Here is a 72,089-nt window from a genome sequence, read left to right as displayed (position 1 = left end):
TACTTGTACTGTACAGTGGCTGTTTTGGTGCTGTAAGTGCATATGAAGGCCAATTGGCACTGTTTTCTGTTTCTATATCAGCTGGCAGCAACATCGTGGATAAGGTTGATATTGTTTTTTCCTCTTCTCTTTTCATTTTACTTTATTTCGTGTTTGCATTTTAACACAATGACCTTTGTGTTGGGGCTGTAGGAAATACTTTACTCACCAGAAAATAAAGGGGACACAAGGACTGCTTTCGGGGTATTCAGAGGACAAATATAGGTGGCACAATTTGGAGCATGTGTTTCATTTCAAAAGATATTAATCTAGTTAGTAAAGATGCTCCTGATCCTGTGCTTGCCATTATTCTTCATAGGTAATGCACATATTTCAGTTCTCAAACAGTTTGTGAAAGGATTTTTTTTTTTTTTTTGGTTGTATACCCAAAACTGCTTAGGTGTGAGTTCAACTCAACCTGATAGACAAAGCTTCAATGCTGCAGGAAGGGAGCAGTCCTCAATGAGCTTCTGCTATTGGGGTGGGACACCAGTGAACATTCGACTTATGTTCTTTCCCAGTATACAGAACCTGGACCTCTAGCATTAAACATTGTTGAGGTACCTTATGGCCATGGGTTTGCTCTTCTTTTCAGAATTGGTGATGCTCTCTTAATGGATCTTAGAGACCCCCGTAGTCCTTGTTGTGTTTACAGGACAAATTTAAATACTTTACCTTCTAAACTTGAGGAGCAAAATTCGGTTGAACAGTCATCTAGAGGACTTGATGTTGATGATGAAGGCAGTTTTAATGTTGCTGCCTGTGCTTTACTTGAGCTCAGAGATCCAAGAATGGAAATCAGTAGAGGAGGCGACCCAATGAATATTGATAGTGATAGTGGAAAAGGCTCAACTTCAAGACTTGCGTGCTCATGGAGTTGGGAACCTGGAAATACATCAACTGCAAGAATGGTCTTTGGTTTAGATACAGGAGAACTGTATACAATGGAAATTTCTTCTGATATTGATGGTGTGAAAGTGAGTTGGTCTGAGTGTCTCTACAGAGGTCTGCCTTGCAAGACAATTTTATGGGCTCGAGGAGGTTTTATTGTTGCACTCGTAGAGATGGGGGATGGGATGGTGCTTCAGTTTGAGAATGAGAGGTTACTTTACAGGAGTGCCATTCAAAACATTGCACCGATTCTAGACATGTCAGTGGTGGATTTCCGTGATGAGAAACAAGATCAAATGTTTGCTTGCTGTGGAATGGCACCAGAGGGATCCTTGAGGATTATCAGGAATGGTATCATTGTAGAAAAGTTACTGAGGACTGCTCCTATTTATCAAGGCATAACTGGAATATGGACTATGAGAATGAAAATTGTTGACTGTTATCACTCTTTTCTTGTTTTGTCATTTGTTGAAGAGACCAGAGTACTTTCGGTTGGTTTAAGCTTTAATGATGTGACCGATGCAGTTGGTTTCCAGACTGATGCCTGCACTTTAGCTTGTGGCCTTGTAGGTGATGGGTTACTTGTTCAGATACATACAAATGCAGTGAGATTATGTTTACCTACAACTGCTGCCCATCCGGAAGGTATTCCATTGTCAGCTCCCATTTGTACATCATGGTTCCCTCATAATGTTAGTATCAGCTTGGGGGCAGCTGGGCCTAATATGATAGTTGTAGCTACTTCTAGTCCTTGCTTCTTGTATATTCTCGGGGTCAGGTCATTATCTGCTTATCATTATGAGCTCTATGAGATGCAGCATGTGAGGCTGCAAAATGAAGTTTCTTGCATATCTATTTCTCAAAGAAGAGTTGAGTTTAAATCATCAATGGCCTTCATGGATGTATCTGGTAATAAGCCTGGGGCATCTCTTCCAGCTGGAGACCATATCGATAATATGTTTGTTATTGGTACACATAGACCCTCTGTGGAAGTTCTTTCCTTTTCACCAGAAAAAGGCTTGAGACACCTTTCTTGTGGTATCATTTCATTGACCAACACACTGGGAACTACTATCACTGGGTGCATCCCACAAGATGTGAGGCTTGTTTTAGTTGGTCGGTTGTATATTCTTGCTGGATTGAGAAATGGAATGTTGCTGCGGTTTGAGTGGCCTGCAACCTGTACAGGGTTCCGATCTAAAGTGTCCACTCGGAGCCCTTTCATTAGTTCTTGTTTCACAAATCTGGATGGATCCTTAAGAAATGCACAAGATCCAGTATCAATTGGGCGCCAATATTGCAGAAGTAAGATGTCTGATGTAGCTGAGGACAATGGTCCTGTTCATCTACAACTGATTGCCATCCGTCGCATTGGCATAACCCCTGTTTTCCTAGTTCCTCTGTGTGATTCTCTTGATTCCGACATAATATCTCTTAGTGATAGACCTTGGTTATTGCAAGCTGCCATACATAGTCTATCATATACATCGATCTCTTTTCAATCAGCCACTCATGTCACCCCTGTGTGCTCTTTAGACTGCCCTAAAGGAATATTATTTGTTGCAGAGAGTAGCCTACATCTGGTATTTATTGTCTTCTAACACCGTTATGCGCGTCTTTTTATTTTTTGGACTGACAATGAAAAGTTTCTTTTGTTAAATCTGGTGATTATCATTCATCTTCATTATTTATATAGTTATATGTGTCATTGATCCTATTTGTGTCATGTTACAGGTGGAGATGGTCCACAGTAAGAGGCTTAATGTGCAGAAATTCCATCTTGGAGGCACCCCCCGGAAGGTTCTGTATCACAATGAAAGCAGGTTATTGCTTGTGATGAGGACTGAGGTGGGTTCTGATTTTAGCTCGTCTGACATTTGCTGTGTTGATCCTATAATTGGTTCATTGCTCTCAACATATAAGCTTGATCCTGGAGAAACAGCAAAATCAATGCAATTAGTAAAGGTTGGAAATGAACAGGTTTTGTTGGTTGGAACTAGTCAGTCTACTGGTCGAGTAATATTGCCAAGTGGTGAACCTGAAAGGTTAACTATTTCTCATTACATTTTGTGTCTTTTATTCTTTTGAACCTATCTACTTGTTAGAGACTATGGAATTTATTTATCCCTGAGATTACTTTTCTTTTGAAACATAAAAAAAATGAAACAACATATATTCCAAAACCGGCTACGTCATTTCCTTCGGGTTTCTTGCAAGGTTGTCTTACATAATACAAAAAAAAAATGTTGGACTTGGTAACCACCCCCCTCTCTTGTTCTCTCTACTTGAAAATGGAGAGGACACTACAAAGTAGCTTGATCCATTCTTGTGACTTGTCAAAGAAGAAACCCTGTTATCTTGTATGAGTTTTAGTGACACTGTTTCGATGCTTTAATACCTGTTTTAGTAACATGTCCTCTCTCTCTCACTTCCCTATTTGAAAATGAAGAGGACACAACAAAGCAGTTTGCTTCATTCTTGTGACTTATCCGAAAATACATAAATAAAAAACCTTGTGCTAATTGTATGGGTTTTAGTGATAATGGTTTTGGAAGCTGTACATGTAAACCCCACCCACCAAAAAAAAAACAGTTTTTATATGGATGACGTTTGAGGTCTGGATAGTATGAAAGCTAAGTTAGATCGACACGGATATGCGTGTTGGTGTCCGACACGGATACGAAGTGTCCGACATGGCGACTTATATGAAGTTGGATGTGGAGACACTACTAATTAATAAGTAAACTATTACTATTCTTTATTACACAACTAATTCTCGGGCTCAAGACCTTACAAAGCGCCTCTTTACTAATAGATAACTATGAAAGTAGCATATCTTGAAGTTGTAACTATTTTAGTGGATTATTTTCTTAGTCTTTTAGGGTATAGAAGAAACCCTAGTGTGAAATAATATGCACAGCGTGTACGTGTGTCCAAGTCAGGTTTTTTTAAGAATATGAAGCGTTGATGTTAGTATAAAAGTGGTTGCAGGCAAATTTATTTTGTTTATAATAATCATTTAAAAAAAAAATTGACTCGGGCATGTGTGTGGCATGCAGACTTAGGCACACTTAAAGGTGCAATCTAGTGAACCTACTGATGACTGTAGGCTCAGTGTGGGTGACTATACTGTTGTGTCACCTTTCCTTGTGTCTCAGGCAGCCTTCAATGCACTTCGACTATCCGATGAGTGGATATTCATGTCTTCCTCAAACTAGAAAGATTAATATTTATCAAATTTTGTTGAAATCTCTGATACACTTGTATTTATTTCACGTTTCAAACATACTTACTCATCCTTTCTGTAACTGTGTTTATCCAGCTTTACCAAAGGGCGTGTACTTGTCCTCTGCCTTGAGCACATGCAAAATTCAGATAGCAGTTCATTGATATATTGTTCAAAGCCACTTTCATCTTCTCATTCTTCACCATTTCGTGAAATAGTTGGGTATGCGACTGAACAACTATCAAGCAGTAATCTTTGCAGCACCCCAGATGATAATAGTTGTGATGGAATTAAACTTGAAGAAACTGAAGCTTGGCAACTCTGATTAGCTTACCAAGCCATGCTTCCTGGAGTAGTACTTGCTGTGTGCCCATATCTTGATCGCTACTTTTTAGCATCTGTTGGTAATAGCGTATGTTGTGTTTCACTATTGTGAAGATGTAGGGTGAATATAAAGTGTATCTCGAATTCATCTATATTACAGCACATTTTTCATCTTTTCATCCGCAGTTATATGTATACGGATTTTTGAATGACAATCCTCAGCGAGTTAGAAGGTTTGCTTTCGGGAGGACCCGCTTTACCATCACATGCTTGACTACACTATATACTGAATTGCAGTTGGTGATTGTCGGATGGCATTCTCTTTTATTCTTATCAAGAGGTACATTGTGCAACTCTAACCACCATATAGTTCATTATTTCCTTTTTGAGCACATTTCTATCAATTATATTATGTGTTTTAGTACATCCCGTGGGCTTAGCTCTGGGTTAGGATCTAGATATTTGAAAGATGATTTGGGCTGATGTTGTGTTCCTATTGTGAGTTCTTGTGTACCAGGATCTTAGGAAACTAGAACAACTTTACTGTGATCCAGTACAGCGATTAGTTGCCGATTGTGCTCTTATGGACATGGACACTGCTGTTGTTTCTGATCGGCGGGGTAACATAACAGTACTGTCATGCACAACTCATTTGGAAGGTAATAAGACATTTTTTGCATGGTTAAACCTAAATGGTTAGACGTTCTGTCATTTCCATAAATAAACTAGAAATTACAAAGCAACTCTGTTAACATGCAAGTTTTTCTTCTATGGGCTGGTGCTCTTTGAAGTGTCGGCAAGGTCATAATTAGTCACTTGGTTCCAAATATTCGAGATGTTTAATATCACACATTACTTCTCTAAGTTATCTGCTGTGTCTTTTATGGAGTTGGGATTTCACTGTAATAGATGTGGAACCTATGACCATGTGTAGTCATTGTGACCATAGATATTTTTCACATAGTTTATATATTTTGACAAAGAAGGCGAATTCACTTATTGTATTTTGACTATTTTCATATTTGTTAAAATAAAAGTTGTGATAAAATTGGTCGTGAAAGCTACGGGCATCAATGCATCTATCTTTATAAGCAAATTCTTCTATTGTCCCACTTCTATTTTCCCTTTGTTGTTTTTCCTTATTTTGTTTTCAATCTTCTTTTGAGAGAATTTTCTTTTCTTGATTGGGTTCAAGTACTTATTATTTAGGCTGAGAACCATAGTTATCAATATCGTACAATGCAAGATATGTATCGTATCGAAAGCAAAATCGATACGTATCACACTAGTGTATCGAAAGTTTTATGTATCGCACGATACAATACGATACGATACATGATACATTCTGTATCGAGCGATATGTTTCAAACACATGAAATATTAAAAAAAGTTATCCAAAAACGAGTTTTTAAGATTTATTTAGGTTTTTTTTCTCCTTTCTAAGCCTTAGAAAGCCATCTAAGGTTTTAAGATATGATAAAGCAACAACTAGCTTACTCATCTAACAGCTAGCCTATCCTTTTATGTCTAATACTAATTTGGTCTTGGTGGTTGAAAATGATGACATTTTGTACCATACACTAGTAGTATTGTGTGTGATAAGACTATTTTTGTACAAAACTTACCTATACATGCACAAACACATATAAAACTATAACCATGAGTCTTTACTCGTCAATCCTTAATACTATATATATATATATATGAGGTTCCGTTTACAACACTTTTTATACAACGTTTTATACAATACCCCTTGAAAATATGAATTAAGTCTTGATTCTTTGTAGATATGATCTTCACACCATGGAGATCATCTCTACAAAAATTCAAAAATTCAGCTCATTTGAAAACTCGTAACCATGAGAAAAATTGCTCTCAATCTATAAATTTTTTTCAACGGTCCAGAACTACCGATTTTGTAACTTTTTTTTGGCAAACGTAGAAATGTTCAAAGGACCCGATTATTTGTGGAGGTCATATCCATAGTGAGAACATCTTATCCACAAAAAATTAGCCTTTAAAACATCTTGAAGGGTCCGGTGGGGGGTATTGTATAAAACGTTGTATAAAACGTGTTGTAAACGGAACCTATCCCCATATATAACTATCAGAATTTACGTTTTTTCTTCTTTCGAGTTCATAACGGAGTCATAGTTAAGATTCTGTTGGCATGATGGTACTTAACTGAGGGCCATGTTTTTCTTTGCGTTATTCTGCTATTACAAAAGGTTGTGCAGATTTGCCTCTTCACTAGAAAAATGCAAGCAATTGATTGCTAATTAAACCATGTTGATGAATCAGTTATGATATTACAAAACATTGTGTTTACAATAGAACAGAGGTTGAGGTAACCGGAAAGTACAAGAAACAAACACGCCCATTACTCTACTGGGTTTGTAAACGTCTTCCCCTAAAAAACAGGAAACCCGTAATTTTAGAAATACAGGAAAGCAGGAAACCCGTAATTTTAATTATTACCACCTCATGACGTCTCACCGTCACATCAGCCATGTATTTCACAATTGCACTCTAGCCACAAACTGTGAAGCTTTACAAATGGGTTCAAACTCCTAAATGTTTGCAATAAGTGGGCTATATATATATATATTGGTTTTTGTCTTTTTGGTCCACTTAATTTTGATATATATGGTGTCATATCTCTTATCTTCAATGATTTTGCCACACTATGGTGATATATTTCTAGACATGCCTGATAACCACTCCTCACGCCCACTTTATATTAAGGGAGTTTCGTATGTACACGTGCTTTGACTTGAGTAATGAGTACTATATCCACACTGTTCCAGTCTTAGGTTTATATGTTGTGTTGTTTGCATTGAATTGTTGAACTTCTTACCTGCAGTCTTTCATTCTTTCCCTTAACTTTGCTATTTCTTTCCCTGCCTCTTACTGGTTTTCTTTTTCTGAACGACACTTAACTTAAATAATTAGGTTGTTTGGTCATTGCCTGTTGTTAGCTAAATGTTAAATACCACTTACCTTTTGAATCTTTGTGTTTTATGTTCTAGAAAATGCAAGCCCAGAGAGCAACTTGACATTGAGTTGTTCATATTATATTGGGGAGACTGTCGTGAGCATCAGAAAGGTAAGTCCTTATTAACTTCATGTAGGAGCTAAAGCCATTTGCTTAGGGCTGTTATTTGATTCAACTCATTTGAATTTTCTTTAGGGATCATTTTCGTACAAACTGCCAGTTGATGATGTGGTAAAGAGTTGTGATGGTGCTGATAAATGTTTGGAATCAGCACAGAGCAGTATAGTGGCAAGTACACTGTTAGGAAGTGTGATGATCTTAATACCTATTTCCAGGTATGATCAAATATTTTAAAACTCGGTTAATACTTTTTCATTTTAAAGCAACTTTTGACATGGTTAGATATGCTCAATTGAGCTGATTGCTTGTGAGGGTGATCTCCATTGTAAAGGAGACCTTTACCAAAATTCAGTCCTCGATTCATCTTGTAAGTCCATGTTTGGTGGTGACATTCTTTTGGAATCTGCTTACGGTGGAATTTGTATAACTCTCCCCTAAATGTATCTCTATATTCTAAGTTTTGGTGAGGAAAGGACATCCTTTTTCATTGCCGACTTCCCTCTATTTCATATAATGCAGTTCTTATTGCTTCCTCTAAACTCGACCTTGTGAGTTTTGGCCTGATTGAATTTATTCTTGGTTCTCACTAAGATATGGAGCTTGAAACTTGCTGATTCACCTACTTATCTCCATTATTGGATTTCCATGAGCCTATGATTCAGTATATATCTCTGTTTTAGTGGACATTAATTTGATTTTATCCAATTTTCAGGGAAGAATACGAGCTTTTAGAAGCTGTTCAAGCGAGACTTGTAGCTCACCCATTGACTGAACCGGTTCTTAAAAATGATCATAAAGAGTTCCGTGGGCGTACATGTCCGGTATGAATCCTATTTGATGTGGTTTCTCTCTCTCTGTGTTTGGGTGTGTGCTTGTATGTGCATGCTCAAGTGTGGTCGCACATGTATGTCTGTGTGACTGTGTCAGTGTCTCTCTTTTGATTCTTCTGTGCATGCTCTTTGTTGGTGAAGTATGCTGAAGAGTAACACATTGTCTTGTTTGTGGTGACCTTTATTATGTTTTTATGACCATCCTCATCTCGTTTAATAAAGGAAATATATGATGTAACTTGACAAGAATAAAGCAAAGGTATCAATGCAATCTCATGTAATGTTTTCTAAAGATAAAATTATTTAGTTTCCAGTGTTCATTGTACGAGAAACTTTTTAACAATGAATTAAATTTTTGTTAACTCATAAAGAGTCTTACTAAACGTGTCTTTTTCTAAATGGCTTTGGAATCCCAATTCTTTACCTTGAGCTCCCTGTATGTCTTTTTCTTAGAAGTAGCTCCATCATGATGAACGAAAATGGTTGAGAGGTGGAAGAATTTGTCTCTTTCTCCTATTTATGTTTTTTCTAATTTTATTTATTAGTTATACTCTTATGTATCGGCAAATTAATGTTTTTTGCTTACTTGATTCAACTGCCACTATAGTGGGTTTTGGTTGCCCTTTGTTATACTTCTGGACCCTCTAATACACAGACAGCCAGGTTTACTACATAAATGGGCAATATAAGAGGGACATCAAGCTTTCATTCAGCCCTATAAGCTAACTTGGCCCTTGTTCAGTTGTTCCTTGGATGGTGAAGCTTTTCCTCTGGATTGCAGCCTTAAATTATTATCATGTCAGCTTTTAATCATCTACATGTCTTAGGTAGGTAGTTTCAGCCCGTTCTTCTCCTGGACTGTGTTAGGTGGGTGACATGACCTTGTGGTACACAAACAAGAATGGAGAATCCAGGACTTTTAAAGTTTATTTGGAGAGTTGCTCTTTGCATGATTGCTTGATCCATACCTTGAAGAGACAAAATCGAGTCGTAAAATTTATGTTTTTGAAATTGTTGCTAAGTAGCTATGCAATTTTCCAGACTTTCCATATCTACGTGTTTCTTTTGATATAATCAACAATGGTGTTATCTTGCCCTTTTCTTTTTTCCAACCAGATAATATTTACCCTGAGCTGACAAATAATAGCTTTGCAGGCTGGAGTTTCTCAAATACTTGATTGTGACATGCTTTTGCAATTCTTGGAACTTACAAATTTGCAGCAAGAGGCCGTTCTAGAATTTTCACTTGGCATGTCTGAAAGGGAATGTTCTAGTTCACGTTCAGTCTCTCAGGCACATATTCCAGTCAACCGGGTTGTTCAACTGCTTGAACGAGTTCATTATGCTCTCAACTAACCTTTATTCTTTATTCCCTTGTTCAACCTTGAAAAGGAAATATAGAAGATGGATTTTTTCATGCGAGCAACGAGGAATTCCGTCTCATCAAAGGTGGCATCTGCTTCTGCTGTTTGCTTTCGATCAGGAAGTGTTGAGTCGAGATTACCAGCGCCAATGTACATACATATACACAGAGCGTCGTTTTCGTTGGAACATAGCTTCTTATTCCAAGCATCAGGTTCATAATTTTGGAATAAATCTCTGAAGAAGCTGTTACGCGGGATGTAGTTAACTAGTTATTCTCCATGCAACCACTGGCCCAGAGGTACAACATTTGTTGTAATAGGTAAAGTACTATTCCCTGTACCATAACGTTTCTTGTATGAGGTAGGAAAATCAGAAATTGTATATTAGATTATTCCTTGGAAATAATATATGCGTGCACAGGTGTTTTTTCTTTATTTATCAGATTGTATATATGATCAAATCCTTTTTTCGGTGTATGAGGCAGCCCAATGTTCTTTTTGTGAGAGTATGCGACAGTAATCCCCAAATCCAGTATCTTCAAGCCTTGTGATAAAACTAGGAGAGTACGAGGTCCTTCTTTATTAGTTTATAGACATTCTCACCGTGGAAAATTACACGTGCACACAAGAAAATAACAGAAATTCTATAGGGAGATCTCACTATGCCGGTAGGAGATCACTAAACCAACAGGTGTTTGTCTCTCATGCGCCATCTTAGGAACTACCCACAGCCGACTACATTGAGATTCAGACGTTAAATGCATCTGCATTTCTTGTGCAGTCGGTGCGCAATCAACAATGTGGATTGTGTAATCTCTTAGATTGGAAGCAATGTCTTCCGCCTTGATAACTGCTCAAGGAACAAATGGTACTCATCTTCGAGGAGAGTAGCTAAAGCGATTCAATAGTGCAAAGCTACTCTTACTTTTGAGATTAATGACTTGGTATCAAGGTGGTAGACAAGATGCATTCATAGCAAGGCATTATACCTTTTTTTCGAGCATTAGGGGGTGTTTGGATTCTATTTATTTATTGCCAAAAAGTGTTTATTAGTGAAAAAACATTTTTTGAAAAAATAAATGTATTTGGTTTCTATTTAAAAAAAAAATAGTTTTTCATCCAAAAAACACTTTTTGGTCCCAAAAACTTGTTTTATGATAATTAGGTAAAACTTGTTTTTAAGTTAAAAACTATTTTTTCTTTTGAAGGAAACACTTTTGGTGCTAAAAGGCAAATGAACTCCCCGGATGTTTTAGACTTTAGTGATTTATGCCAACGATATATGCCAAAATATATCGAAAAACATAGTGTGAAATCTAATTTGATAAAATAGCTTTTAAGAAAAAGTCACAACCAAACATGTTTATTGAAAAACTGCTTTTAGAATAAATACATTTTCATAAAAGTGTTTTTAAGAAAAAATAATTTTTGAAAAAATGAGAACCAAACACCCACTTAGGGTTAAAGAGAATTACTACCTCTAGATGAGCCAATTAGGATTTTTCCCTACTAGATGGAAAATTAGGGTCTCCTAAAAAAAAATAACCATTTTAGTAAGCCCGACTGAGTTCAATGGTTCGACTCTTTTGGGTATTATTCTTCCAATTAAATGTATCATTAGTAATAATAAAAAAAATTAAATCTTTTCTCCAACAAGAACGGATCTTCTTGGCTTGAAATACAACTGCCCCTCCCAGGACCAACCAAAACTTTAGAAGAAACACAACCATAAGAACATACTTTTTTTTTTTGGTGCAAATCATACTATTTTATATATATCAAACTTAAACAACCCACCCTCACACCCATAAAGGAACACAATTTGTATCAACCATACAATTTGGAAGATCAGAGTTACCTAGCTGCTGATAGGCCCAAGCAGCTAGGGAGTCTGCATCCCCATTGAGAGTTCGACTAATCCATTTAAACTCTACAGAGCTACTAACAGGTACTAGCGAGGTAATATGGTTTGTCATGGCTTCCCATTCCCATCGACATGGATGACCTTGTAGTGATCTGATCACCTCTTGGTTGTCGCCTATACACACAAAATGTGGCTTCCCAAGCTTCCTTGCCAAAGAAAACAAAGAACTTCACCGCTTCGGTTTCGGCGTCACCGCCTCAGTAGCTCTAAATCTTCGACAAATGCCTAACGACGATCCTTCAGCGTCCGATGCTATCGCCCAGCCTCCTGCCCATCCCAATTCCCTGTGAAAAGATGCATCAAAGCTTATTATAATACTATCATTTGGAATAAGGGGAAAAAGTTCCTCAAAGCTATGTTCAAGTTTAGCTGAGCTAAGATTAAGGGTGAGAGGTTCTTCTCTGAAGGCCTGGTAGCTCTTGTCTGCCTGTTTGCTGCTTTCCCTGAGAATTCTTTCTCTGTTGGCTTTCCTGTTCTCAAATTTGAGCTCATTTCTGGAAGTCCATATGTGATATAGAATAAAAGCCATGTGTATCCCAGCCAGCACTTGATCTTTTGCCTTACTGCAGCTCCACAAGATCATCGTGTCCAATCTCTGTCTTAGAGGAAGATGCTGTGTTGTCCTTAGCCCTAGAATAGAGTTTACCATTAACCACAGTTCTTGTCCATTCACAAGTGAAGAAAAGATGCTCATTTGTTTCCGCTCCTTAAGCAAAAAGGACATGATAACTCCCTTTTATCTTTCTTTTTCGCGAATGTCTCCCATTGGAAGCATATGCATGTATAGCTTCCATAGGAACATCTGAATAAAAGCTGGTAATGGGGATTTCCACACCTGGGTGAGGGATTGGGGGTTGCAGCTAGAGCTTTGTCCCAACCCATCCTCAGGTTTAAGGAACCTATATGCTGATTTAGCAGTTAGGTGCCCATACTTGTCCCCATTCCACTTCATCTTGTCAGCCAAAGCTTGCTCAGGTCTAACTTTGATAGACAGGATGTGGTTGCTCAAGTAAGGATCAAAATGATTCCTTATCTTAGTCTCATCCCACCCACTTTTATCACTTAGGAACAGCTCCGAGACCACCTTGTTATGCAAACTAGGGTTTTCCACCCCCAATTCTTCCAGGGTTACTGGTTTATTCTTACATTTTAGCCATGGGTCTTTGAGCAGAGAAGTTGTTTCCCCATTCCCAATCCCCCATATTAAGCCCCCACTAATGGCATTGAAGGCTTTGTGTATGCCTTTCCAAAAGTAGGAGGCTTTGTCAGGGGGTTTGTCTACATCTCCAATCCAGTTCTTCCCATATATGCTGAACAAGGTTCTTGTCCATAAGGAAGAAACATCGGGGCGACCTTCCATGGAAGCTTTGCAAGGATAGCCATATTCATGTCCCTGGCCTTCCTTAGCCCCAATCCTCCAACTTGTTTTGGTTGACAGATAGAGTCCCACCCTTTGGTGTGGACACTTTTTGTTTGTTCCTTCCTGGACCACAGAATTTTACATGCTCTGCCAATCTTATTGCAAGTAGCCGGCGAGGGAGCGAGATAAGTTGACATAGCATATAGGGGTATGGTCCGAGCCATTTGCTTGATAAGAGTTGTTCTCCCAAACTTGGGATAACACCTTAGCTTTCCAGCCTTTTATCTTAGTATGGATCTTGTCTACTGTAGTCAAAGTCCCTCGACTTTTCCTTTGATAGCATAACAGCACTCCCGGATATTTCTCTTTGGAGAGAAATTTCTGATTTTCCAAAACCTCTTGAGTTTCATCTTATGTCTATAATTGACATTCCTACTGAAGAATACACTAGACTTTTCATAATTTATTTTTTGCCTTGAGGCAGCACAGTAATCATCCAGAATTTTCTTCAGATTACCACTCTCTACCACATTTGCTTTAGTGAAGAGGATCAAGTCATCTGCATATAGCAGATGAGTGAGAGCAGGAGAGTGTCTTTTGATTTTTATCCCATGTACCTGCCCCTCTTGTTCAGCCTTGGCCACCATTCTAGATAAAGCTTCTGAGACCAAAATGAACAAATATGGGGATATGGGGTCCCCTTGCCTAACTCCCCTTTCAGGGATGAACTTCTCCAGAGGGGACCCATTGAGCATGACTTGGAATGAGACAGTAGAGACACATTGGTATATCATATGTCTCCATTTCTCATTGAATCCAAGTTTTTCAAAGATTTTGTCAACAAAGCCCCATTCCACCCTGTCATAGGCCTTGGCCATGTCAAGCTTAAGAGCAATCCAACCCTCTCTCTTAGATTTCATGTTTTTCATGTTGTGAAAAACCTCACAAGCAAGGCCAACATTATCCCCAATGCTTCTGCCCTTGATAAAAGCCCCTTGGAATGGGGATATGATGTTGTTAATCAGACCTTTCAGTCTGTTAGCAAGAATTTTGGAGATAATCTTGTACCCAAAGTTACAGAGACTAATAGGCCTGAATTTAGAAGCATGGTCTGGGTTAGCAACCTTAGGGATTAAAGCTATAAAGGTTTCATTTACCTCTGGGTTCAGGGATCCCAGGTTAAAGAAATCCTGAACAAAACGTCAAAACCAACCACAGTTGGCCCTATGGTATCCCAGCACTTCTGATAAAAAATGCCTTGGAACCCATCAGGTCCAGGGGACTTAAGGCTCCCCATCTTTTTGACCACAGCCCAAATCTCCTCAGAAGTAGGAATAGCAGTGAGCCTTTCATTTTCAGTAGGGGTAACACAAGGTTGAAACAAATTAAGGATGTCCTCATTTGTTTCAGGTTGATCAAAGGTGAAAATCTCCTTAAAGTATTGATTAAGAGAGGTTCCCACCTCTGTTCTTCCTTCCTGCCATTCCCCCTCATTATTTCTTATCTTTTCGATATTATTTTTCCTTCTTCTGTATATGGTGGATAAGTGAAAGAACTTTGTATTTTTCCCACCATCTTTAAGCCAGGTATTAGATGACTTTTGTTTCCAAAAGTCTTCTTCTTTAATATACCACCGATCCGGAGCTCCTCTTTAAGCTTCTTAGCCTTGGTATAGTTTCCCTATCTTGAAAGGCTTTGGGACGAACGTAATTGAGCTTATCTTGGGTAGCCTTTATATTAGTGAAAATATTCCCAAAACATGCTTATTCCAAAGGCTGAGATCTTTCCTAGTCCTCCTCATCCTATTAAGAAAGGTTCTATCAGGAAGATCAGCCTTTATCGAAGTTCCAAGCTTTCAATAACAGCCAAGCATCCCTCATTTTGAGCCACATATCAAAAACTTAAAGGGTCTAGGCAAGCTTTTCAAACTTTATTTGCCGATTTATAAACAGAGAAATATGGTCGAGGAGGTAGCATCGCCCAGTCCCCGACCGGGCATTGTGGGAAAGCGACTAGCCACTTTCGGGTGTAGCCAAGGCTCGATCAAGCCTTTCCAAAATATGATCTTGAATCCTCCTATTGTTGCTCCAAGTGTATTTAGGACCCTTGAACCCTAAATCCACCAGCCCCAGATCAGTAATTAGGCCATTGAACTCCTCCATGCTTTTAGTGATTTTACTTCTTCCCTATTTTCTCATCTAGACTAGCAATGGCATTAAAATCCCCAAACGGGATCCAAGGTCTCGGGATCAAAGGGGCTAAACCCCTTAGCTCGTTCCACACTTTATTCCTATTGTGTGCAATAGGTTCCCATACACAAAAAAGAAAAAACCAAGGCTCCTTATGGAAATAATTGACAATTTTACCTGTAATTTGGTGTCGTGAAGCTCCAAGAATTTCTAGATCAACTCCTTCTCTCCACAAGACTGCCAGACCTCCACTCCTTCCTAGCGCAGGAACAGCAAAAGACCCACTCATCTTCAGTTGTTTACTCAGTTTCTTTATTCCTTCTTGACTTGCTTTAGTTTCAGACAAACACATAATATCAACTTCGAACTTCCCCAACAGGTCCTTTAGTTGTTGAACCGCCGTGGTGGTACCTATCCCCCGGCAATTCCAGGCTTGGATCGTCATGGAGACAGAGGCGGCTGTGAGGGGGGACAGCCACCGCGAGCCCTGAGGGAGAAAGTAACAGACCCTCACTGTTTATGTTATCCTCACTTCCTTTCTTATCAGTAGTCTTGCTTTTATGCTCGCTCCCTCCACAACTAGAGCCTTCCCATCGTGTTCGATGTTTGCGCTTCGTGTCTTTGAGTCTTTTCGAAAGCACCGTAGAATCATCCATAGCCGAGGTATTGGTTGGTCATCAAACGGCGTCACATTCGCCCCTCTAGGCCGCCCATATCTTGGGCCTCATAATTGACAACTTCTTGATCTGGGTATTCTAGTCCAGCCTCAAACCTCAAATCATCCTTCATCTCTTCAGAATCTTCTGTATCCACCTCCTCATCCGAGTCTGACTCCAGATCTTCTTCATTTGTTGCAGACGGTTCTGAGGAGGTATTCATGCTCTCCTCCTCAGTCCCCCCTCGTTCACTTTGGGATTCACTCGACCCACTGGAGATTGGAACAATTGGCGTTCCCATTGGGATGAGTCTATCTCCTTCCCCTATTTCTCATTTCATCCGCTTGTAACTTTGCCCTTTTTTGATCTCTTCACCGCCTTCTAGAATGCTCCTTCTCCGCCATTTATACTTCACCGCCCCGCCATGGGTTGATAAATTTCTATTGCTAGACTTCCTTTTCTTTTATTTCCAGTATTCCTTACTCCATTAGACTCCTCTTCCTTTTCTTCCAGCTCTGTGATCGCATTTAAACTAATCTGTGGCCTCCTCTTTTGCTTTATTCCTCGAGATACCTTTGTCTTGAAACCTCGTCCACGCGTCGCTTTGCTTTGGAATAGGAACTCGCTTCCGCTTCCTCGCGATTTGGATATCTCCTCTTTCTCAGACTGGATCTCCTTGGTTTTGCTGAGCTTTTCCTTGGAAATCGCTGATTGTAGGTGTTGTGGTGGGTTTTGAGGGCGGCGTATCCTACTACCTTCATCATGCTTGACTTGACTAGATTGCGCTCCAGGTTGGACACATTGATTCTCGGTCTCGATCTTATCTTGTATTGCATTCTCTCTCCCACCTTCTTCCCTATTTAAAGCAGCTGTTCGTATGTCCCGGCCCATTACGTTTTTGTTAATGTAACCCATCTTATTTTGTGGCCTTTCAAACACCACCAGCTGGCCTCTGCCTCTTTTTTCCCCAGGCCCCAACAAATCTATCTCGCCTTTCTCTGGCCCATGTCCTTTGGGCCTAGCTATCCTTTCTATCCGGGGGGAGGTGGGGTCCGAATCGTGAATTCTATCCGTTGTAATAACATCCGGTGCGGCGCTTAGCGTTTGTGATTTCGGTCCCTGCAGGTCCTCTCGGCATCAGACTGAGTATTGGCCGCTTTTTGTCTCTATTAGCTTCGAATTTTTTCGACGGCGATTGTGCCATCTATCTTGTCTAGCTCGGCCGTACCACTTTTCCTCCGATTAGCCCGGAGACACCGGGCATTTCTTCCACTCTTAGCTTCGCATGCTCTTCTACTATGACTACCCTTTGTTTCCCAGTAAATGCTATGCCATTGAAGAATTGTGGGGCTTTCAGGTGGGATGAGAAAAAAGGTTTGATGACTGCTGGGGTTCCTCCGTTTTTTGATATATCATATCTATATTGTGCCCTAATGCGACAGCTTATATTGGTGGTGGTCCTATGATGCATAGAAAGCGTAAGATTTCAAGCTTCTCATACTTGAATCTGACTATCAGATTGTCCCCTGTTTCCAGTTTGATGTTCTGCTCCTTTGTTAGACGTTCTTTAATGTCCATTTCTATCTTTACTCTGGCAACAGGCTGGTTAAATTCTGGCGGGCATGAGAGATCGACTTCACATACTTCCCCAAGTTCTGCGCCAATCTTCCGTACATTAGCTTGATTTATGCGTACCTTTGGAAGATCCCAGATTTGTACCCAAAACTTAACAAAATCAAAATTATAATCCTCCATCCGGTGACTTCCCCTCCACTCCTTAATTGATAGGATGTATCCATATATGTTCCATGGCCCGTTTTCCAGTACATGTGATCGTTCTTTTTCTTCTTCAAACATAATTTGGATATGATCTCTATCCACCATTTCCAAGCAGATTTCATACTTTGTTTGCCATAATCTATGCACTTCTGCACTTAGATCTTCTAGCTGTATTTTGTGCCCTCCATATATCTTACCCACAAGAGTGAGCGGTCCATTTACTTGGTCTGGACCATTTATGCAATCCAATTCAATCACCCTTTGTGCTTTCTTCCTGAAGAATAGATTAAACATGTTCTGCTGAATCTCCTCTATTCTCTTGTTTCCTTCCAGAAGCATGTCTGTGTCCTGGTGTTGTTCCACGCTAGATTCCATAGTTGCTTTCCCAAGACGCTGTAGATTAGATGACAGAGAAGAGATTAAGAGAGAGAAGCTCTGTTTTCGCCCACAGGAGAGGCTGGTTAGTCTCATCCACACAATCGGTACCAGAAAGAGGATGGTACCATAAGAACATACTAAAAGACCTCCTTAGCTATCTTATTAGTGGCCCAACAAATAAATACTGGGTTTTATTGGTTGACAACTTTGATATTTTAAAAACAGTTTCTTCTTTGACCCGTGTTTGCTTTTTTGCTAACGTGGTGTTCACTGCAAGTGGTACTAGTCTCCTACATTATGCATTTCTCAAGGTAAGTCCATTGTCACCAAGTACAGTACGGATTTAAAACGGTGTATTTGAAAAAAATTTAGTTCGTGTTTTAAACAGAACGTCTCGGGAAAAAAATGGAAAAAAAAACGTAAAAAAACGTGGGACATAAAAAACGGATTTAAAACTGTAAAACGGGTTTAAAACGTATAATACGTACAATACGTAAAGAAACGGTAAAAACCGATGATAAAGAATATAATAAATAAAGAATTTTATTTTTTTATAAGAGTGGAAAAAAGAATTGACACATAAAATAAAAATAAAAATAATGCAAATGAAAAAAAAAAAATTCAAATACATAAAAGTATCAAATTATCATTACTCATCCAAATACTAGAAATTTTATATTCAGTACCAAAACACACGACTCTAAATAAGATACTACTAATTACCAACCATAATGGCATAATCAAGTTCTACAAATAAGTTAATAACTTTAAAATTTATAATTAATTATTAATAGTCCAAAACAAAATAAAATTGTCTCAATAAGTCAATCTAACGCCCACTCTTAAAAAAGGTAAACTCCAAAACCCTTTTTTCTTCTTCGTGTTTTCTTTTAGATTAAAAAAAAAAGTTTTAAACGGGAGATTTTCAAAATCTCGGATTTTAAACGTTTTTTAAGTTTAAAACGTTTAAAACGGGTTTTTTTTTAAAAAACCTGGGTTTTAAAACTGGAATCAGACGCCTTGCCAATATCTCGATTTTAAACGCGTTTTTTTCAAAAAAATGCCGAACTTGGTGACAATGGATAAGCCAAGGAGTGGCTAATCTAGGCTATTTCTCCCGTCTATTGATTAGTCACTTTCAGTAGAATTATAAGTCTGGGGACTCGATGATACTGCTTCTCCTCCAGTTTTTGTCTACCTTCTTGGACAGTTGGACCGTGCTTATGATTTCTATTTAACATTTCGCCAACATGGTTCACACTTAACAAGGCCCATCCAATCACAGAGAAGTGGCAAAAATCATACATTCATACTTGTCATCTAAAACACTAACACTAGACCATTTATCCACCAAGTCTAATATGCTGATTTTGATCATTTGGTTAGAACTTTCAAAATATGCTGATTTTTCGGTATGATGATCTTTGTGGTCGTACAACAAAATTCGCAACCTGTTTAAAAAGTTTGATACCCTATATTGGATTTGTGTTTGAACACTTCATCAGATAGATAAGAAACCGTCTTGAATTTGAATCCTAGATATATTGGATAGACTACCACTTATTAATATCTAGGATTTTGAGATCCACACATATAGCCACTGAATTCTTACAAAATGCTTCTTTGAGCACTTTTGTGTTGAACGCTAAAAACACTTAAATTTAACCATAGTTTGTGATTTCGAATGGAATCTCGGACTATCGGAAATAACAATGTTAGATGAACTGTGGTTTTTGACCGGAATTCTGATTTTTAGAAGTGTAGTTTATAGAAATTCTGAACTATGGATTTAACTGAGACGTTTTCTAGCAGCCTTTTCACGATTAATCTCTTTTCGCACTGAAGAAGATGTTAATAATAATAAGTTCTAGCTTGTGATATTTTTCCTTCCGAAGATTCATACATAATCACTACTTGTTAATTAGTATGAGAAAGTGATTTGTCAAGAATGCCGATTCGTTGTAAAAATGCAAAATGCATTTACTGAGTTCGCTGCTTTGTGTGTAATTGTGGCAGAAGCAAAAAAACGAAAAATTAGAATGAATAATTAGCTTAACAAGTGCTTATGAGAAAAAAGAGTTAAGCTAGTAATTGTCAGTGAATTGAAGCACTACTCCTTAATCATATACATCAGTTTAGCAGATAATTAGCCAAGACACAATAAATATAAACTAATAAAATTCTTAATTGAGCAAACCAATATAATCTAACTTCGCACGATCAGAATTGTTGGTCACACTACTTTTAAGTATAGGGGCAAAGCTTTGTATATATACCTATCCCATGCATGTCTCAAAGGCCTATTAATAGACCATCTGTTAGTTTACAGATATTCTTTCAGGAATCTCTTTGGGCTATCTTATTCTCTTCTTTTAATCTTTCCAATTCCAAATTACTCACTGTCGACTTCTCTTCAGTAACTCTTGCTTCCGTTGTGAACATCCTAACACTGTGGATCTGAGGTGGGTTTTTGCCTCCGCTGATCCGAGGTCGTTTTGGTTTTCTTACTTCCGCCCAGGCACCTCTGTAATGAAAATGAAATTTTAGTTGAAGTACATTCATCTTCTGTGAGAAATACTTAAAAACGTATTTATATTACTTGACAATTCATATATATGAGGAAGGTTCAAGGATGCATAAGCATAAAGAAGCATTGTAACTAGTTACCTGATAATGCTTGGCCTATTTGCATGAAGATTTGGCTTTACAAAGAGAGTATTTCGTAATAAAACACCAACATGAGCCATGATCATATCGCAAGAAAGTTGTAGCCTTAGGACAGTCGGAGAGATGAAAGTGAACAGTTCTGATTCGTTTCTCTTAAAGTACAAGTGTTAATAACCTCAACTATGAGTTGCTCGATGACCTTCAAATGTTTATAATAGAGCCCATGCATGATGTCTCATGGGGATCTTTGAGTTAAATGCCAATGAACGTGTGTCCGTGGTTTGTTCAAGTGTTTTGAATTAATCCAAATTGACTTGGATCCAAAATAACCAAACTAAAATGACTTTGTACTAGGACCGACGACCCAATGTGACATGGCACTGATGCACTCTGAAATACCGTAAGACCGTGTCAAACGACGACCAAGTCTATGATTGAGCACATTGGTCAGTTATAGTGGATTTAATTTCACACTTGATACATTTTTTTATTGAATTGTTCGCTGTGATGAAATTCAACTAGTGGCCTCACGACAACAAAAAAACCAAAAAAATTGTTCAATCTTTAGTCCATGTTCTTTTTGTTCAATATTTTGGTCTAAGCTCTTCAAGGAACACGTCTATTGACTTTCTTTTAAAACCATCTTGTGATAGTTATAAATAGCTTGATGAGGCTTGAGCAAACACACACACAACCACTACTTGAAAGCTACTTGACAAAGATACTTGAAATCTCCTCTCGTACTCAATAAAGCTTCCTCATGGCCGATGGTGTTTTAATGCCAAAAACAAGGCCCAACTCGACACTCAAAAAAGTGAAAAACCAAAGGGCGGCCAAGTAAGTTATCCATATATAATTCAAGTGTGTGTGTTTTAGATGTTAATAACTTGTTATCTTTCAGTTTGCATTGTGAAGTTTCATTGGTAATAATCTAAGTTTTCTTGTTATGTTTGACAGACCATCAGCTTTGAGAATCAGAAAACCAGTACGCCGTCCGCCAAGTGGAGGGAAAAGACCTCCACAAATCAACACTGCTGATCAGTGAAGAGAATTGAAGCTGGCCATGCATGAATTGGTTATGCTGCGAAGCCTATGATGAGTGACGATCGACCAGAAGAAAACTAACAGAATCTAATTAGATTAAACAGATCATACATGAATCAGCTGAAAATATTGGAACTAATTAACAATGATAGTACGTACAACTATATTCTAAACAGTGGCAGTGCAAAGCTCTTAGCCATGAGTAGACGAGTCATACATTCTTTATTTTCCAAGGTTCTCCTGTTAATAGTTTTTTTTGTAAACTAAATTGGTAATCAAAGATGATTTATTATTAATCAAGTAAAAAAGATGGTAGAATCATCCACTAAACCTGTTGCAGACTTGCAAGTAGCTCAGTACAATATCTTGTTCAATTATTGGACCTTGTTGAACTATCAAAATAAATAAAATTCTTGGACCTTGATGTGATCTATTTAAATCTCTACTAGTAGTTACATACAATAAAACTTAGTGTTATTTCTTAATTGGCAGCCAATGAACGCATGTAATTTCGGCTCTCGGGATTGTAATTGACCATTACATCATTAGCCGGTAGGCATTCTTTGATAAGTGGAATTTGGTAAAAGTTTTGAGCCTATTAATTCGCCGAGTGATGGAAACCTTTCTGTATCAATTAAGTAGTTTCATTTCTCCAACTTCTTCTATGGCCCTGATCCACTGAGGGATTGAACCCACCACCATATCAAATTATCAACAAACCCCATCTTCTCTCCTCCAAAGAACTTCTTCCCTTTGATCTGTTCATCTAAAATCTTCAGTGTTTCAAGTGCAGACTCCATGGCTTTTTCTTTGTCCTTTGTTTCGGCGATGAACGCTTCCCATATATATACCAGCCGTAATCTACAGTAACGTTAGTTCATGTAAGTAGTCCCCAAAATGTTATAGATGCAAAATCTGGAGAAATCATGCAGAACATGTCTTGGCACATCAGTAAAAGATGAAAAACATCCCTGTTAAAGATAAAAGATCATTAAATCCTCTCACCTTCTCGTCAGCTAATTTAGCTAAAAAAACACGAGTAGAGTAGCTCGTTTCAAAGGTTCTTTAGGCAACAGAGGGGTCTGCTTCCATATTTCGTCAATATATTCAAGAATAATGGGGGACTCGGCTATTGCTTTACCGTCATGCATGAACCAGTACTGGGACCTTCTTATAGAATGGATTGTAACTGATAAGCAGGGGAATCTTGTTGCTTAGATCTTCTTCTATGTACTCATACTCCACACCATTAAGCTTTAGAGCCCATTCAACTCTGTAACAGAACAGGCTAAGAGAAACTCCAACCAATTTTACCTCCCTCAGGCTTATAATTTTGAGCTCACTTAAACAGTTTAATCTTCTGAATGGAGACCGGTTTGAGAAACTTAAGAGTCTCTTTAGAATTTATAGAGATGAATGCATGCAAAGACGTCTGGGCGTAGTGTGCTTCTATGAGGTCTCATCAGTTTTTTTTATGTAAGTCTTTCGGTACGTAATCTTTATTATTTTTTGGTCAAAATGGTTAACCGTCATTTAAGTCACCATAGAGGAAAATGAGTAGCTGGTGAATGTGCAAGGACCTAACAGCTGATATGCAAATTCCTTGCAGTCGGAATTACTTTTCCGCACAACAAATGCAATTCAGTATCTTGATAAGCGTATGAATATTTCAAATTCACTTGGAGTATATGTTCTGCGGCTCTGAGGCCAAGTTATGCAAATTCAAGTTCAATATTCATCCCATGATTTCTGTCTTAATATGTGGTTCTCTATTAATTAACATGCAGCACCTGGATGAGACTCTTTAGAAAGAGAGATTTATTAATTAGTTAGAAATAAGACACCATAGGAAGATCCTAACATTAAAACATACCAATCGCAAATCTAGCTACCAAACCATAAACAAAACAGACATAAAAGATGTGAACCCGGGAAAAAGTTGATTAGTTTCAGCAGTGTGCAATGCACTTCTTGCAGTTCAAGACGCATTGGCCAGCGAAGTGATTAGATTTGAGCCGACTTGGAGGCCCGCTTTTGCACCTCTTAGGGCATACCAGCTTCTTTTGGTAGCAGTTATTCTGAGTCATGCAAACCTTGGAAGTCCTTCCCCTGCGAGATCTCTTTGCTTCAAGTTCTTTACCACCAGCATGCGTAACTCCATCTATGTTGGTGTTGGTGATCATGGCAGGGCTGTAGCGTCCGAATCTCTTGCCCATCCCAGATGGGATCCAAGTACCACTTCTCTTGGCCAAAAATCCACTAATCCCCTTTCGCAGACTTGTCGAAATACCTTTCGTGGGATTGACTGCTTCACCAGTGACTATACTTACCAGCAAAAGCATAGCTAAGAAACAACAGAGAATCTGGATCTTCGTCATATTTTCAATTACAAGATCTTTCACTTTGATTTCTTTATAGTTCTTTTGCAAAAATAGGTGTCTTATTAGTGGTTAAATAGTCGGGGAGACTAATTGGTATAGTGTGGTGGTAATGGATGAGCTAGCTGTAACTTAATACCAGTGAAATCCTTGTGGTACAACTAAATCTTAGAAATGAAACACGCATGGAGGGATCAACAAAAATGCATGGGACTTGGATGGATTCACAACTTTCGAAGCTTAAAATGGCTATCGGTTAACTAGCTAGTTTGGTAAATTGACGTATTGACCAGAGCAGTTTGGAAGTTTTGATAAAAATGAAGAAGCAAAAAAATTGCATAACTAATAAACATATAACCTTGTCACATTATAGGATTAGTATGTATTTAGTTTTCCAGAGATTTCAAGAGCATAACATAGGCTAATAGGTTTCTCATCCACCATAAAGTTTCATCCGAAAGGAGTATTTCGCTACCGTCAGGATTACATGCTTTAACATGTACAACGGTTCACAGTGAAAGTGAAATCTACGCATACAAAATGGGAGAACCATGTCTCTGTCCATGTTCTAAAATTTCCCAAGTTAAAGGGCTATTCATATACCACATTACTCGCATGGAATACAGAGGAAATGAATCCTGTTTTCAATTACATACCAGAAAACTGAGAAACTACTCGATCCAAAAACAAAATATATACACGTAGAACCAGAAAAAGAAAAAAGCACAGAAAAAATATAAAAAAGAAATGTTGACACGAATGAGCCTGGACTAGGCCACAGAACCATTCTCACCATGTTCACCGTATTTCTCATAAAGTTCTTTCAACATCCGTTTCCGATATGGCTCAGTCCTCACAAGAAAGATTTCTGCACCATGTCCATCCCTCTTGAGGATTTCAAATGCACGATCCAGAAAATCCGGACTAAACCCTTCAACCTTCATTACCTCCGTGTATAGCTCTTTTGCAAATGACAGACCATCAACTAACTTTGTCATACCACCAATTTTCTCGTTCACCATGTCCATCACTTCCCTCACAATATCAGCTGTACGAGCTTTCTTTTCATGCCGACTGTAAGGTGTGCGAGGAGAAAGGTTCCTCTTAAAATCTTGGCTCAGTCTTTCTTCCTCTTCGTCACAGTCACCATGCCTCATATTCGCCTGTAGTGCCAAATCATATGTAACATCAACATCCTGAACAGGGCATGAGGCCATATCAACATCAACAACATTTGGACTACTAATGCCAATGCTTTGGGCAGTGTCATAATTTCCTACAATAATAGCCAAAGAATCATAGTCCCATTTGCATGCCCTTCCACGATAGTGCTTGAACTTTGGATGAGCCTACAGATGATACAAAAGTTTTTAATAATATAGTCATTCATGTGTACATTACTATTTGAACCTGCATTACATTAACTATACCTTGATGAATTCATTCCATATGCCATCTTTTCGCAGTCACTTTATTTTTAGCTCTGTCCCAATCAAAACCCTTCTGCTCTCTTTAGAGCGGAACATGTCGTATACTCCGTTCTAAGTGTTTTTAAGCCTATTATCTATGTGCTTCCTACAGACATCAATATCCACCGTCTGCCAAAGCATTTATGACAGTATCATAGGCCTCATCTTTTGAAACATTTGTTCCCTCTGTTACCTAACCTCACCTGTTTGATCAATGTTTCTATCATGCACTCATCCATATCTTGGGTCCACCTAACCTGTGTTCCTTTCTCCATATTGTCTACCTCAGGTAGACAATATGGAAAAAAGGAACACAGGTAGAGACAAGGCATAGGTTCCAGAGGCTTTGTTGTCACCTACAATTATGGCCAAGGATTCATAATCCCATTTGCAAGCCCTTCCACGACAATGTCTGAACTTTGGGTGTTCCTATGCAAAATAAACAATTCATGTAAGAAGATATGGCATCCATGTCTACATTTACTCCAATTTGGTTTAGTTGTACCTTGATGAATTCATTCCATGTTGCATCAGAGGCAGTAACTGTGTTTTTCCGAGAGTCCCAGGAAAAGCCATTCTGCTCTCTAAGTGTACAAAACAAGTGGTATTCAGTAACGAAATGTTTTAAGCCGATTATCTATGTGCTTCTCATACACATCAAGATGTAGTTGATCTGCCAACGCCTCTCGAACCGCATCATAAACTTGATATTCAAAGCGTTGGTTCCCTTTGTTACCCGGCTTCACATGATTGACAATTGTTTCTATCATGCACTTGTCCATTTCTCGAGTCCATCTAAGTTGTTTTCCTTTACCATTACTGTCCACTTCTGGAGTGGACTGGCTGGAATCTAAACAACTTCGTGCATTGCTTCCAACAGCTTGGTTGTTGCCAACAATAATTGCCAAAGACTCATAATCCCATTTGCATGCCCTTCCACGATAAGACTTGAACTCAGGATGTTCCTGTATATGGTATAAATATCATACGAAATTATGTGACAGATTAAATATGAGTCAATTTCTCTTAACAAAATTGAATAAATATAATATTACCTTCAAGTAATCGTTCCATATGGAATCAGGGGCAGTGACCTTATTTCTTACTGGGTCCCAACAAAACTCAATGTGCTCCCTCAAAGTATAGAACACATGATATTCCGTTCGAAGTGTTCTAAGACGATTATCTACATGACTTTTGCACACGTCAATACCTACTTCATGTGCCAAAGCTCTGAAGACAGCGCTATAGGCTTTATCTTTGAATCCCTTTTCACCTTTGAGACCCAGCCTTGCCTGTTCAACTAACGTTGCAATCATGCATTTGTCCATTTCAAAAGTCCATCTGACCTGTTTCCCCTTCTCTCTGCTGTCTATCTCTGTGTCTGTTTCGTCAGAATCATGAGAATCCATAGACGAACATTCTAACACACGAGTTTTGCCTACAATAATATCCAATGACTCAAACTTCCACTTGCATGGCCTTCCCCGGAACGACTTAAACTTTGGATTCACCTATAAATGCAACAAAACAACCCATATAAACAAACTTCAACTCGTTGTATCCAACCTAATGACAATGAGTTCAAAATGTACCTTGATGAAATCATTCCAAGTAGAATCTTCAGCTGTCACCTTATTCCTAGCCGAGTCCCAAACAAACCCATTCTGCTGTATAAGCGTCCTGAACATGCGATACTCTTTACGAAACGATTTAAGCCGATGGGCTATATGCTTTTTACATATATCAGTGTCGAGACGTTCAGCCAAAGCATTTATAACAGTTGTATAAGCTTTGTCTTCGAAACAAGTCTTTCCTTTATGTCCTAACCTCGCTTCTTCAAGAAACACTTGTATCATGCATTCATCCATTGCATATGTCCACCTAATATGTCGACCATTCTCTCTCTCTTTCTGACTGTTGTGTAGAAGTATATGGCGGAGTTCCATTCCTAGGAGTTCAATTTCTTATATCAGAAACAAAATAATATTTTCCACTGGAAAATATAATAAGAATGCAAAAGTTTACGTCAGGAAATAAATTCCAGGTACTTCAAGAAAATAAAATTACAAGAAATTATACCTCTTCTTTGGTGAATTTCAGCTTCGGAATTAAGGGAAATGATATAAAGAGAGGGAGGAACAAAAGATTTCTTTGGAGAATGTTGTTGATTTGATTAGGCTTTTTTCTTTTCTTTTATGTTTTTTTTTCCTTGTGGAAAACTTTGGGTGAGAAATTCAAGTGTAATTGTGGGACGTAATTTTTATTCCTTATCTTTTACGGGCATCTAATTTTCCTCGCGCGAGTTTCAATCGAAGTTTTTGGGTATATTGGGTTGGGCCTATTTCTTGGGCTAAAATCTAACTACTTAAAAGAGAGTTGTTCGGTGAACAGTGGATCATTCCCATTATACCCCATCCGATTTCAAATATTACTATCATTGTTCAAAAAATAATGTCATAATTGTGTAATAATCTTACTACTTTATTAAGGCTCTGTTTGGCAGTAACAACTTATGCTGTAGTAGGTGGTACTTAGCCAAATTTGGAGTATCCAATTCTCGTGGTTCATGTCCCAGAGATGATCAATAACACAAGTTGTTTGGTTCTTGCCTACTCTTCCTCAAAACTTATTGCACCATAAACACACAAAATAATCATGAAAAACTTCAAATAGAAAACCCAATACAATGTAATCTTAAAACATATTGTTAATCAAACTCCCAAATTAATATACCAAAACAACCACATATATATTTCTATTTTCTTGAAAGAAATTTACAAAGAAATATTACATAAACTTCTTTAGTAGCAACAATTTGGAAATCGCAAAAATCAAGTGGGTTTCATTTTGTATCTTCAAAATTGGAGAAATCAAGAGATGATATGAGTAGAGAGATGTTCAAATTTGAGAAAATAGAGATTTTGTGTGATGAAAACGGTGGGTTTTGCTTTGAGATATTGCACTTTTCTTTTTTGTTTAAGTAAGAGAAACAAGGTGTGGAGAGAAGATGGTGGTGGTGGTGGTGGTGGTGGTGGGGGAATAAATTGTTGAAGTGGTGAAGAAGAAGAGAGTACGGCTGTGTTTTCTCATTTTTTTTATTTTTATTTGTCGGTCCTTTTCTTATTTAGTATGATGTAGATTGAAATCCAACCTTTTCCAATGGATACCGTTATTCATACTTTTGTGGTTGGGCCAACCAACTAGTAGCTTAAGGTCTACAGGCTTGGGCTCAAAAAATAGGAACCAAACATAAAAATCGGGATAGTGCACCCTAACCCATGAATGGGTTGGGCAATACAGGCTACCAAACAGGGCCTAAAGAGAATGATTGTGGCGTTTTCTAATCAAGTTAGCGGAGCGATCTGGGTAGAAAGGGAGTTATGGGGACAAAAACTAAGTTGGTTGGTTTTTGTCTGTCTGTCCTCACCTATCTCTCTCTCTTTCTTTCCTTCTCTTTCCCTCTCTCTCTCAACCAAATTCTAACTCTCTCTCTCCCTATCCACAAACCCATCTCTTCCTCTCTCTCTTCTCCACCCTCCGCTCACGCCCCCACTGTTTAGCAGTTATCTAGTTATACCCCTACTGGATAGAAAGAAAATTATGTGGACAAAAACTAAGTTGGTTGGTTTCTTTCTGTCTGTTCTCACCTATCTCTCTCTCTCTTTCCTTTCCTCTCCCTCTCTCTCTCAACCAAACCCTAATTCTTTCTCTCTCCCTATCCACAAACCCATCTCTTCCTCTCTCTTCTCCACCCTCCGCTCACGCCGCCACTGCTTAGCAGTTATCTAGTTATACCCCTATATAGTTTTAATTATTAGAATAACTGTCAAAATATTATTATGTAATAATATAGTTGATGTAGGGGTAAAAACGTCCATTTATACAGTGAAATTCAAACGCTTGATTTGTAATAATGCTCTCTATTTTACAAACAATTGCGAGATTGCTACTAACCAAAAGCTGGATTTTTGTGCTGCCCGACTCAAACCAGCTAACCTCACACCATAGACACATGCCAGTTAACTAGTATATGTGAGGGATTGAGTAAAACCGTCTATTTATATAGTGAAAGGGTGTCTTTGTATTGGCCACTTATATTAGATCGAGGCAGACCTCCCAAGCCCAAACAACAAAGCCCAAACAATAAAGCCCAATACACCCCCCACCAAATCGAAAACCGCAACAACCTACCATTATTGGCCGTCTCTTTCGCCTAAAACCCTTCAAACCCTAACCCCAAATTCAATTTCAAATCTCCAACAAATCTCCAACAATCCCTATTCGAAGTTTCTCCAACAAATCTCCAACAATTGAATTAAGAGCGGTTGTTGTTTTGGCTAAAACAACAACAAATCTCCAACAACTCGAGTTTGCAAAGTCTTCTTTTGGGTTTGTTTGTGAGGATTGTCACGATCCGTGAAGAGGCTGGACGCAGTTTCCGTTCTTATCAAGTTAATAAAAAGGAGTACCAATTGGAGAAATCTGAAGTGTATAACCATACTAAAGGTACTTTCTTGATAGAGATTTCCTTGGTTATCTATAATTGGGATAGTATTCCAATGCAGCTTAACCCGACACACAATGATCTTGATTACCCTTATTATGCAGAGCGGATCAAGATGGTGCAATCCAACCATGAGTTCGGCACCTGAGAACGGTACATCTTGCAATAATATGAACCCTATTAGGTTATGTTAGTGTGAATATATATCAATAATATGAACCCTACTATTAGGTTATGTTAGTGTGAATATATATCTCAATTATAATCAGATCCGAATGTAAATTTATTTGTCTAAGATACTAAGCTACCGACCATAATGTTGGATTAAATCTTGTTCTAAGAACATCTGCCGGTTTGATTTAGTCGTAGTCTTGATGTGCCCAACTCATGTCACAATAATGTTAACTCTTATTGCCTGAAAGTAGCTAGAGTTTATACTAATATAGTAATACACTCATTTTATTTTCAGTTTACCTACTTGAGTGTTGATTATACTGAAGAATTGATAGAGACGAACTACCAAACATCTCATGGAGGAATCGTCTTTGTGCCCATCTACGAGGTACTTGTTGAATTTCTCCAAAAGCATTGTGTGCCCAACTATGGACTTGAGAGTGTCGTAATTTTCTTTATTATACAGTTCAATTATATGAAACCATCGTGTTTAGCTGGTACAACGCAACTAATTGTCGCTGCAAAATGAAGATAAAGTTTGTTTATGGAGTAAAACTATAAGGAAGAAAATGTAAGAAGAGATAACAGGAAAAATTCAATAGTTAGTTAAACTGGTATTATAGCATGACATGTTCACTTATAGGATCTGTTGTGTCTTTTACTGATTGTGTGTATTCTAGGCTTCCATGTTGTTGATATGTATTTGGGTTTCCTCGAATTTCCAAATATTGTTTGACACGGCAAGTCGGCAACAGTGTGGACTGAATAAGTTACGTTCTTTTTAGTTGAACGCATTTGGCCATTGGTGTAGGTGCATGTCATGCTAGTTCCATCTGCATTCAGAATGTGGATTAATGGCTTGAGTCATTGTTGTTTCATTATTGTTTACCTTGGAATAAAAACCTTGTTATATTGATTACTTGATGATTAATGGTGGAGAGCTAGAGATATTCAGTTGCTGAGTTATCTCGTGTTTTTGTTGTGAGGGTTAGTTGGGTATTATGTTTAGGACGTCATTGCTCTCTTTCTACTTTTAGTGTTGTAAGTTGTGAATATTTAATTCTTAATGGAGGAGAGTACTATGAATGTGAGGAAAGCTTCTGTCTTGGCTATAAGATTGCTTTCTTCAGTACTCTTCTTGGTCATTTGTAGGAACTCACGCACATCTTAGTGTAGCTATGTTGGTCGGTGTGAGGTCCACTGGGAGGCCATAGCAAAACTTTAGAACGGTCTCAAATGTTTCTACTCCTCTCGGGAAGTTGTCTAGTTTGAAGTCGTAGCCATTATCTGAACTATGAGACCTACGATTGAGTTGACTCAGGTACTCGCTTCTTGAAATCAAAGGAAGCTGCGTCATCATCACAGAGAGGGAGGAACTGAATTATGTATCGCCCTTGAAAGTTTCATTCATTGAATATACTGTGTGGTCAAGTTTAAGTCCGCCAAATGAGTTCAAACTTGAATATCTAAATCTAGTGTATTATCATGTGTTAAAACAGAGAAATGCGGCTCTTAGTTAACCTTGTGATTTTTCTGAAGTGGGCATTGATTTTGTAGGTTCATTTTATAGGATGCCAAAACAGACAAATTTGAATTAGTAAAGCGTTTAACCTATTTTTTTTCTAGAGGGTTAGCTTCCTAGCATATTTTATTTTGTGGGTATAATTTCATTTTGCCCAACAAGACTATTTCTTTTCATGTTTTTCTTATAATTTCTTAAAGTATTGTATATTTTATGCATCTCTGCTTGAAATCTTTCTGAACTTCATAATGTAAAGGCACCAATTTCCTATCAATATCACACCAATTTTATGCATCACATTATTGATTTCCGGGTTATGGCCGGGTTTAAGTATACTAAAATGTTGACTAAACAAAGGAAACTCGCCCAAAATTGATAGAATTTGGATAGTGTAACTATACCATTATAAACTAAAGTTGTTTACAACCTATATTTTTGTGAGATAAATTGATGGAACACGATGACGGTTCACAACCAATCGAAGATTTCTTGTATAAACTAACAAACGAGAAACCAAAATCATTTTCACTTGATGAACTTAAGAGATTTACGTCAAATCTCGAGAAGAATGTAGGTGCTGGTGGGTTTGGAGACGTCTACACAGGCGAATTCCCTAATGGTGTCAAAATAGCAGTGAAGGTACTAAAAGACAACAATAACACAAAGGAATTTTTACCAACCTAAGAATTTACAAGAATTGGAAAAGATTGTACAAGATGCTAATGATAAAAGTTTAAAATTAGGCCGTGGGCTCACGGGCTTTAAGCCTAATGGGATTGGGTTACAGAGGAATGGGATGGTTAATTTGGCTTTAATGGATAAGATATTGAATGTACTTGGAAAAAGGTTAACAAATAAATGACCGTTCTGAAACGATTATGCTTTTGGGGAAGCCTCCTACCGAAATACGTACTAATAAAATGACGACGAAGTCCTTCTAAGTTAGAAACGAGTCGAGAAATTAAGCTATTTGAGTTTGTGGAATTTGAGTTTACCAAACATTTTCATTTTTCTTGCCTTGATTACCGGGATAAGAGTGAAGCTAATGAGATGCATAGAAGTATGAGTCCGGCTACACAAGAACCGGTTCATGGGATCAAATCCCAAAGAACCATTACAAGTTCTTTGTTGGTAAAAATTCCCATCATCTCATCTAATAGTGTGTACATCTAAAATCGACTGAATATGATGTTTAAGCACAATAATGTAACTCATATAGCTTATCTAGAACAGCTGATCCACACTACGATACATAATCCTCAAAATCAGCACAATACAAGATCGATCACGTTTTGCATTTTTTTTTTATTGGTACAAAATCTGATCGGGTTGAGAATTGAGACATAAATATCAACAACAGGCCAATAAGGTCTAACTTATAGGAAGCTTAAGGGTTCCATATATGGCCCTCTAGCATCATATACCAAGCACAAAAAAACTCTTGCATGGTTATCCCAAAGTCCTTATTTATCACTAAAATGTGCGCACATGGTACAAAGAAATGTCCCGCAGTGCTGAAAATTCCACTCAACTTCCTTTTTGAACAACTACGTGCAAGAAGAACTCCCAGATTGCACTCTCATTACTCGGCTAGGACACATTTACAAAACTTTAACCTTAGGAGCATCCTCGTCCCCATCCCTAAAGCACTCTTTCTATGGCACCTTATATCGCCTACGGCTGTCGAGAACAAATATTCTCTTTGGAGATTGTCTAGTCAATGAGTTAAGATTCAGGGTAGAGAAAGTACAATGACATATTGACATGGACTCATCGACTCGATTGTTGGATTTGACTTAAGGGTATCCTATACACGATTCAACAATTCAATATTGCATGTTGATGTCATGAGCAGGAAATTGACAAAGAAGTTCACCTACTTGAATGGTCGGGAAGCCCCGCCAAATATTGACCTTCAGAAACATCTTGCAGCGAACGAAGAATTGAAAATGAAGAAATAGCTAACTCAATGTTCTTTTTTCTTTCAAAACGGTTGATTGATAAAAAATTCCTGCGTGACAAAAGTAACTCAAATGTGACATTTCAAGGATAAGTAGAATAACCAAAATACTCTGAATAACGTTAGAACAGCTGAGCCTACAAGATACATTCACCTTTTTCCTACACTATAAATATCTCTACCAGTTTGTATTTGGTGCTAATTTGGTAGTGTATCTCTACCAAGATACACTGAATGTTTTTTGTTAGTACTAGTTGAATGTACTGTTATGCTTATTTGACGATTTATAGGTAGATGTTGGTTTTGAGAGAAATATGAATGTGAATATATGGGTTTCGAGTTTGGACCTAAAAGTTTGAACAATCTGTATTGTGTAGGAATTGATAGGTTTAAGGCTGTTAATGGATAAAGGGAAACTGCTTGCTAATTAAGATCATTATATGTAATTTGTAACATGTTATTATGGATTGAACATTTTGTATTTTATTGATCCAAAAAGAAAGAATGACTATGATAAAATACCATGTATTTAGGAGTAGTGCTCATATTTCATACCTAGTATTTTCCTTTAGGGCCTGATGTTATAAGAGAAGATACTTTTACCATTTTATGATTAGTGTTTCTATACATTCTTTTTACACTTTCATAACTGCTTATGTTCTTGAGTCTTGACTAATGAGTAATGACCTTGATCACATGCAACTTTTACGAGTACTTGCTTAAGGTCCGGATCTGAGGGGAACAAAACTAAAGCGGTAAAAGCATTATAGGTGAGAAGCTTTCTTTGGTTTTCAAACTTCTTGAATGTATGTTATCAAGGTGGTTTTTGGGTGGTTTCCATGCTTGACGAGGGACGAGTCAAGTTCATTTTGTTAGAGAGAGTCCAGTTATTTTGTTGTAATACTTGATGTACATAAATGGCGGTTCATACTGAACTTGATCTTGTATATATATACATTTTGCAATTGTCGTGTAAAAGTTAGGTTATATGTACATATGGTTGTTGGAAGGATGTTATTATTGATTTCCGGTTATGACGAGGTTTAAGTATACGAAATGTTGACCAAACAAAGGAAACTCTCGCCAAAAATTCGATAGAATTTGGATAGCGTAACACCTCATTCTATTTCTTCATATATACTTGGAGTTATCATAGCAAGCTTATAAGTCTATTAGTTTTAATGGTGAGATGATCTCTTTTTCTAGTGGTTTTCTTTGTACATTGTTTATTTAAATATGGTTTACTAATACTTGTTTTATTTTTCTTTGTAGCGATGGGTCCTCGATCAAAGAATGTGAAGAAATGTAGCGAAAACTACATTAAAGGGTGTTAAGAAATTGTTTGGTGGCGGTTCCTCTAGCGGTGATGCAGTTGGAAGAAAAAGACATAGAGGTGGCGGCTTTACGCGGCATCGGCGTAGAGGGGACCATTTGGAAAAAGAGGTTCTTGAGGTTCCTGAGGTTGATTCGTTTAGTGAAGATAGTGTAGATAGTGTAGATAGTGATATTAATGTAGGTTTAGATGTAGGTTTAGATGTAGGTTTAGACAAAGGGAAGAGTATAGTAGAAGAGGAGAGTGAGAGTGAGGAGGAGAGTGAGGAGGAGAGTGAGGAGGAGGATGAGCAGGATGATGATGTTGAAGAATATGTGGTAGAAGACGTACCACCAGTGGAAGAAGCACCTCCGGTATTGGATTTCGTAAGAAAATCCAATGATGATTTGGAGTTTCAAAGAGGTGTGTATGGGGGAGGCCCGTATGAGTCAGAGTTGTTGTATGACTATGCGGTGCATGTCGCTCGCGATGTTTGGGAGAGAAGGGTAATATTTTGTTTTTCTTGTGTACTTTGATTTTCTTTTACAAAATATTTTGTTTCTGTTCATATATATCTAATGCGTGCTCGGTTGTTTCGAGGGGAGGATCGCGGGCGTTGAAGTGTGTTTCACACTTAGCGAAGTTATCCCAATGGAATTTCAAAAATGAATGTGAAAGGTCTCCGAGATTTGCCGTGCAGTTGAGAAGGACTGGGTTGTTTGATCTCGTGGAAGGTTATCACGAGCATATGGATCCACCATTGATCTCGGCGTTTGTGGAGAGATGGCATCCGGAGACCAACACCTTCCATATGCGGTTGGGGAGATGATCGTGACTTTGGACGATGTTGTCCAAATCTGTGGAGTCACATTAGAGGAAGAGCGGTGCAAGGGACGGTGAGTGAACTTACAACAATCGATAAATCTCTTACATCTTGGTGCGGGGCTCCCTATTGATTTGATTAGGGCGGAGATGGAAGCTAGCAAGTTCACTTCAAAAGTAAGGCTAGAATTCATCCGGAAGCATTTTGCGTAACAAGATTCATGATAGCCCTATATGTGACTGGCTTTGGGAATGTGGTAGAGAAGGCCTCGAAGTTTCGGGGATGTTCAACGGACCGTTAGAGCTTTTATTACTTTTTTCTTTGGATGTGCCGGTTTTTTACCGACAAGTCCGGGATTTGGAGTGCCTATATGTTATCCGAGGCCGTTGTTGAAATTGAGTGAGATAGAAGAGTATGCATGGGGTGCGGCAATTTTGGCGTTTTTATATAGAGGTCGGGGCTGCCACATGTGCGAAGGTGAAAGGGTTCTGGTGCTATATGACTCTTCTACGTAAAAATTTGAGTATTTTAGAGTTTATTTTTTTAATGTTAATTTTATTACTCTATCAATATGTTAACTATTTGTGTATATCTAGGCATGGATCTATGAGTATTTTTCCGGTATTCATGATAGTCCCAAATTTCAACTATATCTCGTCCTCACCAGCGTGCTCATAGACACATCCGGTCGCTCCACACTATTACGACACAACGTATGCATTGCAGTTTTATCGGCGATAATTGATGATTTGAATGAGTTCAATGTAAGTATTAAATTCAATGACAATTTGGTATTTAAGTTTGTTTATATTTATTTTTAGTAATTGATCATTAGAGTTGTTAATGACACATTTGATTTTGTTTCAGTTGTTTGGCATCCCTACAAAATATCGAGATACAAACCCGATCGATGACATTGCATTTTTTGAGGGATTGCTATGTTTTTCAACATTGTCGAGCTTTTTGCCGCAAAGGGTGGTGCGTCGGTTGGGTCACGTGCAACTTGTACCTAAAGATCCTCCAATGCCAAATTGGAGAACAAGAACCGTGGCGTGACGCTGGGTATGAGGTGAATTTTGGACCAATATTGGGCCACTTTATCGAGTAAATTGGCGAGAATCACGGATTCAACTCGCAACCGAGGACCTATTTCGCCTTATCCATGGGAGTGTCATCAAAACTACATGACTTGGTATGCGAGGAATTCTCATGTAGTTTTGGTGAACCCTGAGCTTCTTCCGATTCATCCCTCCCTGGAGACACTGCCTAACTGTTCACCGATTGTAAGTATTGTGATTTTTAATTGAGTTTTCTCTAACTGTGATTTTTTGCATTCGATTGGTAACTTATCTTGATTTTTTCTTTTTCACGTAATCGGCGTCATCGATGAAACCGGTCGTTTGCTAGAGAGAGGTCTGCAATTGGCTGGGAATGATATGCCAGAGGAAGCAAGGTCCTCCTTCGAACAGGCGTACAACTTGACTAGGTGCAAGTACATTGGTGGGCGCTATAGTTGATTTGTTTCAGTTTAGGGTTTGTAGAATGTGTTTGTAACTTTGTAGTTTAGTTTGATGGATGTAATTCATACATTGATGGATATGATGTTTGCATGAATGTTTGAATGGAATTTAATGTTTAGGGTTTAGGGTTTAATGTTTGAATGTAATTTGTTTCAGTTTAGGGTTTAATGTATGAATGGAATTTTATGTATGGATGAATGTTTGATATCTGATGAATATGGAATTTGATGTATGGAATTTGATGTATTGATGTATGGTTTAATGTTTGAATGTTTGATATCTGATGAAAAGTGGAATTTGATGAATATGAAAGTGTTGTAAAAACAAAACGAATTTTGAAATTTTTTTCTTCCAAACGACCCAGCCACATCGTTTGGCATAAAGGCCAAACGACCTCAGCAGATCGTTTTCCCTTTATACCAAACGACCACGGAAGATCGGTCACTTTAAATCTCAAACGACCCATGCACATCGTTTGGTCTTTTAGACCAAACGACATGACCACATCGTTTGGTCTTTAGACCAAACGATCTGGCTGGGTCGTTTTGTATTAAAGCCAAACGACTTCACCGTGTAGTTTCGGTCATTATTGACAACATACGAACGTTATTTCAAATCATTCGATTGCGGTCCGAATCAACTAGTCGATCACTCAATTGCCATCCGAATCAACTTAGTCGATCATTCGATTTCAAAATCACTTTCGATTGACGTCCGAATCAACTTAGTCGATCGCTTTATTTCCAAATCACTTTCGATTGTCCGTCCGAATCAACTTAATCGATCACTTGATTTCCAAATCAAATCAAATAAAAGCCCTAACATTATTTCCAAATAACAATAAAATAAAATAAAATTACATTTGTTCCAAATTACATCAAAATATCAAATTATATCAATATATCACTTAGTCGATCGCTTCGATTTCAAAATTTGCCGTCCGAATCAACTTAGTCGACTTTCGATTTCCAAATCAAATCAAATAAAAGCCCTAACATTGATAACATAAAAATCAAATCAAATTACACTTGTTCCAAATTACATCAAAATACAAATTACATCAAAATATTATATCGACAACATACAAACAACTTAGTCGATAACATGTACCGGTTGGTCTTCAACGAGCTCATTTTCCCATATTAAATTGGGAATGTTCAATGCCATAAATTGCAATTGCCTTCTTTATCAAGGCCAAATTCCAACTTTCAGCAATATCATATCGAGCTCTAAGCCATTGGCGACATCGAGGAACCGGACAATCTTCAACAAGTTCAACATTGACAAAATGATTTCCACCAACATGTGGCTACCCAACACTTGGGTCACTCTCTCAGGATTTGCTTGGGTTCTCGCCGGCATGAGAAGGAAGCACCGACGAGCTCCTAAATGCATAAGGACAACATTAAATCTTTGAAGCAAATAAGTATCCAAAGAAAAGGCATGCTCATCCACTTATTTAAGGGTGCGAACCTTCTTCATGTAGGATTTCCTTCATCGAATATAAAACCTCACTTTGATTGTACAAAGTACAATAAAGGGGAGGTTGTCGAGAAGCTCTTCGCACAACTCCCCTTCTCATCTGTGGCCATTCTTCTTGACTTCTTCCTAATGCAATGCAGAAAGCTCTATAACCGCAGTTGCCATCGCCAACAGGGTCATGGACTCTAACAATGTATTTATGCATTTCTTCAGGAATATCCAACCCGTAATCCTTAGGACCCTTCGTCTTTCCAAAGTCTAAGCCATCTCTCACATTTCGTGGTGTGACTGTTTTTGGAGAAGGCTTATTTCGTGGTGTGGTTGTTTTTGGTGTTTTGGGAGAAGGTTTATTTCTTGGTGTGGTTGTTTTTGGTGTTTTTGGAGAAGGCTTATTTGTTGGTGTGGTGTGGATGTTTTGGGTTGGTAGTTTTGGAGAAGACTTCTTTCTTGGTGTAGTGTGGATGTTTTGGGTGGGCGTAATGTTTGGTTGTGACGAGACCCACTCTTCATGGTCACGTTGAGAATGTTCAAAATGAGATGGATCTCGCTTTGAAGAGTTATCATCTCCGGTTTGAAGCTTTTCGCTGCAGCCTACCTTTCGGCCGACCTTTGGTTTTGCTTCCTCACAAGGCGGTACTAGCCATGCCATTTCTCGCACGGCAATCTCCATAAGCTTCCTAATCATAACCTCGCTCTTCTTAAAACCATTGCAAACCTATTCATGAACAAGTCCATCGAAGGTGCAACATCGGGACCAACACCCACCGACACATTGGGAGAAGGCATAATGTTTTCCAAAAGGGGTCGATAGCAAAGGGATGGACCGCTCTTTGCTCTTCAAACTCAATTAATTCATGAGCACATGGCAGTCCATGGCTCGTGCAAATAGCACCAACACCTTATCTCTCCATCTTTAACACGCTTTTACGCGGGTATCTATTTCTTCAAATAACAAGTCTAAACACTTGCGTGAGACAAGGCCTCGAAGTTCACGAAACAAAGGAATCCGTGGTGGTGCTGAAGTTACAATCATACTTCTCTCGGAAGGTAGCTCTAATTTCGGACATCCGGATCTCTAGAATCGGGTGGATTAAGCTAAACATACTCAAAAAATCATGGCGGTTTGCATTTCCTAGTACACGCTTCACACCGAAGCATGAGACCCTTCAACTCTATTGGTTATTGTACTTAAAGTGAATGTGTTGGTCAGTCCAACAACATACGAATCCGATCGCGGAGGAAACCAAGTCTCTCGCAAATAACAAACAAAATTGGAGTACTCAACCCCCGTAATATTTTTCCAAAGCATCCCATCTACTGGAAAATAACCTCTCGTCTTCGATTTGACTACTGGTGTTCCACGAGAACGGGCCTTCTACAAGTTCGTAGTTGGAAAAAATATCGTAACATTTTGAAAGGACGACGTAGCGATATGCCATCTACATAGATGCTTGTGTGCGTTAGGAAAACTCGTCGCACGCACTCATCGGGGCTAAGTCCCCGCCGATTACCACATCACAGATGGACTTATGTCACCAAGCAAGCCACTAAAATGATGCGGGGCCCACTCATAGTCGACCGTTGTTTGGTGATCGGGCAAAGACTGACACACGGTGAAAGATTTCCATGTTGAAGTCACCCCAACAAACCGCATTTAAAGGCCACCGATACTGTTAGTTTTGTAGGTAGCGTCTAACATGAAAAAACTGTTGGAAAAGTCCGAGCCAACTTAACACCTTCGGATGGGCCCATAACAATCCGTTATCTCCTCGGTATTCTCATCCCGCCTCAACTCCTCAAAATAATGTTCTTTTGCTAACAACTCACGCAATCTCTCAGAATTGTGTGAGACCGCTCATATCCATTTCCTCACCTTACGCCTTTGCGGTGTAGACTTGGGATATACTAGAGATGTTATCATGATACCTATTCTTGATGGAATCCAATATTTGTTTAGGTTTTATTCCACACTTACTCATCTCTCGACAAATACTTTAAACTCGAACGGTTAGTCGAAAGTAGCAAATGCATGTCCTTCAAGGGTCTTCGCCAATGGATGGTTGTGAACACCATTAAGAATCGACAATTTTCCAACTATCGACATTGTCTTGCCGTTGGAAAATACCTTTTAACTTAAATGGACATCCCGATTTCTTGGTTCCCGACCTTCTCTTATTAGCCTTCTCTTCAAAGATTCCTTCTTGTGTGACCGATACACACCCGAAAGCACTCACAAGCCAAATTCAATCTTGCTACTCGGTTTCCTTTTGGCACTCAGACTTTTCAATGACCACAACAACATTAACTTGTCTTCCTCTAGCGGTTGCCCAATCGATTGCCTCGCCACGTGTATGAAAGACCTAAACACATAAAAACAACAACTATTATTAATACACTAATAAAATTATATTTAGAAATTTTAAAAAAAAATGAAATCAATGCCTACTTTAATCATACCCTCTTCAGTAGTAAAAATTTCTGTTGTATCACTTAAAATCGGTTGACAATCCACATCATTCGAGTTTGCAGAAGATCGGTTCCCGGATAGCGGCAAAGAATTCTACATATAGAAGAATAAAACAAGAGTCTCAAACAATGCATTTAGTTTCAAACGACCCAGCCATGTAGTTTCATCAAGAGTCCAAACGACCGGCCATGTAGTTCTATAAGTGTAATGAAACGACGGCCATGTAGTTCTCAGTGTAATGAAACGACCCAGCCATGTCGTTCAGAGTGTTCTCAAACTACACCGCCATGTCGTTCAGTAGTGTTCTCAAACTATGAGTGCCCATGTCGATTTTGATAGTGTTACCAAACGACTCCGCCCATGTCGTTTGGGCTCGGGTTTTGCATTCATTCATTTTGCATCCATTCATTCATTCATTCAATCAATCAAGTGTTTTGTATTCATTTTAATCAAGTGTTACCTCATTATTTAGGTTTGCATTTTGTCGCCGACGATTTTCGAATTTCATTTGCTTTCGACTTGTCGATCTTCAAATTCTTCACCTTGACCTTCAACATTTTGTTCCACTTCTTCACTTTCAACATATCTTCTATTTTCTCCTTCTCTAATTTGTTGTTCTTCTCTAATTTGTTGTCAGACATCAAACATTACCTCAAATACTTCTTCTTCATCTTCATGTTCCATTTAGAGAAACTTGAGTATGTAGAGAAACTTGAGTATTCTATGTAAACCCTAAACTCTAAACTGAGTGAATGAGTATTCTATATATATTTGAAATTTTGATATATTTCGAATAATTGAGTGAAATATATTTGTAAACACCCCAAACTAGTTTATTATTTACAATTGAATAAAAAAAATGGAAAATAACAAGTTTAGATATAAAACAGATTATTATTTTAGATTTGGATAATTTAGTGAAATATGTTTGAAATTAAAATTTTTTTTTATGTCTGCATTTAAATTTGTAAACCCTAAACCCTAAAACCCAAACCCCAAACCCCCAAACTAGATTATGATTCAAAATTTGAAAAGAAAATAAAAAATAATAAGTTTATAAATAAAACAAATTATTATTTTGAATAATTAAGTAAAATTTGTTAGCACGAAATTTGTAAATAACTCTAAACCCTAAACCCTAAATCTCAACCTAGTTTTATGATTCACAATTTTAAAAATAAAATAAAAAATAACAAGTTTAGATATAAAACAAATTATTATTTCAAATAATTAAGTGAAATATGTTGGTACTTAAATTTCTAAAACCTTGAACTCGAACTCTAAACCCCAAACTAGTTTATGATTCACAATTGAAAAAATAATAATAATAACAAGTTTAGATATAAAACAAATTATTATTTTAGATTTTTTATAGCATGTTTGATTACATGTTTTAACTTGGTTATAAAGATACTATGTCATAAATGGATAAAGAGTGTAGAGTGCATGTAGTTTTATTGATGTAATTGTGTTGTTTCTAACCCAATTTTTTTAAATCGGATTTCAATTTTTCTAATTCAATTGAAATCGTTTGAGTGCATTTGGAATCGTTTTGAGTGCGTGTTCACGCCGTTTGAGTGTACACTCAAACACGCGACTAAGTCGCGTTTGAGTGTAAACTCAAATTACATGTCCAAGTCGTTTGAGTGTACACTCAGACGACATGACCATGTCGTTTGAGTGTTAATTTGAGTTTGAGTTACACTCAAACTAGATGGGCAAGTCGTTTGAGTGTATACTCAAACGATATGGACAAGTCGTTTGAGTGTTACTCACACTAACACTGAAACTACGCGGCCATGTAGTTTGAGTGTACACTGAAACGGAATCACCATAGTGAAATTCAGACACGTCTCCTTTAATTTATGACATTGTCCTCAATTTTACATACAATTACGAGAGATTGGCACTGACCGAAAGTTAGATTTTTGTACTCTGTCTGGCCAATCCAACTAACCGCACACACGCGGTCGGCTAAGTATCCAGAAAACACATGTCAGTTAGATAAAGGCGGACTAGTTTAGAACTGTTTCCACCGGATTCCACACGACCAAACTGATTAAACGGGTTTTCGGTTATCCATAGATTCCACTTTACCGAACCTTGTGGATATGTAAAAAGGTTTCGTGAATAAAAAGAGGTACTTGTTACTGCCGGACCCCATATTGTGTTGGGCAGACCCCAAAAATTAAAACACTTATTACAAATGTGCCATTGGTCCCAAAAGTTGTTTTGTGTTGGGCAGACCCCAAACCAAAGTGAATTTGACTTGTTGCAACCTTTTCAACCCTTCTCTTTTATTCTCTTATCTTCCACCATAAAAAACCATAAACCCTTAAACCCTTAAACCCTTAAACCCTAGCACTAAACACTAATGGAAGAGCCCAACCCCATTTTAGAACATGAAGATGACGAAGAAAAATGTAATGCATCATGACCCCATTCAAGAAGAAAATATAGAACAAGTTCCAAGTGACCCCATTCAAAAGAGAATGTAGAACAAGTTCAAAGTGAAGAAAAATAGAGGAATGGATGATGATGCATTTAATAAGAATAAGGTAAATCTAAATTAAACGTAATTATGAATGTAGTAATTATACATGTAATAATTATGCATGTAGAAATTATTGATGTGTACAGTGATTATACATGTAAGCATGTAGTAATTATGCATGTAATAATTTTGCATGTAGGAATTATTAATGTGTAAAGTGATTATACATGTAATAATTATGCATGTAGGAATTATTGATGTGTACAGTGATTATACATGTAAGCATGTAGTAATTATGCATGTAATAATTTTGCATGTAGGAATTATTAATGTGTAAAGTGATTATACATGTAATAATTATGCATGTAGGAATTATTGATGTGTACAGTGATTATACATGTAATAATTATGCATGTAGGAATTATTGATGTGTACAGTGATTATACATGTAATAATTATACATGTAATAATTATGCATGTAGTAATTAAAACGCCGCTAGGTCGCTTTTGTATTTCACACCAAACGGTCTCGTCACACCATCTGGACTGTGTTCAAAACGATGTGGCCATGTCGTTTGGGATTTGAATTTGGAAAAAACGATTTATCTGTTTTTTTGCGACTTGAACGGTGTGGCCACAACGTTTGAAGTTAGTCACAAACGACATGGCCACACCGTTTGGACTAGGTCCCAAACGGTGTGGCCATATCGTTTTGAGTTTTGAACTTGGAAAAATATGACTTTGCTTTTTTTTTTTGGCATTTGAGCGGTGTGGCCACACCGTTTGGACTTAGTCTTGAACGGTGTGGCCACACCGTTTGGACTTAGTCTTAAACGACATGGCCACACCGTTCAAGACTAAGTCCAAACGGTGTGGCCATGTCGTTTAAGACTAAGTCCAAACGGTGTGGCCACACCGTTCAAATGCCAAAAAAACAGCAAGTCATATTTTTCCAAGTTCAAATCTTTTGGCTATGTCGTTTGTGGCATTTGGTACTTAAGCCAAACATCAATTAACAACTGTTCTTTATTTAGGATCCTTCGGTGCGTTTGAGAACTCGAAACTCGAATGGCGTGGATGATGTTCAACCGCTTTCAATGGATACAAATGTAAATATTTACTACGGAAGAGGTACATAGTAGGCATTGTTTTCACTTGTTTTTATTTTCTAAATGAAATTATATTAGTTTATTGATTGTTGTTTCTTTTCATATCTTTAGGTATTTCATACACGTAGTGACGAATTGGTTGGGCAACCGCCGGGAAAACAATGTAATGTGGTTGTGGTAATTGGGAAGTCGCAGAACGCTAACGGGAACCGAAAGTACCAAGGCTGGATTTAGAATGCGAGAGTTCAGCGCGTATCGCTCACACAAAAAGCAGAGAAAGTTAATAAGAGAAATACGGGGAACCATGAAACGTGGATGTCCATTTAAGTTAAGATGTATTTTCCAACGCGGCACCGCCGATAGTTGGAAAATTGTCGCTCTTAATGGTGTTCACAACCATCCATTAGCTTAACACCCTTGAAGGACATGCATTTGCTACTCGACCGATCGCTCCATTAATTCGAAGTTCTTGTCGAGATGACTCAAAATGGAGTTAAACCTAAAGAAGTTTTGAAGTCCATCGTATTACATAGGTTTCCCGATAACCTATCTAGCATATTTCAAGTCTACAATGCCAGCACAAGGTGAGGACATTGGATATGAACGGCCGCCGCAAAATGCAGAGAGCGTGAGTTGTTAGCGTAAAACCATTATTTCGGGGAGGAGAGAGGATATGAATAATGGATGAGATAACGGGATTGTTATGGGCCCATCCGCACGGTGTTAAAATGGCTCGGACTTTTCCAAAAGTTTTCATCATAGACGCCGACCTACAAAACCAATAAGTATCGGTGGCCTTTTGTACGGTTTGTGGGGTGACTTCAACTCGAAGTCTTTCACGGTCTGTCAAGTGTTGCTCCAACCAAAACAGCGATAGACTATGAGTGGGCTTTGCGTCGCTTTAACGGTTTGTTTGGGTGAAGAAAGGCCATCCGTGGATCGTGGTCCGACAGTGGACTTGGCCTTGATGGGTGCCGCTGATATTGTGTTTTCTCGACGCCGCACAAGCATCTCTGTAGATGGCATATCTCTATGTGCGCCCTTCCGAAATGCAATGATTTTTTCCCACCACGTAACTAGTAGATAAAGGCCGGTTCGTGGAATTGTAGTGAAATCGAGGATCGAGGATATCTTCAACCGTAGAATTGCCGCTTTGGAAAACACCATGTGGTTGAGTACTCCAATTTTGTTAGTTATCCGCGAGAGACTTGGTTGCCTTTACAAGGATCGATTCGGTATGTTGTTGGACAGATCAACACATTCACTTTGGGAGTACAAATCCACCAATAGAGTCGAAGGGTCTCATGCTCGTGAAACGGTTCTAGGAAACACAAAACGCATTATGATTTTCTAAGTATGTTTTACTTGATCCAATCCCGATTTTAGAGATCCAAATTGCCCGAGATTAGAGGTGCGCTCGAGAAGAGTCCGATTGTAACCCAAAGACCACCACCGGATTCTTTTATTTCGTGAACTCGAAAACCGGTCTCAAGAAAATGTTTGGACTTGCTTTATGAAGAACTAGATACCCGCGGTAAAGCGGCCGCTAAAGACTCGAAGTTCATTTGTGGGTGTTATTTGCGCACTACCATGGATTGTCATGTGCTCACGAAATCATTGAACTTCAAAAGCAAGAACGCTCCATATCTTTGAGTGGTTATCGATCCCTTTGGAAAACTCGCCTCGTTTTTCCAAGTGTGTCGGTGGGTGTTGGTCCCGACAGACCTTCGATGGATATGTTTATGAAAAGGTATGAAATGGCTTCGCTAAGAAGAGCAGGTTATGGTTAGAAAACCGATGGAGATTGTGTGCGTTTAAACTACATGGCTAGAACCACCTCATGAGGAGGCTTAAAACCAAAGGTCGGCCTAAGCGGTAGCTGCAAAGAGAAAGCTTCCAACCGAGGATGAGAACTCTTCAAAACGAGATTCATCCGGTTTTGAACATTCCCAACGCGGAGCATGAAGAGTGGGTCTCGTCGCAACAATCAGAATGTACGCCAAATTCCAAGCCTTCTCATAAATTCCAAGCTACTCCAAACCCACCTGCAGAGAAGTCTTCTCCGAAACCACCTTTGCCACACAAAAAAACCACACCACGGAATAACTCTTCTCAAAAATCACCTTTACCACCTAAAACAACCACACCACGGAATAACTTTCTCAAAAATCACCTTTACCACCTAAAACAACCACACCACGGAATAACTCTTCTCAAAAATCACCTTTACCACCTAAAACAACCACACCACGGAATAACTCTTCTAAAAATTCACCTCAAAAGTTGGACATTGGCATCTTGAGGGAGCCGAGACATTACGGTTTGGACATTCCAAAAGAACTGCACAAATATATTGTTAAAGTGGATGACCCTGTGGGTGATGGCAATTATGGGTATGAGAGCAATGTGCATTGCATTAGGAAGAAGTCAGGAAGAGTGGTCGTGGATGAGAAATGAGTTGTTACAAGAACTTAATGACAACCTCCCCCTATACTGTACATTGTACACTCACAGTGAGATTAGGTACGTGAAACCTACAATTTCCCATGAATGCGGTTGGGCACCCCCTCGTAAGTGGATGAGCATGCCCTTTTGTCGATATCTATTTGCTTCGAGATTTAATGTCGCCCCCGCATGACATTTAGGAAGTATGTAATCGCCATCTTATTTTGCCAATCGGAGAACCCAAGCAAATCTCGGAGAGAGTAAAGAAAGTGTTGGGTACCGCTTTACGCATGTGGATGTCATTTTGTCCATGTTGAACTTGTTGATGATTGTCCGGTTCCAAAACCGATGATGTAAGATGGCGTAGAGCTCGACATTTAATTGCAGATAGTTGGGATACCGCATTACAAGCAAGACAAGTTTAATTTACGGCATTGAACATTCCCAATTTAGTATTGGAAGACGAAAGCACACTAATGATGTAAATAAATACCAATAATAGATGTTGACTAGGAATAAGTCTATGTAATTAATGTTCATGTGGTTGGAATTGTAATTTTGTTTTGATACAATTTTCTTAAATTTGATGGTATTTTTTGTCGAATTAATTGTATGGATGTATGTATGTTTGTTTGATTTTGGAAAAATGACTTTTGGCAAAAAAAAAAAATTCTCGCTTTTTTGGCATTTGATGATGGTAGCCACACCGCTTTGGACTTAGTCTTAAACGGTGTGGCCATGTCGTTTTGAAACTAAAACTTGGCAAAATTATGACTTGCTTTTTTTGGCATTTGACGGTGCCCACACCGCTTGGACTTAGTCTCAAACGGTGTGGTCATGTCGCTTTTTGTATTTAGTTTAAACGACATGGCCACACCGCTTGAGACTCGAGTCCAAACGGTGTGGCCATGTAGTTTGAGATTTGAACTAAAAAAAAAAAAATTTCTCGCTTTTTTGGCATTTGGACGGTGTTGCCAACACCGTTTGGACTTAGTCTCAAACGGTGTGGCCATGTCGCTTTTGAAACTAAAACTTGGCAAAATTATGATTTTGAAATTTTTTGGCATTTGAGCGGTGTGGCCACACCGCTTGGACTTAGTCTCAAACGGTGTGGCCACACCGGCCCAAATGCCAAAAAACAGAGATACAAGGGTCCGAGTCCATCAAAGATAGAGAAGTTGCTGCTACATGATCTCATGCAAGGATTCGATCAACATAGACAAATGTCATTGATTGGCTTATCAAACACTCAAAACGCAAAATGATCATTGGTGTAATCTTTATATGGTCTGTATTGTATTTGTTTGGAAAATTTATTTAATTCTAGAAATGAAACAGTTCTAAGAATGCTTCAGAGTTTTGCAACTGATGGTATATACTTTTTATATTCCAAATTGACATATTGTATCCGAACACGTGCTTTGTACAAGATGCTAAGGTAATTTTGTTCAAGGTTGTTGTCCAATCCAAGTTTGCCGAAGTTGATCCAGAAGTGATCAGATTAGAGGCCTTTACGGTGTAGTTCCGGTTGGATAAAGGGTTCTAAGGTGAATATGAGTGGTCTTTCTGTAGCTCATCTCCTTCATAAGTACAGTCTGTCTATTTTTGTTCTTAATGGAAGAAGCTAATAATATCTCCTCGCCATTCCTCAACTTCGTGAATCCTAATATAGTGCAAAAGCACCATGAATGCTATAGAGGCAAGTAATCCCGACCAACTTTCCTTTGAATGAGTTCAAAATTGCGAAATTTATAGCGTAAATTCTCTGTTTTTGGCATTTGGCGGTGTATGTTACACCGTTTGGACTTAGTCTCAAACGGTGTGGCCATGTCGCTTGAAAGTAAAAATTGGCAAATTTGATTTGTTTAGCTTTTTGTTTTGCCCACACCGCTTGGGACTTCAAGTCCAACGTTTGGGCTAAGAATCGTAAGTGTTCAAGAGGCAAAAAAAAGCAAGTCATTTTTTGCCAAATTGATTCATTTTTTTGTATTTACAGACAACATTTACAGAGAAACGTCAAAAAATAGTTCTGAGTGGAATAGAAACAGAAAATAGTTACAACATTTCCCACCACTTGTATTTGAGTTCTCTAATGTAATGGAAGTCCACCTCAATGTGTTTAGTCCTTGCATGGAATCTTAATGGGGATCGACGAATTGCACTTAAGTTATCACACCACATAACCGGTGGCTTGGCTTTGGCAGAAATATATGAAGGTCTTTTAACAATGTACACAACCAAAAAATATTTCTACAGCAAAGTTGTAGCAAGTGTTCTCAGATTCTGCCTCCGCATTTGAGGATCTAGACAACGTGTTTTGTTTCCTTGAACCCCATCCAATTGGTGATGTACCAAAGAATAAAGCATGAAATTTCTAAAAGATCTTCTATCAAAGACACAACCAAATCTTAATTTGACGTTGAAAAGCAGTTGATTTCCTCGATTCTCTTTTTGCGGTTGAATTCCAATATGAAACTTAGATTACAAACTTAGATTCAAACTTAGATTACAAACTTAAGTATTCCACATATCCCACAAAAAATCTCTCGAAGTTTACAAACTTAGATTCAAACCCGCTGGGTCGAATATGAAACTTAGATTACAAACTTAGATTCAACAAGTATTCCACATATCCCCAAAAAATCTCGAAGTTTCAAAGAACAATAAAATGTTATCACTTGATTTTTCTCTATAAGCATCTTTGTTACAAAAGCATAAGTAAAACATAACAACAACACAATAAACCATAGACTCTATAACACATTTCCGGACTCAAGAAAGACACTCAATCTCTCAAGCTCTATAACACATTTCCACCCGGACTCCAACAAGACTTCCAACAAGAGTGCCAATGCTCAACACACTAAACCCTAAACTAACCAAACTCAACATTGCTAAATCCAATGCTCCTTAACGATATCGGTCCATGCCAATGAACTTGCACTGGTCAAATTGTATGCCTCCATGAACTCGTCCGTGCATCGTCTCTGGAATCGCAGGTCCCACCCAATTGCGTGCCTTGATTGAGCAAACGAGAAATTTCATCAACGACGGGTGCTTTGTCAAAATTAAAACGAAAAACTACATTAGTATATACATTTACATTTATAAAATACCAAAACAAAACAAAACAAAATAAAAACAAAAACTAACGTTGTAAAGTATTAACTCACCGTGATTATGATATGGAAGATTCTCAGAGGGAGTAGAGATTAAGATGATCGGGGTTTATCATTCGAATATGGCTATTGTTTTCATACCAACTCATGTATCTACTAACACACTCCCATGGATAAGACGGAATGGGTCCTCGATGTTCAAGTTGTATCAAGTGATTCTCGCCATTTACTCCAATAGGAAGACACAACATTAAATTTCACATCGCAGCGTCAAGGTCCGAAGTAGTTCGCGCGAGAGGTCTTTGGTCTTGGGGATCCAAGGTACAAACTGCATATGACCTAACCGACGACAACCCTCAAAACATTCAGATCGCTTCGACATTATCAAGAAAGCATATAAATCCCTCGAAAAATGCTATTTCATCCACCGGCCATAGCTCGGACTTCAAAGATAGGGATACCATTCAACCTATCAAATAGCATATGATCGAGGAAATTAATCATTAACCACATACTAATAATATCAATTAATAAATAAAACTATTTATATACAAAAATGCTTACATCGGTACAAGTCATATTATCAATCATCGCTCGGCTATGCTTCAATGCAGCTGTTGTGCTAGCATAAAAAGACTGAGTAACTGAATATTTATGAGTACGCGACATGCTCAACTGATAGTCATCGTTTGGGAATGGCCTGAACACCGGGAAGTACTCATAAATCCATGCCTAGATTAATATAGACACCCAGTTAATATTGTAATAGATATATAAAATTGACATTGAAAAGAAAAAAACAAAAACTAATAATTGTAGGAGAGTGAAATAGCCCGAAACACCCTTCACCTTTGGCACTTGTGGTCCCCCAAGACCCTGCACAAGTAAGCCGGTAAATCGCACTTCCCACGCGTGAGTCTCGATCTCGCAAATTTCATAAGCGATCTCAGATAACAAACGGGAATCGCAGTTCAGGGCGTGTCGGTGAAGGCAGACATCCAAAGAAAAAACAACAAATAAGCTCTCACAAAGAAATCGCGAACTCTTTTTTGGGTTGACTTTCTTCACAACAACCCCATTTTCATCCCGGTAAATCTTCATCCGCCACCTTCCCAGAAATCGCTTCATCAAGAAATCCATCCTAACTTTGGAAGTGAACTTATGGATTTCATCTCCGTGATCTATCTTGTCCATGGGTATGCCAAGACCTTGGTGGAGGAGTTCTTTTGTCTGTTCCCAGAGTCAAATCGATTGTCCCTACCACCGCTTTTGCCTCCGATCGAACTCCTAAGAGTTGGGAAACATCGCCCAACGTGATTGTCATCTCACCCCACCCAAGATATGAAACGCGGTTGGTCTCTCGGATGCCACCTCTCCACAAACGCGGAGACCAACACGGGATCGATGCTTATATACACCCAAGACTGTGAGCACATAAGCCGTCCTTTGAAGCTCCACATGAAAATTAGAACGGTCCAACACTCTCCGACGATATCCCATTGTACCAACTTGTTCAGGTGCCCATGACACTTCAACACCCTCTCTCCGCCTTAAAACAACAAAAACTTAGTATTAATGTATGCACAAGGTTTCAGAATACAAAATTTAAATACTAATAGACAATATATAATAATATTACCCCTCCCAAATATCGCGAGCCACGTGCACCGATAGTCATATAACAGATGTGACACACGAGGGCCACCTCCATAAACACCTCTCTGGAACTCCAAGTCATTGTTGGACTTTCTCACAATATTCACTGGAGGGTGTGCATGTGGACTTTAGGGACTTCATCGTCATCATCATCCTCCTCCTCCTCATCCTCTCATGGCCCTCCTCATCATCCTCCTCATCCCTCCTCCTCAGGCCATCAACACCCTCTTTCGCCATCTTCTTCACTATCATCCTCTTCATCATCACCTACAACTACACTCTTCCCACGATCCATATTTTACATCATCTACATCTACATCTTCATCTAAATCTAAATCTAAATCTACATCTACATCTAAATCTACATCACTCATAACCGTTTTTGCTTTCTTCTCTTTTGATTTCCTAACTCTACACCACTTACTATATTCTTGGGATCATCCGCTTCCGATCCCCTACGGACTGATGCCGAGGTAGTTGTTGCCCTTTCTTTTTCTCGTGCTCCTCATGACCCGAACTACTACTCCCCCACCTAACAACTTCTTAGCACCCGTGAAAACACTTTTGCTACATTCTTCACATTCACATTCTTTGTTCGAGGCATTGCTACAAAATAAATAGGAGTTAAAAATAGGAGGCATTCACTATACTTATTTGTTCCATAATTTCATATGGCCCGTAAGCCGCACCAAGCATGGAAGCACAATTGTGACTACAATATCCTCTCATGCATGCATGCATGATGATGGCTTCCACGACAAGAGGAATTCTTAAACAAAAAGAAAAATTCAAAGGAACCTACTTTTAGGAGATTCTTGGCAAAGTCTACATCCCCTACTTTAAATAGGTCGCTATTATTCACTACTAGAAACATTTGCATGCGTGGATAGTCAAATAATTACCTACTGTGCAAAAAAGCACATACACTAGCAATATAAAGCAGATATTTACAAGATAAGACGAGATATCCCACTACAAACAAAAGCTAAAAAACCAAAACAACAAATGACCACAAGAACTAACAAAACATAGTGACAAATTCACCTTTTCCGGCCTTTTAGTCCAAAAAAAGAAATTGCATAAACCTAAAAGTAATCTCCTTGAACTCCCTCTACAGACTACATGACTAACACCATAGGAAAAACAATCCTTTGAATTGAAGAATCAAATGTGCATCAATCCTTTCAACCAATGCCCTAAAATCTTCTCCATGTGCACCTAAGACATGTGTGTCCTTTTAATGTCCGAATGTGTACCGTTAGATATAAGATAATAGTTAGGATACCTATATCTAGCTTCCTAATATGTGTGTGGACGTGTTTTTCCTTCATGATTTCCTTTTTAAGTGCAAGTCACGCTAAAATTTATTTGATAGGAAAGTTTGTTTTGACATGGCCTTCTGGTGCTAATCCAACATATGAAGCTTGATTTTCAACATTTTTTACAAGACAATGTGAGACAATCATGCTTTCATAGAAATGGTCCAAGGCGCTCAGCAAATCTCACACCACTCTGGGCCCTATATTTGCTTTTTATATGTGATTTAGAATGACAACACTTACATTTACGGTCATTCCTATCCACGATGCAAATGTTCCTTGTGCTTCCTGGTCCAAATTTCGTGTCTATTTCAAACCTATCAATGTGGCATCGTGTCTATTTCTAGTACAAGGCAAAAATGGATTACTTAAAACCATATTAACTTCTAAATAGTCAAATAATTACCATTCTTCCAATAGCATAACTACCCATAACGTAAACAAAGTAGATTAATAAGGTAATCGTAAACATACAATAAGGATAACAACAAAGAAAGACACCATCTCGGGGCTTGTTAAAATCATTCGGGGTTCTTTTGCACCAATCATAGTTGCCCAAGAAACCACAGTTTTCTCAACCATTTTATCAAAAGCGCACTAAGGAAAGCAACAAGTAACTCAAAACATAACATTATAACATTGAAATTATATAACAAACATATAACAAAATGGGTGTCTAGTAACCGCTTCTATTATATAACAAAATAACATTATAAAATTGAAAAATGGGTGTCTATAAAATTGAAAAATGGGTGTCTTATAGTAATCGCTTCTATTATATAACAAACATAACATTATATAACCCGGCTCAAACATAACATTATAAAAAAAATAAATAAATAAAAAAAAAAATTGAAAGATAGAACGCTTACCTTACTTGAGAGTATAGTATAGTTTCCAAGACACCAACCGGTTTTTCTGCAGTAGTGATGAAACGATTACAAAAGAGTGTTGAAGAGAAGAGATAATTCCGTGACTTTGTTAATTGAATTGAGATCGAGAGTTTGTGTTTGATAATTCCGTACTTTGTTAATTGAATTGAGATCGAGGGTTTGAAAGTAAAATGAAATGAAAATCGAAAGTGTTTGTCTTTGTGGGTTTTGGTCGAGCTTGAAGGGTTTGAAGTAAATCGGAAATCAAAATCGAGTGTTTGTGGGTTTTGGTCGAAGGGTTTGAAGAGAAATTGCTAAATCGAAATGGAATGTTTGTGTTTGTGGGGTTTGCCGGTTTTGGGTATCTAGTTTTGTCTGCGTTCAAGTTTAAGTCTAACTTAAATGGAGACTCAGCCCAACTCGGCCCAATTCGGGTCTGCCTAATAAATGGGGTCCGGCAGTAATAGGACCCATAAAAAGATTAGTTTGAGATAGTTGGAAGGTTAGTCGTAGGTTCAATTCTTCTCTCCACACAATTTCGATTTCCACACTCTTATCCTCGATTTCATTGTTTTAACAAATTTTTTTTTGGTTGGGCTGGATCGGATATAGGTTGCTGCTGCTGTTGTGTTAAAAAATGAGGGGTAGAAACTACAGCTACAGTCCATCGCCACCAAGGAGAGGTCGTTATAGTAGAGATCTTCCTACTAGTCTTTTAGTTCGAAACATTCGTCGTGACTGTAGGTTAGTTGTGTGTGTACATTTATATTATTATATATCATCCTTGTTTTCCTACTAATCTAGCTTTAGTACTGCAGACCAGAAGACCTCCGCAGGCCATTTTCAGCAATTTGGTCATGTTAAAGACGTTTACTTGCCTCGAGATTACTACACTGGGTAACCATATTTTTTACCTTGTGGAATTATCTGAATCTGTTGCATCTTTTCTGTTGTAAATATAAATAAAAACTATTTCTTACACATACCCGCAGACCCACATACATACAAGTTATATTTGTGCTGGTTGTTTGGGGATTCACATCACAATTTTTTATTTAATGGAGTACTTTTTTTGTGTTGTTACTTGATGCGCATTTTTAAAATCTTGAGATTGACAGTGAAAATAAAGTTCTGAAGACAAGAGTTGAGTAGTAAGAGTTCTGTTGGTGATGATGTTAATTATGTGAAGATGAGAAGAAAGGGTTATGAAGATGTTCATGTCATGAAGAACTTGAAGTTATCTTTAAACACTGCATTTGCAAGGTCAGCGTGGATGATTGCTTTTACTTTTGAACTTATAATAAAATACCAATAGCTTGACTGTGCATCTCTGGACCCTCCCATATTCCAGGCTTATTCTGGTGAACTTAGCGTGAAAAGTTACTTGGTGCTCATATGTATTGTTGATTCAGTAATGTGTGTGGTTATGTAAACTTCTTATTGTTGCTAAATTATGCTTTTGTGGCAGGGAGCCACGTGGCTTTGGTTTTGTTCAATATGTGGATCCTGGATGATGCTGCAGAAGCGAAATATCAAATGGATGGACAAGTTCTTCATGGCCGGGAGCTGACAGTTGTGTTTGCAGAGGAGAACAGAAAGAAACCTGGTGAGATGAGGGCAAGGGAACGACAGAGGTAAACTTGGGATTTATGCTTTTTTTATCTTTGATTCTGTATTTTCCTAGGTGTGTTGCTTTGGTTCATGATTTGTTCGACAAGTGTGTTGTGCAAGAGTTGTGATGTATGAGCATATATAGCCCATTAGGTATATCATAGAACAACTGTTATGCTGAAGGAGCAAACTCTTTACATGAATATGTGACACCTTACATGAGGATATATGATAACTCATGTCCTTCTATGCTTTTGTTATTACATTATTAATTTTACTATTACTATCACTATTACTATTATTTCGAAATTCCCTCTCATTAACTATAGCATAAACAGCAGTTAGAGTTTACAGGGCAGTTAGTTGGAAGGTTATTCTTTTTCTTCTAATGAACTATCCTCCTCTTGTTCATTGGCATCATTTTAAGACAGCAACTTGAGTCACGAATATATCCACCACCTGGTTATAGTAGATGTAATTTGGGAAAATAACAGGAATAAGAAGCCGGGGGAATCTTGAAGGTTTTGGAATTTAGTGTCTTTCATGACGAACTATGAATTTCTGTAAGGGTTATGGTGTTTAGTTTTAATATGTTTAGCAAGCTCGAAATATACATGCTCCTTAAATATCTTTTGCCATGAATAAAGTACTGCTACAAACATAGACCTGGGAATTATGGGCAACATAAAGCGTTTCTTCTGGTAGTATTATGCAGAATATGAACTCGTCCAGGTTAGTTATTTACCAGAGTGATGGTAGTGTCACAGTGACTGTTACCTGTATTGGTCAGAACCAACTATGCACCATTGAGTGTGCCTGGAGATTAACAGAGAGTGCTTGGAGATTATGTTGGTTATGATTCTCAAAGAAGAAGTAATGGTTTGCAGTTGCTGCATTGACCCATATAGGTCACAGTGGCTGTTTCGACTTTCTGTAATCAAATTCTTTTATCAAAAGATGCCTATATATCTTTGGAATCATCCACAACTATAAGGGCCTGTTTGTTATGGAGGAAATGCTAAGGAAAGGAAAGGAAAAGAGGTGTGGTCCACATTTTCCATAGTTTTTGTTGTTTGTTTGCCCATGGAAAGGAAGGCTGCTTTCGTCGGGGAAACAAAACTAGGGAAATGGAAATGGTTTTGTGTCCATGGTCCGGACCTAAAAAATTTAGGAAAGGAAAGAAAAAAACAGGCATAATTCTTTCCTTTCCACAGTTTGCCAAACAGACACTAAAAAAGTTCCTTTACTCTCATAGAAGGGAGTATTTTGGGCCTGGAATATGTGGACAAAATGTTTCTGCTACCTGAGATTATTTGATTGTTCAGATACAGCTTTTGACATTATTAATTGTATTGTTAAGACTGAGAATCATATGTCATTAAAAAACCAAATGGGTTCCCTAAGAAAAATTTATTTGTTAAAGAGGAAAAATGTTCATATGTGGCCATGCTCTTGTTGGCAGTGGTGGAGTATGTGACCGCGGGTCTCCTTGTTCGATATTCACGCTCCTCCGTTATTCAAGATCACCACATTATGCTAGATCTGGCTTCGTTAGCCTTATCTATTATTCTCCATCTCCCATCCGAAGGTATTGTTCTCTCTCTCTCTCTCTCTATGTATCGAATGTTGAAATGGTTCTCTTGGTTAATGTCTCCTTATGTATTCTGAACAGGTCAGTTTCACCAGATGAAAGGAGGTACCGGCGATCATATTCTCGCTCTCCATATGGCTCAAGGAGCCCTTCGTATTTTCGAGAAGTAGGCCGATCTCGAAGATTGCACAAGAGCACGTGGAGAAAGGTCCTTTCCCAAGTCAGTAGACAAAGTCTTAGATTGCAATTATGGGAAATTTTTTGTTTTGTATGAAGTACACGACGGATATACCAGCTCAAGATTACTTGTCTGTTTGGTTTTGCTTGTCTAAAGCGTATTTGCACTGCCACCGATATTCTGTGACTTGCTACTAAACAGGGTTTCCATTCAGTTGTGCTGAGATCGATTTTGTGTTTAAGTATATTAGACAATCGATTGGTTATCCACTTATCCACCTTAGACTATGGTTCTGTAATATAGACATGGGTGGATTGGGCTGACCAGTGAAACAACTGAACGGCTTAAGAAAGTTTTCCCACCAATCCATAAACGAATTTTAGGGTACTACCCTACATTATCCCAACTACCCACATGGGTCGGAAATGATCTTGACTTGTTTTAACAGTGAATTCTACCTATTTGGGGCCGGGAGTAGGCTGAGGATATTTATTGTGATCAAACTTGGGGAGCTGATAACTTCTAAGCTGCAGAACTTGCAAGGCGGGCCCCTATACATAAACTACCGCCTCCTATTATTCAACCCCCTGATTGGGTCTCAACCATTTGAACTAATGTGTGGTGCTAGCGACTTTGCTATTGGTGCGATCTTGGCCAACGCCGTGACGACAAACCCGTTGTCATTTACTACTAGTAAAACTCTTAACGACGCTCAACGTAATTATACCCAAGCCCCGAGAAAGAGTTCCCTGTTGTCTATGCTTTGGATAAGTTTTGCCCTACCTAGTTGGAACATCGACCATAGTATATCTCGACCATGCCGGTCGGTACTTACTGCGAAAAAGGACGAAAACAACGATTGTTCCGCTGGATCCTTCTCTTTACAAGAATTCACCACGGAAATCAAAGACAAGAAAGAACCGAAATGTGCGTAGTGGTAATTCATTTATCAAGGCTGGTGACATCGATAGTGATTAAAGCTATCGGTGATTCCTTCCCGCATCGAATACTTGTACTATTTTTTCATCTCCATCCATGGTAATGCGGATATTGTTAACTACCTGGATTCTTGAGGAAGTCCCCTCCTTTTGGTCACGTCCGATCATAAAAAGTTCTTATCCCCGTGAAAATATTATTTACGGATGAACCCTACCTCTTTAAGTATTGTTCCAACTAACTCATTAAGATCTGCATTCCCGATTGGGAACACACCGACGTATTATCCTTTTGCCATGAACAATCTTGCGGAGGTCATTTCAGTGGAAAGAAAATCGCGCCAAGGTGTTACAATGTGGTTTTTACTGGCTAATTCTTTTTCGCGATGCACACGAACATTATGTAGCTTGCATTCGTTGTCAACACCTAGGTCGAATTACCAAACGAAATATGATGCCCCTAAATCCTATCTTGATTGTGGAAATTTTTGATGTTTGGGGCATTGATTTTATGGGACCCTTCCCTATTTCTCAAGGTTTTCTATACATTTTAGTCGCTGTAGACTATGTGTCCAAATGGATTGAGGCACTTTCGCATGCAGCTCAAATGACCATAAGACTGTTGAGATTTGTAAAGAAAACATTTTCTCGCTTTGGTGTTCCCAAAGCTATCATCGATGATGGGGTACACATTTTTGTAACCACAATTTTTGGGTTTTAATGAAGAAATATGGAGTTACTCACAAGGTTGCTACTCCATACCACCCACAAACGAAATGGCCAAGTGGAAGTCTCCCAAAAAAGAGAGATAAAGTCTATTCGGAGAAAACCCGTCAACCCATCAAGAAAGGATAGGTCTCTCGCTTTATCGGATGCCTTGTGGGCATACCAACAGCATTTAAGACACCTATAGGGATGTCTCCTTACCGCATTGTTTTTTGGAAAACCTTGTCATCTGCGGTTGAACTTGAGCACCGTGCCTTTTAGGCCATCAAAAGCCTTCAATTACAATATCATCGAGGCAGGCGAAGCAAAACTGCAATTAAATGAGTCGGAGGAGATTGGAGTGATGCTTATGATCTCTCGAAATCCCACAAAGCTAATATGAAAAAAGAGTGCACGACAAGCACATTTTAAGCGTAAGGATTTCAAAATTGGCCAAAAGTTTTACTTGTACAACTCGGATTACATCTCTTTCCGGTAAATTGAAAACACGATGGTCCGGTCCTTTCATTGTGTCGGTTGTGAAACATTATGGGGCAATCTCTTTGCTTCATCCAAAGATAGCGATGAATTTCAAGTCAATGGACAACGCCCAAAACATTACCACAATTCACGCTCACCAGATATTGAATGGACTTCTTCTTGAATCCAAAGATACACTTGACTAGATGTTTAAGTTTGGCGTGCTTCGATCCTGTTTTCTATAGAAGTGCGCCATTTTGGTAGCGGGCCATCTTCTATCTTATGATCTCCAAAGTTCTTTGAAGTGTGTGGTTGCAAGCACCGAACCTTAGTCCACGAAACTCTTTTCGTTTAACCGAGGTATAAATGTCTTACGTAACACGAGCAAAGCGTGCTTTTTCGCAAACGATGGGTACCTAAAATTTCACCTCCTTCCTTCTCTTCCTTTTCTACTACCTCGCGAACTTCAGCTAATCATTTTGGTGTAAGTCTCACTCATCACGAATAGGAAATGGTCGTAGTTCTTTTGCTCGTAAATGACGCGTCTTGGCGAAGGATGGGCTGGTGTATGCATTGCCAACACCATACATGCTAGGCCCGACTTCCTATCCGATACTAGCCAGTTTAAGGTATACTTTTGTCTAACACCAAATGCGAGGATAATCTTAAATGCGCCCTTTGCCGTCTTCTTCCCACAGGTTGGGATTCGCCTTGAGGATCCGACGTTAAAAGACTCACCTTGTAAATATGTTTATTTTGTTACCTTTTCCTTTGCATTAAGTTTTGCACAAGGGATTAGAGTATCAAACCTCAGATGTTGCATACTTGGAACACAAACGGGCAATGGATTCCACCGGACCAACCCCTGTAATTGGTTACTTTGAGTCCCTTGGGGAGGCGGTTTGAGGATAGCCGTATGTAAAAAGGGCAATTTTATTAGGCAGAAGCTAGCGACGGTCCAGGATGGTACCGTCCTGCCCCTAACCCCATAATACATAGAGGTGAAGCCACCGGTCTGGCTGGATTGGGTTCGTTCGAGCCACATGACAGGTTGTCTATGATTTAAGATGATGACTCCCGGACATCCGGTGTTTTCACGTGATATCTCCCTTTGTATGTAAATAAAACCTTTACACTTTCTAGTTTAAAAAAAATTGTGACTTTCAAGAATGACTCACATAATTGGATAGAATTTTTCGTGCCGATCGTTTTAGATATCTCATTAAGTCCCAATTCGAGTCCAAACGAGTCGTGGGTACGCTTTTAGATTTTAGGTTTAAATCAGGCTTTAGGCTTGATTTGGGCTTCGAAAAATTTTAGGCCTAACCAAAATATTGATTTCTCAGCCCATTTAAACCCAAACAACCCGATAACACGCGTCACTATTCCACGATTCCTTCCTAAAACCGGATCTTGCCCCCTCGACCGAATCACCTCGACGAGAGCCCCCACTAAAAACCGTGTCTCGCGACCCCTCACAAATCCGATCAAGATTTCCTTTCGTCCGGATTATCCAAATTCTCCCCTCATCGTTAATCAATACCCATCCTCTCTATACACGACCAAGAATGGCCGGAAAACAGCGGATTTGTGTTGAAATTTTTGGGAATTTGTTTGAAAACGGGATGTTTGCTCCATTCTTTGATCACGAAAATTCAGTCTAGAGGATGGGAGAGTTTGTTATATGCCAATGGAGGGCTTTATTCTAAGGATTTGGTGATGAAATTCTACGACAATGGAAGCTTTAATGGCGACCATTTTTGGGTCACCGTCGGTGGCGCTGCCGCGAAAGTCACACCGGTGTTGCTCTCCCGATCACGGGCATTCCATTGGTCGACCAATGCTTCGACTTCAAAGAGTCCGTGTACCCACGGACTTTCTGACCTAATGCTTGACACGCTTTATCGAGGGAGAGTACAACATCGACGGGGAAATGCGCCGTATCGGTTCGGTCTGCTTGAACTAGCTAGCAGCGGACTCAATGGTTGGACCTGACGTCATTGGCACCTCGAAGGCTTCCGACATCAACAAGACCTTCCTCCACCTTCTCCTCGATCCTCCAGAGGCGAAAGGGTAACTTCTGATCGCTACCTTTCTTTTGATATTATCACACATGCTACTCTTTAGGGTCGGCCCCCTTGCCGTTCTAGTAACGCAAGTAATGATTAATCTGGGATTTCTGTCTGCCACCCCTTTACTCCCTATACCACAATATGAGAATATGTTGGTCTTTAAGAAATGCATACAAGACCCTTGGGAACCCACAGCACCTAGGGCTGCCGAGCACGCTAGCGTAGGATCCTCTCACCCACCATACTTTGATGAGACTGCCATGAGTAAGATCACCCAACCCATAGAGGCCCTACGTGCAGTGAACAGTGGTCTGAGAGACATGTACACTCGCCAGGTATCGATGAGACGTACCTTGGGCGAGTTAAGGACAGATATGACCACTCGCCACGAGTCGATAGACAGACGAAGATGGGTGAATTCCAGCAGGAAATGAGAGCCTCCATGACTGCATTTCAGGACAGTATGCTTACTCGCCAGAACCAGTTTCAGCGAATGTTCATGGCGAGCCAGCATCAGTTTCAGGCTCAGGTGATGGATACTCTTGGTGATATCCAGGAGCAGTTAGCCTCCACGGGAGCTCGTACTGCACGACGTCGCAGGACTCCTGGTTCTTCTTCTGCAGCCCCCGAGGATTCTGCTACAGCACCAGAGGATCATCAGTAGCTAGATTTATTTTTTCCGGTCTTGTATAATATTATATCAGACATTTTATTTACGTGTTTTCACTTTCTAGCTTAATAGTAGATGGTTCCTAAATAGTTTTATATTAGCTATATCTAATATTATAGTATATAGGTAGGAACATATATTGCTAATAATAAATTATATACATATCTATATATAAATATATTTCATATGTCATACTTAAACAACAAATTTTAACGTAACTAACACGTTCAGAAACCGATAATGAAAAAATCATATAAATAAAAAAAAAAAAAAAAAAAAAGGGTCATGAACCACAACTAAAAACAACTAAAAACGTCGAAACGGTCATGACCACATCTAGAAACGGTCGAAAACGGCAATTTTCTTTCTATAAATAAGTTCAACTCTTCCTCCATATTCACTCATTTCTTATTCTTCCCTCTACATTTCTTATTCTAAAAAATGTTTTTAGATCACTCCAAGTTCAAGATTCATGGATGCACTAGAAAAGTTTGAGCAGCAGCAGCTTGAATATGCTACTCAAGTTTTCATGCTCGGTTGTTTTATTATAGTCATGTTGTTAATGTGGCATATAATTCTATCTAATATTTAAGTTTGTAGTTAAGTCATCGTATCATTATGTTGTGTTTCCATACCATTGTACGTTCTTACATCCTATTGTGATAGTATATCTACATTTTCCTTGTCCTTCTACTTAGTTTTAAAAAAAAAAAAAAAAAAAAAACAAAGGGGCACTCCTTGTCACATGCCCCATTCTTCTCATCCACACTTCATCCACTTTTAGCATATCTTAGAAGATACACGTGGTATAACTACCCCGTGACACCTCGAAACGATATCTTTTACATTTTCGGATGGGTGCCTATTTATACCAAGGATAGACACCTCAAAAATTTAACTTCTCTTTTCCAAAATAATTTTTCACCACTCCATCTCTAATGGCCCTCACTTTCGAAGTTTAGATTGCACCCGAGCAAAATTTTATGGAAAATTTTCAAAATGGCCTTTTTTCATCATTTTTTTACACTGAAATATTACGTCGAGGATGGTACCCTCTTTACACCATAAACAAACATTTTATTCCAGAGAATTAGTCTTGTTATTTTATAAAAGCGGTTATTTCCAAAACGGACAATTCTTTGTCCGTGCTAACGGATCTTGCATGAATTGACTATGGAAATCATCTCCGAGGTACTTCAAATTCCTATTACAAACCAAGGAGTACACCTTCAGATTCACCTTTTGATAATATCCGCATCCGATGTTTGCAACTATCCTTCACGGCGAATACACAACCAAAACCGTATTGTTTATCAGCGATCTTTACAAAAGAACCAATTATCTGTGATCCAATGGGTAGCCTCATAATGTCCTAGGCACATCTAAGACTTAAAAATAACCAAACCACTCCTCCATTTACTCCGGGTGTTGCAGACTAACTGCAATGATTTTTGCATTATTAAATTTCTCGGAATCACGATAGCACGTGCGGAAAAGGCAGCCCCTTTACCAACCATTGTGACACTTACCATGATACATTGGGGTTTTGAGTACTTCTCCTCACACACCTCTTGAACAGCTAACATTCTTACCATTCACTTTCGGTATGTAGGAACGGATTCGGAACCCGGCGTTGCAAAGAACCATGTCGGTGCAGATACCAACGAAGATTGTTCCACCGACAACATCTTTCATGAAAATGCATTATGCAACGTATTTAATCCCATGGAAGGGCTTAACTTTAATTCAACAAGGACTCATGACATTATTCAAACGTCGAACATTATTATCACCAAATATTCTTGAATTTGGAGGATTTGCGGACAATAAACGAAGAGGAACAAGCACAATTCTTGCACCCGCCAAACCAATTCTTGGCAAATCACACTCTCATAATGGAGAACCACCGAGATTTACCGCATAGGGGAAGCAAAATGTTGCAACAGGTAGGCTGCCGCGGATTGACGGCATAGAAAATCTTATAAACGGATCCCTCCCACAAAAGGATCCTCGCCAAGCATTTGGGCCAATAAAACCATTTAAATTTTGCAATTTTATATTATTTATCATCTTCTTTCTAGTTTTTAATTTTCGTATGGTAATTTGTTTTTACTTAATTATTCTCATCATGCTCTAATATTTGTTTATCCTTGTCTAAACAGTCACACATTTTTTTTCACACAATGGAAGCTCCAAAGATGATTCCGCAAACAATCTTTCCATTCCCTCGCTAAATTCTCGGCATATGGACATCTTTTTTTTCGTGAGACTACATCACTCAAGTTGGATGGAACTCTCTCATCCTACACCCGAGCGACATACTCCCCGTGTTTGGCAACTTATTTTTATAATAACATGGAAGATCTACCACCGTCGGGGTTTCCCTTTGAATGGGTTTACACTACGATTAGTAACACCCGACCTTTTATGAGCCAACCAAGTGGCTATGGCTCTAGACCTTCCTCCTCTTCACCCGATCTCCCCATCCAATACATGATGGAGAATGACCTTAATGACTACTCTAGGGAAGATTTTGTCTTTGCTATGGCGATGGCCTTGCCCACGCCAAAGAACGTCCGAAGCCGGCCGATGGCGAAATTCACAATTCCACTAGCCGGATATGACCATGAATGTTGGAACCGCCATGTTATTTATTCTTCCTCAACATCATGGGAGATTGGCATTTTTCCACGGCATCAAAGGCGCAGCGTGTAAGACATTCCATGCATTGGCCCAAAGAACGCACCACCTTCGGGCATTCTGTAACTAGTAATTGAGAATCTTAAGAAGGCTCGATCTTTTCGCGGAGACTATACCATACCACCGCCAGCATAAAGATGCGGGATTGTGGAGGACGCACTTCCCCGAGTTTGCAGCCACCTTTCAAGACCGGGTAAAGGTCGAATTCTATGTGTCCAACAAATAAGATAATTCGTTCCTTTGCGATTTCGGACATGGACACGCGCCCTGCAAGGTATCTTAAGAAAGTTCGCTCTTTCCTAATGATGATAAAATGATAGCTCATCTAGACAATGGAAAGAAAAGGAAGTGGAGTGAAGTCCGGAAAGCTATGATAGATTGGCGGGATGCTAAGGAATGACATTTCTACAGGGACGAGGCAAGGAAGGACTATCCCCCAATTCAAGGTTGGGGCAATGAGTTGATGCATGTACATATTTGTTTTATGTTTTGATGTGAAATAAATAAATGACCTAACAAAGGTGATACTCTAACAAAATATGGCTTCTACTTTTATGATGTATAATATATAGTGTGTTACAATAAATTTCTGTGGAAGATGTCGGCTTTATTTTTGCTTAAAGCCTCTCCGGGTATACTCTTTCTTCCTCTTAACACTTTTTGAGGACACGTTGTCCGGATTTGTTTGGGGTGGTGAGAACCTTTTGCAAAAAATTAGGCATGCATAGTTGTATATAGTTACTTAATGTCAAAATAAACGATTTAGTGACAAATTCTCGTTTCTTTATATGATGAAAAATATTTAGAAATCTCACCCTAGCATCAAAACTAGGACTTGTTCTTAGAAACTTAATTTAATAATGATGCAATAGTTTTTACATCTTTTCATGAGCATTCATGCACCGACTATCATTAAATGTACACAAGTAGTAAGTTTCGACCCACTGGTTAGACAACTTAGTTTCCATATCCCGTAAGAATCTAACCAAAAGCCTCAAAATGTATGATATATGAGTAATGACACGAGGGAGTTGTTCTTCCGAATAGAGAAGTTCACACGCCTACTTTACTTGATCACTACCCAAATCCTAGGCTAGAAATTTAGGGCCTTCTTTGGATCGATATAGCCAAAAATTCGCACCTGTAATTTTTTTTAACGCTTAGTCAGCCCAATCAACCTTTCATTAATCCTTTCTACTTCACCAAAAATCATTACCCATCTAGTAACCTACAAATAAATAAGCCTACCTAGATGATGAGTATGAGAAATAGGATGAAGTCTTGAAAAAATGAAGAGAAAACCTTGTCACACATCAAAATCGGGTTACTTGTTTCGGAAGAAAAGAAAAAGAAAATAGAAATATGTTTCAAAAATCAAAAGAAATATCAAGGTTAGAATTCCCCAAAGATCAAAAATCAAAAGGGAATACAAAAATCCAAGTATGGAAACCATGTTAGAAGGAAAGAAAAAAAATGATTTCTCTAGTATAAATATCTCAAGACCTTATTCTCTCATACTTATCATTTTTTGAACTTTCCATTCCATTTTCTTCTACACTACCACCTAAGCCCCATAACACCTAATAAAGACCTCTAGCTCAATTAGGAATAGGATAGTGTGATAATAAATAGTAGTTGTGACTTCTCGAAGCCGCCTCCTCCAGGACATCATTGGTATGTGAGGAAACGCGGTGCCCACCGCACACCGGAGATAGCAAAGCTCGAGTGGAAAAATAAGAGAGAAATTGTGTTTCGACACATACCGCGAGAACCTACTTAAGGACGTTATCCAAAGGATCCGAAACGCCCCGCTTCAGACATTTCATTATTAGATCACTGCATGCATGCTCATAAGTAGATGTTTCGATTATTGTATGTGTATTAACTTAAATTTCAAAGAATAAAATCCTTTGTTTCCCCACTAGTGAGAAAGAGGTCTAGATACCCCGAGATTAATTAAGGAAACAAGCCTTTGTTACCGAAGTCGTTTGTAGTATAAATGAAGTTTGTGAGTATCTTCTCGAAAAAACTCTCACGAGGCTATAACTCGCCCACTGGGAATTCCTAGTGGTTCAAGGCCTTGTTGCATAACGGTCAATGCAACCGCGACTCTGCGAAATGAGATTTAGCTTAGGATAACACATTTTGATCACTTATCGCTTTAATGTCTCTTCTTTGCTTGAGGACAAAGCAAAGTCTTTGTTTGGGGGTGGTGTGATAAGCACCCAAAACCGTAATATTAAACCCCGAGACATAGCATTTTGGTCGATTATGTGTTTAATAATCATGTAATAATTATATTTTCGTACTTTTGCGGGTTTCATGATTAAAATGAATATAGTGATAAAACATGCATCGGGTACGAATACGGAATATTTGGAGTTTCCCACTCGACCGCAGTTCGGTTTCCAAAAAGAAACGTAACCAAAGTCGTAATCGGGCCCACATATAAAGAAGGAAACTTCGGGCTCAAATCGGATAAATCTAGGTGCCGACGCGTTGGCTAGTGAAGTCGCCAAGTACAAGAATACGGGAATATTTGGAATTCCCACTCAATCCCCGTGAAGCCCAACAAAGCCTGACTAGAGCCGAAGTTTCCAAAAGAATCGAAACCGGTGCGGGGATCGCCCACATATAAAGAGGCGTGAAACTTTTCAAGCTCAAATCGATAAATCTAGGTGCCGACGCGTTGGCTAGTGAAGCTGCCATAGCGACCACGGTGACGAACTCTTAGCTAGGACAAAAAGTTGTAAAACGCCAAAATCAGTAGCCGCCACTAAGACACACTCAAGGGCCCGTAAGACATGATGAGTCGGCATAAAGGTGTGGCAAGTTTCTTCTTCAATTTGATACCACCTGCAAGAGAGAAGACGTGCACTAATTCAAACCAGGTGGTTTGAATTGAAATGAGCTACAAGATCTAAAACTTAAAACAAAAAAAGATGAAAAGTTAAAATGGTTTAAAACAAAACTTTGATTCTCAAAGTTTCGAACCATTCAATTAGCATAAGGCCAAAAGCAAATTAAATCATTCACGGATAGTCATCCTATGATGCCTATAAATATGAGGGGTGGCCTTCATATATCTTCCTTCAAAGATATTAATGCTTTAGCTACGCTTAGTTTTTCTTCAAGACTTACCTTCCGCCATTTTTATTTCAAAGAAACTTAATACAAGAAGTTATTTTACCCTTAATAACATCATTTCTTTTCTTGTTTAATTTCTGTCTTCCATTTATTTACTTAATGTATACAGCAAGTTTTATTATTCCTTCTATGATGATGAGCTAATCCCCTCGGGGGATGGTTATGTCCGCCGTGTGAAAATCCGATTGACTTCGTTAATATTATAAAATCACTACTTAGGAATTAGGCATAAATTAACATCCGTCCCAAAATGATCAGGACTCCATAAAGTTGAGGCCGATGCTCCAGATAGCTTCGCTCAAGCTAATCTAAACCTGTTTCCTCGCGCGACTCCTGCAGTGTCGATGACTCTCCAATTCGGCCCGGTTGATGTGAACTTGTGCGTGAGCTGAAATAATATACCGTAGATGAGGTATTATCGAAACTCCTTATGCTAGTGAAATGCGACCTAGAGATGTGGGCATGCACTAGGGATCAATACTTTCGCCGCCTCCTCGAACGAGACGAATTAGAGATGTAGTGATTTGGTAATAAAAACCTGAAAAATGATTCTTGCATGAGCATGATTAACTCTCTCCCTCTTTCTACTTTTGTTTACCTATATATAATCATCCGTGAGTAATTTATTTTGTTTGCATTACCGTATTTTAATTAAAACCAACTAAAAAAGAAACCTAAAAAATCCTTCTCACTTAAAGTTGTAATTTCCAAATGTGAACCTATCCGAGCCCTAAGGTTTGACGATCCCTTTACTCGACCTATCCTACCAAACCCACGTGAGTAAGGTAACTTGACTAAAACGCATTTACTATACGGACGTTGGACTTTGACTTGGACTTGTGGACCTCGGACTTTGACTGTGGACCTCGGATCAAGAAAATAAGTAACCGAAAAGCCAATAAACGTGTGTAAAGAGCGTTCTATCAAAGCCCCATGCCTTGCTGTTACATTCATTGGTCCACGTAGATGTCCGAGTGAATAAGTTGTAAAAGGATAAGTTGCCCTTTGGGCTTTCCCAAAAGGTTTCTTGGTGGCTTTTCCAAAGAAGACAACTTTCACGAGGTTTCTATTTTAACAGAGGTTAAGTTACCTAACAACCCTCCCCTTGCTAAGCGGTTACATCCTACTGCGGTCTAATATGTCCTAGTCTAGCATGCCACAATTGGCAACCAACCATTTTAGACATAAAAACTTCAGTTTGTGCTAAGTGTAATGTCATAAAAGAATTCATTAAATAAGCATGACCTATCAAACTCAAGTATATTTAAAGATATCTCAAGCGAAGTTCGGGAAAAATTAAACACATAGGATTCTTGAAGTAATTTCAAAATCGATAAAAGATTTCTCCTAATTGAGGGTACAAAGAGTACTTCTTCAATAAGGATGGATCTCCCACTCGCGAAAATCCAACCTACAAGTGCGGTGCCCAAAACATCAGCTACACTTTGGTTTCCCATGTGGACTCTCCTCGAAGTTCCTTGTGGAAGTTTCCGAAATCTTCAAACAGGGACCTATCCCGGCTTATGTGGTCTGTCGCTGCTGAATCTACAATCCAATATTGTGATGAATCAGACAGCATGACAGTACTTATCACATTGACAGTACTTAAAGTAAAACTCACCTCAGGAGAAGGACATGCCCTAGCATAGTGTCCCATCTGATGACAACGGAAGCATTCAACACTAGTCATGTCTATCGACTTCCTAGGTTTCTTTTGCTGTGGGTTAGGCTTGGCCTTTTCCTTGCTTTCCCTTTTCCACTTTTCTTGTTCCAATGAGCCTTCCTCTTTTTTGGAGTTGACAACATTTGCTTCAGTTTGAACAACAGGCTTTTCATTGAGAAGCCTTTGTTCCTCAAGCTCACATTTCCTTTGCACCTGTGCAAAGTTTGTGATACTGTCGTCATGCGTCAAGATAAGACGAAATTGTTCCCAAGTTTTAGGTAAAGACCTAATGACAGGTTGAATTTGTTGTTCATTTGACAGACCTGCCTTGCTTGGGGCTAACTCAAAGAACCATGTTTCTCATCACCGCGTGCAATGTTGTGGTCATAGAGGTATGGGGCAGCTTGATAAATTTGTCAAAGCTCATTTGTAGCCTCCTCCGTGTCAAGAGTCGTTGCCCCCAAGGTCCGGGCCTTTATCGCTTCCCCATAGCTCTTTAGCCATCCAAGGCCATCATACCGCATCATGAAGTCATTCCTCATGGTGCCAAGTATGGCAATTCGGGCAACATTATCTTTGCTTGTATACTCATTGTACTTTTTAAGTACAGCGATAAGCAGACTTGTGTTAATCCTTCAGTGGTAGGTTCTACTACTCGTCTCGGCTTATCATATCAATGACCTTCCTATCTGCGGTGCCTAACTTTCCCTAGACCAAAGTTCGTAATTCTTATCGTTTAACAAGTCCTTTTCGTAGCATCGTAAACGGGGATTTTCCATCGGGTGCCATTCTATCAAGTTTGAATTCCAAAAATAAGATACTACTTAATAAGAATCATCTCTTAAATTAAATCTAAGTAATCCATATTTTCACATATGAGATGATCATGATAATCTACTAGCATGATTCTAGCCATTAAATAAAATCAATGCATTTGACTATCAATAACATAGAATATGCAAAAAATCTACTACTTAAATTTCCATTTCATAAAATTGTTTCTACAAAAAGAGTTTCCTATCTTTCAAAAACAATGTAGAACTAAACGAGCTAGTCAACCATGAACATAGAAGCGTCCCTAGGTGCCTGTGGAGTCATCCTCATCCTCACGATCACTATCACCCATTTGAAAATTACTAGCCACTTCCTCTGTTTCCCCGTGAGGTGGGAAAATAAACCCCTCGATGACACATCATATGGATTTGGTTCCTTAGCATCGTCCCATAATCGATGTAGGAGAGATTTAAATGGTCGAGCCTCATTCCTATCCCAATAGGACCGGGGCTCTTTGGTGTATATTCGGTGATGGTGGCTCTGTCTCTATCTTATCGAGTTCAAGACAAGACTCTTGAAAGTTCTCCTATATTGCTTAGCAATCATGCGTTTCTTGGATGCCCGCCTCCCAAGATCTGGGGTTTTTTTTCCTACAAGTTTCGGTCTATGTGACTTAGGCATTGTGCCTTAGTTTTCATATGACCGTTGATAGAAAAACAAACAATTTTATATACATGCAATAGTAAAAATCTAGATTCAAATAATTATGCATGGTAAAAATAAACATCCTAATGTCAATTTTTAATTGTGGAAAAATACATGTGGAAAAAAAAAAATCCTAAAATTTATAGAGAAATAATCTTTAAATAAATTTCCATGTAAAAATTTCTAAGAAAAAAAATTCCTAGAAAAAAAAAAAAAATTTCCACTAATTATTTCCCATAAATAATTTATTTTGCAAAAAATTAAGCAATATCTAATTAATTTTAAACAACCTAATTATTTAAAAATTAATTAAAAGATTTTGAAAAAACGCAGTTTTTCAAAAATTGTAGATCACAAGATCAAAACCGCAAAACAAAAGCATGCAAACCATGGAAAACCGGCTTGATGCCAATGTAGGATTTTATCGATATCTCATGCATGATT

General features: G+C 38.6%; 3 protein-coding genes, 4 long non-coding RNA genes and 2 pseudogenes across 9 annotated transcripts in view; 4 read left to right on the top strand and 5 right to left on the bottom strand.

Annotated features, from left to right (window-relative positions):
* LOC147485680 (uncharacterized) overlaps positions 1 to 10,224 on the top strand; it is a 12,214-nt gene extending 1,990 nt beyond the window's left edge. The window contains 14 exon segments of the mRNA XM_086570777.1: positions 17 to 104; positions 193 to 237; positions 240 to 358; positions 485 to 2,513; positions 2,665 to 2,975; positions 4,253 to 4,568; positions 4,667 to 4,766; positions 4,769 to 4,786; positions 4,789 to 4,820; positions 4,998 to 5,139; positions 7,510 to 7,586; positions 7,671 to 7,810; positions 8,308 to 8,416; positions 9,581 to 10,224. Of these exon segments, the coding sequence (XP_086426903.1) occupies positions 17 to 104; positions 193 to 237; positions 240 to 358; positions 485 to 2,513; positions 2,665 to 2,975; positions 4,253 to 4,568; positions 4,667 to 4,766; positions 4,769 to 4,786; positions 4,789 to 4,820; positions 4,998 to 5,139; positions 7,510 to 7,586; positions 7,671 to 7,810; positions 8,308 to 8,416; positions 9,581 to 9,781 (3,727 nt within the window). The 3' untranslated portion in view covers positions 9,782 to 10,224.
* Positions 10,225 to 12,449: 2,225 nt separating this feature from the next.
* Positions 12,450 to 15,614, bottom strand: LOC147485679 (uncharacterized). Its single transcript, XM_086573573.1, has 3 exons — positions 15,440 to 15,614; positions 13,691 to 14,232; positions 12,450 to 13,196 (listed from the first exon to the last, which is right to left on the bottom strand). Exons 1-3 carry the CDS (start codon positions 15,612 to 15,614, stop codon positions 12,450 to 12,452), a joined length of 1,464 nt encoding a protein of 487 aa, XP_086429699.1.
* A 1,747-nt stretch (positions 15,615 to 17,361) lies between these two features.
* LOC147485678 (uncharacterized protein At4g02000-like) lies at positions 17,362 to 18,072 on the bottom strand. The gene has a single exon (XM_086573572.1). The coding sequence runs from the start codon at positions 18,070 to 18,072 to the stop codon at positions 17,362 to 17,364; it is 711 nt and encodes a 236-aa protein (XP_086429698.1).
* Positions 18,073 to 20,122: 2,050 nt separating this feature from the next.
* LOC147485677 (uncharacterized) lies at positions 20,123 to 21,015 on the bottom strand. The gene is made up of 2 exons (XR_015202439.1): positions 20,743 to 21,015; positions 20,123 to 20,599 (listed from the first exon to the last, which is right to left on the bottom strand). It is a non-coding gene; the product is annotated as an uncharacterized LOC147485677 (long non-coding RNA).
* A 413-nt stretch (positions 21,016 to 21,428) lies between these two features.
* Positions 21,429 to 22,217, top strand: LOC147485676 (uncharacterized). The gene is made up of 2 exons (XR_015202684.1): positions 21,429 to 21,579; positions 21,700 to 22,217. It is a non-coding gene; the product is annotated as an uncharacterized LOC147485676 (long non-coding RNA).
* On the bottom strand, positions 22,018 to 23,437 carry LOC147485675 (uncharacterized). Its single transcript, XR_015202685.1, has 2 exons — positions 22,792 to 23,437; positions 22,018 to 22,757 (listed from the first exon to the last, which is right to left on the bottom strand). It is a non-coding gene; the product is annotated as an uncharacterized LOC147485675 (long non-coding RNA).
* Positions 23,438 to 24,785: 1,348 nt separating this feature from the next.
* LOC147485674 (L10-interacting MYB domain-containing protein-like) lies at positions 24,786 to 27,850 on the bottom strand (annotated as a pseudogene). The gene is made up of 6 exons (XR_015202411.1): positions 27,716 to 27,850; positions 27,229 to 27,629; positions 26,689 to 27,147; positions 26,139 to 26,598; positions 25,595 to 26,062; positions 24,786 to 25,513 (listed from the first exon to the last, which is right to left on the bottom strand). The product of XR_015202411.1 is annotated as a L10-interacting MYB domain-containing protein-like (transcript).
* Positions 27,851 to 30,052: 2,202 nt separating this feature from the next.
* Positions 30,053 to 30,696, top strand: LOC147485673 (uncharacterized). The gene is made up of 3 exons (XR_015202239.1): positions 30,053 to 30,142; positions 30,245 to 30,293; positions 30,610 to 30,696. It is a non-coding gene; the product is annotated as an uncharacterized LOC147485673 (long non-coding RNA).
* Positions 30,697 to 43,328: 12,632 nt separating this feature from the next.
* Positions 43,329 to 58,059, top strand: LOC147485672 (serine/arginine-rich SC35-like splicing factor SCL33; annotated as a pseudogene). The gene is made up of 7 exons (XR_015201241.1): positions 43,329 to 43,539; positions 54,896 to 54,916; positions 55,027 to 55,158; positions 55,233 to 55,311; positions 55,883 to 56,048; positions 57,488 to 57,613; positions 57,698 to 58,059. The product of XR_015201241.1 is annotated as a serine/arginine-rich SC35-like splicing factor SCL33 (transcript).
* Positions 58,060 to 72,089: the final 14,030 nt, after the last annotated feature.

This window comes from Coptis chinensis, chromosome 7, assembly GCF_015680905.1.
Source record: "Coptis chinensis isolate HL-2020 chromosome 7, ASM1568090v1, whole genome shotgun sequence".
Taxonomy (NCBI): domain Eukaryota; kingdom Viridiplantae; phylum Streptophyta; class Magnoliopsida; order Ranunculales; family Ranunculaceae; genus Coptis; species Coptis chinensis.
The sequence above is the reverse complement of the archived record's forward strand: the minus strand, read 5'-3'. Positions and strand labels throughout refer to the sequence as shown.

What these genes read in the sequence shown, in the direction of transcription:
- LOC147485679 (XM_086573573.1), bottom strand. Translation starts at nt 15,614, where the DNA reads ATGTGTTTGTCTGAAACTAAAGCAAGTCAAGAAGGAATAAAGAAACTG. An exon ending in TTCACGACACCAAATTACAG is followed by an intron (nt 14,233 to 15,439) that starts GTAAAATTGTCA and finishes CCCTGAACCCAG; the next exon opens with AGGTAAATGAAACCTTTATA. An exon ending in AGGCTGAACAAGAGGGGCAG is followed by an intron (nt 13,197 to 13,690) that starts GTACATGGGATA and finishes TCTGTGGTCCAG; the next exon opens with GAAGGAACAAACAAAAAGTG.
- LOC147485678 (XM_086573572.1), bottom strand. Translation starts at nt 18,072, where the DNA reads ATGGAATCTAGCGTGGAACAACACCAGGACACAGACATGCTTCTGGAA.